Raw genomic sequence first — 72,089 nt, 5'->3', positions numbered from 1 at the left:
AGACACACAACTTCACAATACCAGCAAGAATAGCTTATAAGTTTTAATTGCTAATTTCAAGATACATTTAAGTTTGTAAAGCTTAATTAAATATAATGTCTTGTTTCAAGAAATCTTACCAAGACAATTTTGACTCATTACAAGGAAAAATAACTTGTTTTATTTTTTTTCCACTCTTTTTAAGAGTGGCATTTTTTTTAGTGATGTGCGCTACCACTGATTTTCTTTACGATCCGATACAGAGTAAAATTCAGCCTGGTATCAGCGACACCGATACGGATACTTGGTGCAAATGTACCTAATGTGTCTGCTAAAACTTGCCAAAAATGTCTTGTACATGTTAAAGAATGAACAACAATAAAGCATCTTGAATCTTGAATCTTGAACTTAAAAGTTGTGTATTTGAAATATTAACATAGCCTAAATAGTTATTTATTATTATTTACTATATATTATTTATTATCATCATTATGTATACTTATTTTTATATATTATCTTTTTTCAAACTCTGAAGTATATTGATGTAGTGGCCTGAAAGATAATATAGCCAAGCTCTAATACGGACAAAATCATACAAAGTAAACGAAAATAGTGTTTCAAACCCTAACAAAAGAAAATAAGTAACATAATAAAAGCATAAAATACAGTGATTAATTAGAACTAGTATTAAAATAAATCACAATTAATTTACTTGTATATGTTGACGTGAAAATACTGAACATGAAAACAAAAGCATTTAACATTGACACATTGCCTCAGTCACAAATACTCTCAAAAAACATAAAGTATTGATATTTTGATTTGACAATGGATATTAGAACAGAAAGATCAGGTATCTGCGCTTCAGTATCGATCCGCACATCACTAACATTTACCTTTTTTGTGCGGGCGTCTCCGTGACCTGATTGGACTGATGTTACTCGTCTCCGATTCCGTGGTCCTGTCCGTCTGGAAAAAAGAAACCCCGTCAGTGCCGTCATTATTTGCGTGGCTTCAAAAAAGGCAAAAAAAAACACGTACTCTTTGTTTCTGAATAAATCTGTTCACTTGTGACGGCAGGCCAACGGACACGTCGCTGGTCTTGCACATCTTCCTCTGCTCCATGGCGACTTGGCGGTTGAGCGAGCCTTGAAGCAACATGTTGCTCTTCTCCAGGAACTGGAACACAGCATCAGAACGCAGACTCGTCATGGCGACGGCGGATCTCCCCCCTTTAAAATCTTACTGACACGGACCATGCGGGGCCACTAATGCGGCCGTGTTATTACGAGCCTATTAGGGCTCTGCCACCTTTGCAGCATGTCGTCAGGTAGTGCATTTACTATGTTCAAGAGCAGTTTTATGGGCTTTCATTCTTGTTATACTTATTTAGACAATGACGGAGGCTGACATTCAGGGTGCCAGCCCGCTGAAGAGGAATAGAAAACATGTTGAGGGTCAAAAGACATGTTGGTGGACATTGTGGCGTACTCACCAGTACACAATAGGCACACCTGCACAATCTAAAGACCAGATATGTAGTCCTTTAGAACAGTGGTCCCCAACCTTTTTGTAGCTGCGGACCGGTCAACGCTTGAAAATGTATATATATATATATATATTTTTTTTTTTCATAAAGAAAAAAATCAGGTGTGCTTATGGACTGTATCCCTGCAGACTGTATTGATCTATATTGATATATAATGTATATATTGTGTTTTTTATGTTGATTTAATAAAAAAAAATTAAAACAAATTGTTTTTTTATTTCTTGTGCGGCCCGGTACCAATCGGTCCGTGGACCGGTACCGGGCCGCGGCCCGGTGGTTGGGGACCACTGCTTTACAAGATAATTACGACATCATTGTCATAATAATAGATGCTGGTATTCATTGACGCAGCATGTCTTTGGGTTGTGCATGTGTATCTAATGTGGGTATGCATTCTAGCCCTGCCCCTGAACACACCTGTATCCTCCTGTCCTTCTCCTCCAGCTGGACGGTGATCTCATTTAGCCTGCGAGTGAGTTCCTCCTTCTCCAGCAGGTTGGGGTTCTGGATGACCTTCCACTGGAGGTGCTGAATCCGGTCTTTGGCGTCCAACAAGTCCTTCTCGGTGGTCTGCAGCTTCTTCGCCAGCTTGTCGCGGCTGGAGCGCGTCTCGCCCAGCAGCTTGCGCAGGGCCTTGACCTCGTTTCTGTGCTGTTCCTGTATCTGCAGGGCGGGTCATAGACCAGGTGTTGAGATAAAGGACAAAAATATTAATAATTAATCACAAAAGAACGATCGCCTTAATCATGAATTAATGCAGATTAATTAACATAAACATTAACATGCTCCTTTAACTAAACCGTGGATGGCTACCTGAAAGGCGCCGTGGATTATTGCGCAATCAGTGATTAGGCCACTGCAAAGATGCCTGAGGGAACTCAGACTGGTATGTTTTTGTGACAAATGTTGCTTCAAAAACACCCCTTTAAATAAACTCCTATAATAGTACATATAATACATGATAATAATATGCTAAATATAATAAATGACGTACATTCAAGTAAAACATGTTTAATATGTGTGACATTTTGACCAAAACATTTCTAATTATTGGGATATTTTTTCAAAGTTAATTTCAATTATCCGAGCAAGTAATTTACTTTGATTATTCACAATTCAAAAGTGCGATTAATCAAAATAAAAAATAATTGACAGCACAAAATACAACCACAAGGCTATAATAAAAAAAATGTGTATGTATTTTTTTATTTTATAGTACCATTTTACTATTAATTGCGATTTATCACAATTCAAAAGTGCGATGAAGCTGAATAAAACTTAATTGTTTAGAGTGAATGTGCGTATGCTTGAACTTGGACACAGTTCCAACTGGAACTTAAGAGGATATGATTAGTTGCACGGCCTATTCTAAGCATATACATACTAGACATTTCTTTATCACTTCATCCTTCATTATATTAATTATATCCCAACATAATATATCCCTACAACAGCACTATAAAAACACCAAGCTATATAATAAAAACTTGAACTTGTTTATTGTAAAGTTTTACTGCATTTATGTGGCTATTTTTGTCTTTATGTCATTGTACTATTTTTCCATTAATCACGATTCAAAAGTGTGATGAACCAGATTAAAAAATATATATTTGGACGGCAGTAAAAATACACACGACTGTAGTAAATACTTGTGCTTGTTTATTGTACTGTTTTACTGCATTCGTGTGGATAGTTTGTCTCAATTGTGTTGTACTATTCTACTTTTAATTTATGATTATCACAATTCAAAAGTGACTGATTAAAAAATTAATCGATTGAAAGCAGTAAGAAAACAAAAGACTAATGAAAACATGCGCTTGTGTATTGCGAAGGTTTGCTGCTTTCATGTGGCTGTTTTATTATGGACTTATTTTATTGTACTAGTTTACTATAAATCATGACTAATCACAATCCAAAAGTGCGATTAATCTAAATAAAAAATAATTGACAGCACAAAATACAACCACTATAATAAATACTTGTATTTAATGGACCACAATGGAAACAAGCCTTTTGGATTTTTGTGCCATCAATTTGCCTTTTTAAAGCATTACATGGATTCAATAAACTTCTCAATCAATCAATTTGTATTTATTTTTTAATTTTATTGTACGATTTCACTAGTAATCACGATTGATCACAATTCAAAAATGTGATGAAGCTGAATAAAACGTAATTGTTTGACAGCACTATAAAAACACAAGGCTATATAATAAAGTCTTGCGCTTGTTTATTGTAAAGTTTTACTGCATTTTACTGCATTTATGTGGCTATTTTTGTTATTGTACTATTTTCATTAATTACGATTAATCACATTTCAAAAGTGTGATGAACCAGATTCAAAACAATTATTTTGACAGCAGTAGAAAAAAATAACACGTGAATGTAATAAATACTTGTGCTTGTTTATTGTACTGTTTTACTGCAATCATGTGGTTATTTTGTCTTTATTGTGTTGTACTATTTTACTTTTCATTTATGATTAATCACAATTCAAAACTGACTGATTTAAAAATGAATCATTTGAAAGTACTAAGAAAACAAAAGACTAATGAAAACGTGCGCTTGTTTATTGTGAAGGTTTGCTGATTTCATGCGGCTGTTTCATTATGGACTTATTTTATTGTACTATTTTACTATTAATCATGATTAATAGTAATTCAAAAGTGTAATGAACCATTTTTTTTTTTTTTAAATTGACAACAGTAAAAAAACAACACACGGCTAAAACCACAAGGCTATAATAAATAATTGTATTTGTATTTATTTTTTTATTTTATTGTAATATTTTATTATTAATTGCGATTAATCACAATTCAAAAGGGTGATGAAGCTGAATAAAACCTAATTGTTTGACAGCACTATAAAAACACAAAGCTATATAATAAAGACTTAAGCTTGTTTATTGTAAAGTGTAACTGCATTTATGTGGCTATTTTTGTCTTTATGTTATTGTACTATTTTTCCATTAATCATGATTAATCACATTTCAAAAGTGTGATGAACCAGATTGAAAAAAAAATATTTTGACAGCTGTAAAAAAACCCACAACTGTAATAAATACTTGTGCTTGTTTATTGTACTGTTTTACTGAATTCGTGTGGATATTTTGTCTTTATTGTGTGGTACTATTTTACTTTTGATTTATAGTTAATCACAATCAAAAAGTGACTGATTTAAAAATTAATCGTTTGAAAGCTCTAAGAAAACAAAAGACTAATGAAAATGTGCGCTTGTTTATTGTGAAGGTTTACTGCTTTCATGCGGCTGTTTTATTATGGACTTCTTTTATTGTACTATTTTACTATTAATCGTGATTAATCACAATTTACGCTACTGTATTTCAATGTCGGTCAATAAGGTTGCCCTCCATATATTATTGATGATATTACATCATTATTTATATATATTATTATTTCATATACTGTAATTTAATATAAATACATTGTACTTATTTGTGTCATTTTATTTTGTTTATTGTATTCATGAATTTGGTGATTTTTTATAATTTCTTATTTGATCATTTCATTCAGTATGTTGTTAAATTTTCAGATTCATATTTTACTTTGTCGACTTGTCCAGGGTGTACCCCGCCTTCTGGCCGATTGTAGCTAAAATAGGCTCCAGCGCCCCCCCCCCCCCCCCCCCCCCCGACCCCGAAGGGAATAAGCGGTACAAAATGGATGGATGGATATTTTACTTTGTCTAAATATGAACAATTTCTAAATTACACACATTCTATTGCAATGTAATTCATTATTTAAGTACAGTATTTTATTGTTTACTATATTCAAACAGTGTTACTGTTCAATAATATAACAGTAGCCAAAAATATTAACTAATATTGTTAAATAAAACCTCTGCATCGTTTTTAATGAATACTTGGGCCTACTATGCTACTGTATTTCAATGTCGGTCATTAAGGTTGCCCCAGGGGCGTCACTAGCTTTTAAGGACAGGGGGGGGCTTAGCCACCAGGAGATGCACAGGATGCGAGCGAATGTAGCGCACGAGCACAAAACTTCACAAATGGCTAACAAAGACTTAGAAATTAATCATTGTTATTATTATTTCAGTCGGTTTATTTTCAATCTGTGTTCAGTACAACAACAAACATGGGTTTGCAGAGTGACATTTTGTTTACAGCATCAACAAGAAACAATGACTTGCATGATCCTTCAAGATACACTGAAACACAATGAAAGTCATGGCATTAGCCTCTATGTTATTCATTCACAACATAGAGGCTAATGCCACGACTTAAACTCACAATACAATAATTGTTTGTTCCCAAATATTTTGAAGTTGCACAGATTACATTTTGGGCACATGTGACTAAAATGGTTGTAAATTCAAGCCCAGGAAATATTACTTAATTACTTGAATTAAAGTAATATCTGGATCGGGATCATTTGGCCTGTATATAATATATTTATATATATATTATGGCAAGCCGTTAAGGAAATTAAATATATATGGAAGTCTGAATAAAAATCAGAAACTTTTATATATACTGTAAATAAGAAAGACTTAGAGTCCGTCTGCTGATCTGAAAAAGAGCCAAAGCTGTCAAAGAGCTGAGGGACCATCTTCAAAATGCAATGCTGAAACAAATAATGCAAACAATAAAATGTAACTTCCAGGGCTTGAGATTAACGTAGTCCCGTCGTCCCGGGGATGGTAAAAAAAAATGCACGGGACAAAATTAAATGCTCCCCGGGACGATGGCTTTTAACCATTTTTTTTCTTTTTCATTTTATGTTTTTATTCATTTTACACTTTATATTAAATGTCTTGGTTTTTCCACCCTCTGAAAATCCTATGAAATGTTTAACAAGCCATCCTATAATAATACAACTGCTATTAATGCAACAATACAATAAAACAAATATATTTAATGATGTTTTTTTTCATTATTTTAACAATTGGCTAATGTATATTACTTTATATAGATTCTACAAGAAACACAAAACTTAAAAACTAAATTATTTACAATTGCCGACACAAGGTTCTTGTTCTGCAGTGCTGTGTGCTAATGTGCTTCGTACACCTGCAGGACCGCAAGCAAGGTCGCAGAGAAAATGCGGACTGGATTTTGAGTGATGTGGGCATTTTCTATATGAACAAGTGGAATGGATTGGATACCGACGCACTAAATGGGCTCTCTACCTTACACTATGAAGTGAGGGGAAATTGAGTGAATAATGACAGGTTATATGATTATTTATTTAAACTCATATTCGGGCCACTTTATAATGAATGTCGGCATGTATTTGTAAAAAAATATATATATTTTTTTTTTTTAACACCAAACTATTTAGGGGGGCTTAAGAACATTTTAGGGGGGCTTGAGCCCCCCTAAAATAGGTCTAACAACGCCAATGGGTTGCCCTCCATATATTATTGATGATAATACATCATTATTTTTATATATTATTATTTCATATACTGTAATTTAATATGAATACTTTGTACTTGTTTGTGTCCTCATTTTATTTTGTTTATTGTATTCATGAATTTGGCGATTTTGTATACTCTTATTTGATCATTACATTCAGTATGTTATATTTTCATATTCATATTTTACTGCACCACTTTGTCTAAATATGAACAATTTCTAAATTACACACATTCTATTGCAAAGTAATTCATTATTTGAGTACAGTATTTTGTTTTTTCTATAGTCAAACAGTGTTACTGTTCAAACTGTGTATAATATAACAATGGCCAAAAATAGGAACTATTATTTAAAAAAAAAAAAAAATTTAAAAACGGGCTTTGTTTTTAATGAATACTTAGGCCTACTACACTACTGTATTTCAATGCATTTGGAGGGCCAAGTGTTTGAGGTTGTACTTGGTGAAAAAGTTTGAGAAGCAACATATATGATGCTGCGTGCATGTTTTGTGTTGCAATACCGAATGTGTTGGGAGTATTTAAGCCACATACCTGGGAAATACTGCCTTCTAAATCTTGGAACTGCTGCAGCGCCACCGTGTGTCGATGGAGAACGTTCTTCAACAGTTTGTTCTCGCTCTTGGACTCCTTCAGCTGCTGCTGCAGTGTGAAGTTCTGGTTCTTCAGGTCTTTGATGCAGTTGGAAGTCTGCTCCCTGGACTTTGAAGTCTCCCTGAGGGGCGGCAACTTGACTTTGGGGGCTGGACGATGCAGAAGATGGTGTTAAATAACGATATTAGAAATGTTATTGTTGTGTTTTTCTTTTTAATGCAATACCTTCAGCTCGCCTGTACGGGTTGAGTTTGTCCTCCTGGCCTTTGCATGCATGAAACTTGGGCTGCAAAAGGCGCTGCACAGGTAAGAGTCTGGGGAGGGAGCAGCTTAGGGAAGGGTCTTTAGTGTACCTGGCAGCAGGAGCATCGCCCTCGGCTGCAGTCCTCGATACAAAGTCCCGCTGATTGAAACTCATCGCTCCCTTTCCTCCCTCCTAGACACACATGGCAAATTGCGCGCACACAGCAGGAGACTGGCGGCCATACGCGGAGGGTTTTTTTTTTTTTTTTTTTTAAACACCTATAATAATATTCATAAAAACATGGCGCGGACGTTACACGGCTGTGAAGCTCCGAATCGGACTTCAGTGTGGCTTTTGATGACGCGATCGGTTGTGAACTCAATATCAGAGCAGCGATACAGACGACGCCTGGCCTTTTACAGGTGGACGACGCGGGCGACATCATACAGGTGCTATGACGTCAGCGGCGGGCCGGTGGGCGGGGCGACCACACTGAAGAGAAGTGTTGCGTTCTGCAGACTTTTAAACTGTTACGGGTTTTTTTTTTAAATTGAAAACTTTTTAGCCCACTCGGCATGCTGATGGAAGTACTGCTTTAGAAGAGTTGGAGGCGCAACATTTCAACAGAAAATGTTCTTAAACATCAGTCCCCAAACTACGGCCAAAGGCCGGATTTGGCCCCCCTGCGTCCAAAATCCGGCCCGGGGGGAGTCCCAAATTAAACAAAAAAATGTTTAATTATTATTTTTTAATATCTGTCCTTTCTAATCCATTTTCTACCGCTTGTTACTCTCGGTGTCTCCTAGCCGCTCAGGCAAATCATATTGCCTAAAAAGGCATTTTACCATCAATAACGTCATGGCTGTCTTGAGTTTCCAAAAATTGCTACAACTCAATTTTTTTGTGATAGTGATTGGAGCACATACTTGTTTTGTCACAAAAAACATTCATGAAGTTTGGTTCTTTTATGAATTTTTTTATGAGTCTACTGAAAATGTGACCAAATCTGCTGGGTCAAAAGTATACATACAGCAATGTTGATATTTAGTTACATGTCCCTTGGCAAGTTTCATTGCAATAAGGCACTTTTGGTAGCCATCCACAAGCTTCTGGCAAGCTTCTGGTTGAATTTTTGACCACTCTTGACAAAATTGGTGCAGTTGGTTTTGTAATGGCAATCTTCACCTTCAAATGTTCCAATTTATTGTCATTACTCAACAGGTTTGAGGGAGTGATCCTACGCAGTAGCAAACATTGTATATGAAATGAAGGAGGTCCAGTCGGAAATCCAGTTTATGCATATTTATTAACGAATTTGCAGGGTGAATGAAACATACCAGGGATTATTGCAGTGATATTGTGTTATATGTTCTCCTGCCTGTTGCTGTTGTCTGCTGTGGTTTGCTGTTGTCTGCTGCTGTCTGCTGCTGGTAAGAACGGTTTGTGCTCCCACACCTGAGTCCTGCCTCGTTTGGCTCACCTGTGCTCCTACATATGCCTTCCCCCCTGCCCTGCTCAACCAAAATGCCCGCCACCTAGTGACAAAAGAAAGTAATGCCAACACAAAAATAAAGATGCCTTAAATGGCTCCTACACACCGGCCCCTAATTGTTTACACTGTAACAATTACTTGAAAGGGAGCCATTCAAATTCACTTTTACACGATTCTTCTGTTTTTTTTTTTCATAATTTCAAAATAAAAATATGTTGGCATTTATAGTTCATTAATCTTGAATCTTCATTAATCTTCAATTTCAGTCTTTTGGAGGAGACATATCTTGGTTATTGGTCTTTCCAGTATGCTGTTTTTGGTCTTTAGTCGAACTGTGCGTACAAGACCTTTTGCATCAGGAATAGTTTCCAGTATTCTCCCCAGTAACCAGGATCCTCGTGGGGCAGTGGAATCGACCACCACCACAATGTCACCAGGGGCAAAACTTCTCTTGGCTCTGGTCCATCGCTGACATTCTTGGATTAAAGGTAAGTATTCTTTTGTCCATCGTTTCCAAAAGAGATCTGCCATGTATTGTACTTGTTTCCATCTACGTTTGATGTACAGATCCTCCTTTACAAAGAGTCCAGGTGGCAATATTGGATTTGGTTTTTAGCAAAAGAAGATGGTTTGGGGTCAGCGCTTCCAGGTCCATGGGGTCATCAGAGGATTTGGTTATGGGTCGGTCATTTAAGATTGCTTCAATCTCACACATTAAAGTTTGCAATCCTTCATCATCAAGTACTTGTTGACGAAGAACAGAGCGCAATACACTCCGTATCATGCGGATTAGTCGTTCCCATACACCACCGTGATGGGAAGCTGCAGGGGGATTAAAGTTCCACTTTATACCTTGCTGTAGCATAGCGTTCTGGATTTTATCCTGATTCAAGCTGTTCAATGCTGTCTTTAATTCTTTTTCCGCTCCTACAAAGTTTGTACCATTGTCCGATCTCAGAGATGAAACTTGACCTCTTCGACAGATGAATCTCCTTAATGCATGGATACAGGAGTCTGTCAAGTGTATGTGCAACTTCCAGGTGTACTGCCCTGCTTGCCATGCAGGTGAAAATTACACCATACCTTTTAACAAGACTTCGTCCTCTTTTGATTTCTACAGGACCGAAGTAGTCCACTCCTACATTCGTGAATGGAGGTTTGTCTGGTTGGATTCTTTCCAAAGGTAAGTCTGACATTTTTTGCTCTCCGACTTTACTCCTCTGTCGTTTGCACACAATACAGTCATTTATGACTTTTCTTGCAGCAGAATTGGCTTTGATGATCCAATATTTTTTGCGGAGACAAGACAGCATGTAATTTCTTCCTGCATGTCCGAGTTGCTTATGGATGTGGCATAATAGTAGTGTGGATATGTGGAGGTCCTTAGAGAGAATAATCGGATGTTTGATTTCTTCAGGCATTGCTAGCCTATTCAGGCGACCACCTACTCTGAGAAGTCCATCCTCCAGGACTGGATCCAATTTGTACAAATGACTGTTTCTTTTGACATTTTTCTCAGTCTGTAGAACAGACATTTCCCCTTGAAATCTTTCACCTTGACTGAATGAGATGACTGCATTCTCTGCTTGGATTAGATCTTGGGGAGATAAGCACTGTCCATGAAGTGTGGCTTTAAATACTTGCATCTCCTCTTCAATCTTCTTCTTTAATTTGACAGGATCATTTTCAACACTACTCACAGCAGTTTGAAGAGTGCGGTCTTTACTTTTAAAAGCCAGGCTGTTGCAATCTTCAGTCTCATCCAGGATGAGAAGTAGTGGATGAAATAGATAGTTGGGTTCAACTGACTTTTGACAATGGCATTTACTGTGATGCCAGGTTTGATCTCTGGATCATCAACAGAGATTTTGGATTCAACTTGCAAGATTGGCCATTCTTGGCTTGCTTTCCAGAGAAAATCTTGTCCTCTTATCCAATTTTTGTAGCCTAGGAAGTGATCTGCTGTCAGCCCTCTTGATGCTGCATCTGCAGGGTTTTCCTTTGTGCTCACGTATCTCCATTGTGATATGTCGGTAGCATCCCTTACAAAAGAGACTCTGTTTGCTACAAATGTTTTAAAGCGTTTGGTTTCGTTGCTTATGTATTTAAGCACGGTTGTGCTATCCATCCAGAAAAATGATTTCTCCAGTTTTAACTGTAGATCCTTTCGCAGCATTGTGTCAACTTTGACAGCGAGGACAGCTGCAGCCAGCTCCATTCTGGGAATTGTCATTTGTTTTAATGGTGCCACTCTTGATTTTCCTATGATGAATGCAACATGCACTTGTTTTTGTTTTCCAGTCTTAGATATGAGACGGTTCCGTAGCCACTCTCACTGGCATCCGAAAAGTGATGCAGCTGTGAGTGTGTGATTTGACCAAAGTGTGTAGGCTTCATGCACCGGTCAACTTTAAACTCCTTCATTTTGCTGAGATCTGCTAGCCATCCTGTCCACTGTTGAGAGAAAACGTGTGGTATGGTTTCATCCCATCCAAGCTTTTCCTTGCAGAGCTCCTGCATAATCATTTTGGCTGGCAGAGTAAATGGTCCTAGAAATCCTAAAGGGTCGTATACAGAGCTGACCACAGACAAAATGCCACGTCTAGTGTGTGGTCTTTCTGGTACAACAACTGTGAACTTGAACACATCAGTTTCCACACACCAGTGTAGTCCTAGGGCTCTTTCCATTGGTAGATTGTCCTTGTCCAAATCCAACTCCTTTATTTCTTTAGCCCTGTGCTCTTGTGGAATAGATGTTAATACAGCACGGCTGTTGCTGATCCATTTGGACAGAGTAAACCCACCCATTTGGCAGAGAGCAGTCAGATCTTTTACTAATTGTACTGCTTCTTGTTCTGTGGGAATCGAACGTAAACAGTCATCTACATAAAAGTTATGGCGTACTGTGTCTGTCACCTCAGGTGGAAAATGAGCTTGGTTGTCTTCAGCAGTTTTCCTCAAAGCGAAATTTGCACAACTTGGTGATGACACAGCTCCAAATAGATGTACCTTCATCCTATATTCAGTCAGTTCTTGCTGCATATCACCGTCAGGCCACCATAAGAATCTCAGGTAGTCGACATGCTTATCAGACACCTTAACCTGATGGAACATGGCTTTAATGTCTGCCATCAAGGCAACCGGTTCTTGTCTGAATCTGATGAGGACTCCGATAAGTGAGTTGGTAAGATCAGGACCCTGAAGTAGTTCACAGTTCAGTGATGTTCCTTTAAAGACTGCACCACAGTCAAAAACAACTCTTAATGTTCCTTTTTTTGAGTGGTGCACACCATGATGTGGAATATACCAGAGTCTTCCATCTTTTCTATCAGCTGGTCTGCTGGTACCAATTCAGCATAGCCACTGTCAATCATATCTGTGAGGAAAGATGTATATTCTTTATGGAACTTTTCATTTTTGTTGAACTTGCATTTCAGGCTCTGGATGCGTTGCTCTGCAATACAACGGTTGTTCGGCATGATGGGATCTTCTTCTTTAAAAGGTAAGTTTAAACAGTAATGTTCATCTTTAATCTTTGCAGAGTGACTCACAATATCAAGAAACTTTTCCTCTTCTCTTGACATTTCCTCTGTTTCCTTACTGGATCTTTCACTGAAATATTGGTTGTACTGTTTGACTAATAACTCCTCCAGGTTTAGAATAGATATTCTATTGACATCAGCAACAGGGCAGCCATTATGCCTGCTGGTGTCATCTCCTTTTAAAAGGACCATAAATGACCCATCCCAATAGGGTCCTCACTGCGTATGGCCCATCCTCCTGGCTATTGACCACCTCCCAGGGTTCCAGTACCTTAGAGGCATTCGTGCCAATGAGGAGGTCGATGTCAGAGTCAATTTCAGGTAATGTGATATGATTTAGATATGGCCAGTGTTTCAAATCCTGCTGTTTTGGAATATTGTGTGGTGAAACTGGCATGGTTTTGTGTGTAAATACATCAGGCAATTGAATAAAGTAATTCGTATTTATCCCGGCTATTTCCAGTCCAGTGATGTGGTAGCTGGTTACGGGTTTCACTTGATTCATGGTTTTGAGAAGGATGTTTGTTCTTTGTCCTGTAATGTTCAGTCTTTGCATCAGTTTTTCTGTGCAGAATGTGGAGGTGCTTCCATGATCCAAAAATGCATATGTTTGTAACGCTGTGTCTCCCTTGTTGCTTTTAACTTGTACAGGTACAATGGAGTAGATGGAGGGGTGGTCCCCGGCCCCAATATGGCCACAAGTGTGCTTGGGATGTGGGACAACAGCATTGGTTCCAATTGATTTGGTTTGTGTTTGTTCTGTCTGTTCAATGTGGAGTATTTGTGGATGTTGTTGTTTACAGATTTCACATAATAAACGATTTCTGCAGTCTCGACTTAAATGTCCTATTTTCAGACAGCCAAAACAGACTCCTTTTTCCTTTAAGAAGTCTATTTTTTCTTTGTGCTTCTTCCTCTTGAATTGTGGACAGCACTCCAGTGTGTGACCACTCTTCTTACAGAACAGACAACTGTGAGATTTGACAATCACATTCCTTTTTCCTTCATTTGACTCCACAGTTTCTATGGGTATTAATGTTGTTGCAAAGTTGCTTCTTGGACTTGACTTTACTTTTGGCGTAGGGACGGTTGAGGGTTTGACAGTTGATTGCTTATGGTCCTGAATGTTCCCAAACAGTGGATCAGAGAGTATTTTGACTTGTTTTTCAATAAAGTTCACAAGGTCTGGGAAAATGGCACGATGGCCTTGCTTCTCCTGTAGGTCACAGGCCTTGTTCCTCCACTGCTCTCTGAGCTTGTATGGAAGCTTTAGGATGATGGTACTCATATTAGAAACAACATTCATTTCTTCCATATAGGCCAGATTTTCCATTGCATTGGAACAACTTCTGAGGAATAGAGAGAATGCTCTCAATCCTTTTATATCCTCCAATTTAATTGTTCCCCAGGAAAAAGCATTTTCCATATATGCTGTTGCAATATGATATTCATTACCAAAATGTTCCTTGAATAGCTGTCTTGCCTTCTGGTAGCCCTGGGACGGAGGCATATGTTGGCAACTTTGAACCAGCTCTTTTGGATGCCCTCTAGTATATTGTTCCAAATAATGCAAACAGTCATAGGTGTCACACTTTTTCTCCACTCCATATTCAAATGCCCTTATAAAGGTTTCATACTGAAACGGATCTCCATCAAACACAGGTACGTCTCTTGATGGTAAAGAGGAATGGACATTCTGCTTAACCAATAAGGCATTAAAATCATGTTGTGCTTTTAGTAAATCTAGAATGTGATCTTGTTTGATGGCATTTGTGACAGGGGATGTAGTGTGAACTGTATGACCTTTAACATCCTCTTTTTTCATTTGTACAGTTGATTTGGACAGATTGTCAGTTTGCATTAAAGAGAGAGCAGCCTGTCTTGGAGTCATGTAATGAGCTTCGGTATATTTTTCATATATGAATTGTTTTGGCTTCCCGACCTTTGTGTCAGAGAGGGGCATTGTTTTCTTTGGAGCAGCAGCTCCCTTGTGGGATTCAGAGCTCATTCTTGACACTCTTGACCCTTCCCTAGATCCCATGGTTGCAAAAACTTGCTCCCTTGCATTAGCTGCTGCCAGCTTGGTTTCCATTTCCAACTATTCCTTTTCCATTCTGAGTTTTTCCTGTTGTTTTGTGAATTGTTCCTGTTGTTTTGCGAATTGTTCCTGTTGTTTTGTGAATTGTTCCTGTTGAATTCTTTGTTGTGATTCAATCTGATGTTTTTTCTCCAATGCAGCAGCCTCTGCCATGAGAGCAGCCTTTTCGGCCTGGGCTCGAATGCGAGCAGATGAGGTAGAAGAGGTTGTTGATGTTATGGAACTGTGTGTGATTGAGACATTCGATGCACTGTCCTGGGCTCCAATATCAGAAAGTGTAACACATAAATGTTCATCATGGGCAAGTGGGACATGCATTTCATCTTGGACTTGCATTTCAACTGAGCCATGTGTTTCAGAGACATGCAATTGGGACTCCTCTTCCACAGGGGCAGTGTCATGTGTGGTTAGCTTTTTCACTTCTGATAACCATTCATGCACAAGTTTTATGAAACCTTCAAGTATCTTAATCTTTTCTTGAAACCAGTCATTTTTTCTATCAAGTTTCTCTTCAGGCAATGGTAAGGCAATCAATGAGGAATGATTTTCCCTTGCCTCTCCACACAAATGAATCAATTCATCCAAGTAACCCCTTACAGCATTTGCATTTTCATCATTTTCATTTGAATGCATGAGTTGTTTCATTGTGTCCCTTATTTTAGCAGCTTTTTTAACACATGCTCCTATTGCTTTATGATAATTGTCAACTTTCATTTCCAAGCTTTTGGCAGTATACGTTATGGCTCTTTTTCCCTTTCCAAAATATTGTACATTTTCCTTTTCAGGATCCACATTTTTGCCACCTTGTGGCTGTACATCATCTTTGCCACCAGACATAATTGGCCAAGTCCCTTGTGCTGCTTTCAGCTCCACACAACTCACCCTATAGAGCTGGCAGGTGTTTCCAATCACCCTGGCTGATGAGCAGCAGCGTGGCCGTGGCACAGTTTGTCCTCTTGCGGCTTTTTGATGTCCTTCGGTGTTCTTCTTGATATCCTTTTCACTCGAAGAGCACCGTTCTTACTTGACTGTAATGGCAATCTTCACCTTCAAATGTTCCAATTTATTGTCATTACTCAACAGGTTTGAGGGAGTGATCCTACGCAGTAGCAAACATTGTATATGAAGGAGGTCCAGTTGGAAATCCAGTTTATGCATATTTATTAACGAATTTGCAGGGTGAATGAAACATACCAGGGATTATTGCAGTGATATTGTGTTATATGTTCTCCTGCCTGTTGCTGTTGTCTGCTGTGGTCTGCTGCTGTCTGCTGCTGGTAAGAGCGGTTTGTGCTCCCACACCTGAGTCCTGCCTCGTTTGGCTCACCTGTGCTCCTACATATGCCTTCCCCCTGCCCTGCTCAACCAAAATGCCCGCCACCTAGTGACAAAAGAAAGTAATGCCAACACAAAAATAAAGATGCCTTAAATGGCTCCTACAGGTTTTCTGACATGGACTTGTTTCTTCAGCATTGTCCACAAGTTTAAGTCAGGACTTTGGGAAGGCCATACTAAAACCTTAATTCTAGCCTGATTTAGCCATTCCTTTACCACTTTTGACGTGTGTTTGGGGTCATTGTCCAAGCGGTAAAAAATGGACAGATGGATAGCATTAAATTGGGTACTGTATTTTTTTATAGTTCTGTACAAGCAATATGTTTTAACTATAGTGCTGTCAAATGTATTTTTTTTTTAATTCAGATTAGTCACACTTTAAATTGTGATTAATCACAGTAAATTACTTGCTTTTGTACTTAGTATTAATTTTCACTGAAATAAATATCAATATTTTGATAGAAATATAATTTTGTTGTCAAAATGTCAAATACACAAACATTTTTTTGTGTTTTACCAAATATGTGTAATTTATTTGCTCAAAACTTGGTAACAGTTTTATCAAAACACTCCCATTGAGTTAATATCTACAAAATATGAAAAAAAAAATTAGTTTTTACTAAACTATTACTGTCATACAAGTGTAAATATAAGATGCCTGCTAAAACTAAACTAAACTAAAATAAAGTAAAGCTAATTGTGTTGGAACGGGATAAGAAATCCTTTAAAGTAAAAAACAAAACAAAAAGTGTACTGTATTTTTTTGTAGTACTGTACAAGCAGTTTGTTTTAACTAGTGCTGTCATTTTTTATTTTTTTTTACCAGATTAATCACACTTTTAACCTGTAATTATTCACGATTAATAAAGTACATATCTTGATTTTATCAATTTAAATTAACTTTAAATACCTAAATATTGTTCATACAACTGGAACTTTATTGTCAGAATATCATATACACAAACATGTTTTACTAAACATGTGTAATTTATTTGCTGAAAACCTGACAACAGTTTTATGCAAAAAGTCTCAATGGGTATATTTAAAAAGAAAAATATAAAATATAAGGAAAATACATTTGGTGATTAATCTGTGTTGATACACAATTAATGTGATACTATTTGTGATTAATCACTTGCGTTAAATTGCGTCCAAAAGTTGCCTGCTAAAATAAATAAACTAATTGTGATGGAACAGGAAAAGAATTGTGTGAAGTATAAAAATAAGATGAAATAAAATAAAAAGTTAAACCACCTGTCATGAAGCCTGTATATTATGCTTTCAATGTATTTTTTTGTACAATTTTTTGAAGTGAAATGATGTATAATAAAGCTAAAATAATGTAAAATGACTCATACTTTTAAGTAGTAGAGAAGGAACAGTTTTCTAATATAAGTTTTGCATATTAAAAATATATCAAATAGTTCATTTGTTCTAGAGTCAAAACTGTCCCCCATCGTAAAATCTATATTACATTTTATTTTGTAACGGCAATGATTTAACTAAAACATTACTGTCATACAAGCGTAAAGACAAGTTAAAGCATTTCCACACACTGTAAAACAAATTAATCCGCTCCAGGCTTTTCACTTCATAGCCTGTAAAGTATGAATTTTTTTTAGTGCAGTATTTTAAGTGCAACGGTGTATAATAAAGCTAGAACAAATTAAAACTATACCCACCCTTTGAAATAATAGAGATGGAACAGGAAGCAGAGCAGAATAAAACTTATTTATGAAAATCCTGTAAAATAGTTCATCTGTTCCAAAGTCATAACAGTCCGCATCGTGAAATCTGAATTATATTTTGTAAAGGTAATGTTTTAACAACATATTTTCTGTTAAGAAAGGTTAAGCACTGTGTAATTAAACTAAAGTACAACTGCATCACACTATGACGACATGATCGTGATGCGACAGGATCAGAAATCATTTAAGTGAAACAGTTAAAACATTTGCACAAACTATGAGAAAAATAAATCTGCTCCAAAGTCAAACTGTCCCCTTCATAAAGCCTGAATAGTTTTACATAACTATTTGTACAATGTTATAAGTGCAATGATGTATAATACATCTAAAATAAAGTAAAACTACTCACCCTGTGAAGGAACAGGAAGCGGAGCGGAATACAATTTTCACTTATGAAAATCCTGTGAAATTGGTCATAAATGATGAATAAATGATAAATGGGTTATACTTGTGTAGCGCTTTTCTACCTTCAAGGTACTCAAAGCGCTTTGACAGTATTTCCACATTCACCCATTCACACACACATTCACACACTGATGGAGGGAGCTGCCATGCAAGGCGCTACCAGCACCCATCAGGAGCAAGGGTGAAGTGTCTTGCCCAAGGACACAACGGACGTGACTAGGATGGTAGAAGGTGGGGATTGAACCCCAGTAACCAGCAACCCTCCGATTGCTGGCACGGCCACTCTACCAACTTCGCCACGCCGTCTGAGTCATCATGAAAACTCTATTACATTTTTTATTTTGTACGGGCAATGTTTTAACAAAATAAATAATTGTCAAAATCATTCAAATTTAAAGACAAGTTTAACCTCTGTGTAATTAAAGATAAAGAAAAACTTCTCACCTTGTGGAGAATCGTACTGGAGATGGATCAGGAAGCAGAGTGAAGTTATGTAAAGTGAATAAATGTTTCCAAAGTCAAACTGTCCCATGTATTACATTTTATTTTTGTACAATGTTGTCAGCAACCATTATTAGCGCAGTTACTTCTGTGTGTAAAGTGTATGCATTTACAGTAAAGCATTAGTAAAAATATAAAAAATACATAAAAATGCGGTATGTTTAATTTCTGATTCCATGTTATCGTCACACTTTACCTCTTTCCTTCTGCGGTGACAACGTCTTACGAGATTTAGTGACGTCATCAATGATGATTATTTATTTTTTACTAGAAATCTTGGGTTGACCTCTAAAATTGTACCACTTTGGCCACGTTTACACTGAACACCAAATCCGATTTTTTTTTGCCCTCAAGTGACACAGATCAGATTTTTTTTTGCCAGACTAAACGCTCCAAAGTGCTTTAAATCTGATCTTTTGGCTTGCGATTCAGGCCACATCCGATTAGAATCTGATCTTTTCAAATGTGACCTCAGTCTAAATGCAATGCGACCTGAATGTGACTTTTTTGTCAGCTTTGGGCGAGTTACGTCACTCGTGTGCACCGTGAAAGACGCAGTTGCCAGCGGAAGTGGATATTTCATCACAACATCCTGTGTCGGCGAGCAAAGTCTATTTCAGATGACCACATTTTCGGTGCATCACTTGTCAATAGTACGCAAATAATAGGCTATATGTAATATATGAATATTTATTTTTGATTCCGAAGAAATAGCTATTGTTGTAAGACCGGAATCGACACTGGCGCATTTGCTTACATGTGAATTGAAAAATAAAGCACCCGTAGATTCACGATGATGTCTGAGTCTCCTCTACTTAACAGCCATAAAAATATTACAATCTTCCCAAATATATTACACTAGATACCTCCATTCTACATTATATTACTTTTATGTAAAAAAAACAAATTTTTAGGGTGTGGCGACTTGTATTTTATTTTGTAGTAGTAGCAACTTCCTCCCGGTCAACTTCCTTTGATTTCACTTTATCGAAGTGAGCATGCAAGGGGCCACATTGTTGCCACATTGGGGCCAATGCGTGTTTACACTGGAGTCTAATAAAAATCACATTTTACTTGCAGTCAGCTGGAAAAAATCTGATTTAAAAAAAAATCTGATTTTGGCCACTTTGGCCTGCAATGTAACATAATCTTTGAGGGTTCCACTTTCGCACCTGGCGCGTCCACTCACGGAAGCGTGTTCCGAGTCCGTGCTGCATGTCATGTACACTAGCGAAAGCTACGGCGGCCCCACGCAGCCAAAAAGGCTCAATACTCGGCCAGCGTTTAGTCGTCGTGGCAACACGTCTTGTTTAGTGATGCTGCAACAATCATGAGTAATGGCCGCCATGACTTGAAAGGTCCGACTGAGTAGCTCGGTGGTCGTCTACCTTATCTGTGTTTAGTCCTGGTTTCTCAGCTGGCGCTTGTGTGGATTTCGGACCGCCAGATGTCTCCTCTGTGTCGCTGGAGCCCTCCCACTGCTCCAAATTGCTGTGCGCTGGTCTCCCCATGTGCAGGTTCTCCGTCACCGGTGAGAAGACGTACCTACGTCGAATTAGGCCGAGCCTCTCTGGTTTCTTATCATCCGTGGGGGAAGTTGAGACGATGGCCTGATCAATTCTGCAGGAGACTGGACTTTTTCTCTTATCCTCCCCTTGTTCCTCTTCCTCGGACACCTGCGAGGCCTCCGTCACCTCCTTTTCTTCGATAATGTCTCCTGCTGTTTGATGATCGGGGGGTTCCTTTAAGTCTGAAACACATTTGGTTTTACTGAACAACAGCGGTAGCAAGCGCAAACACAAAAAGATCTCATTTCGCCAGAGCTTTTTCATCATGAACGCTTGCTTCTACACAATTCTCTTAGACGGGGTGTGGTCGACAAAACAAATAACCACGGGGGATTCGAAGTAGCTGTCGCCCCCGTTGCACCACGGGGTTCAGGCGAGTTGGCCGGCACGCATGACGCTTGCAGTCACGTCCTTCCTGATGCCCTGAACCACCACCAAACATTTTGAGAAACCCTTAAAATATAAAATGTTTTACCATACCTGACGCGCCTGCAAAATATGGGGACTTTCCGTGCATGTTAAGGGCCTTAAAAAGGTGTCCGAACATATACAAAACCCAAAAACCAGTGAAGTTGGCACGTTGTGTAAATCGTAAATAAAAACAGAATACAATGATTTGCTAATACTTTTCAACTTATATTCAATTGAATAGACTGCAGAGACAAGATACTTAACGCTCGAACTGGAAAACGTTGTTATTTTTTGCAAATATTAGCTCATTTGGAATTTGATGCCTGCAACATGTTTCCAAAAAGCTGGCACAGGTGGCAAAAAAGACTGAGAAAGTTGAGGAATGCTCATCAAACCCTTATTTGGAACATCCCACAGGTGAACAGGCTAATTGGGAACAGGTGGGTGCCATGATTGGGTATTAAAGCTGCTTCCATGAAATGCTCAGTCATTCACAAACAAGGATGGGGCGAGGGTCACCACTTTGTGAACAAATGCGTGAGCAATTTGTCGAACAGATAAAGAACAACATTTCTTAACGAGCTATTGCAAGGAATTTAGGGATTTCACCATTTACGGTCCGTAATGTCATGGAGAAATCACTGCACGTAAGCGATATTACAGACCTTGGATCCCTCAGTCGGTACTGCATCAAAAACCGACATCAGTGTGTAGAGGATATCACCACATGGGCTCCGGAACACTTCAGAAAACCACTGTCAGTAACTTCAGTTGGTCGCTACATCTGTAAGTGCAAGTTAAAACTCTACTATGCAAAGCGAAAGTCATTTATCAACAACACCCAGAAACGCAGCTGGCTTTCATCTAAGATGGACTGATGCAAAGTGTAAAAGTGTTCTGTGGTCTGACGAGTCCACATTTCAAATTGTTTTTGGAAACTGTTAACGTCGTGTCCTCCAGAACAAAGAGGAAAAGAACCATTCGGACCGTTATAAGCGCAAAATTCAAAAGCCAGCATCTGTGATGGTATGGGGGTGTATTAGTGCCCAAGGCATGGGTAACTTACACATCTGTGAAGGCACCATTAATGCTGAAAGCCAATACAGGTTTTGGAGCAACATATGTTGCCATCCATGCAACGTTATCATGGACGCCCCTGCTTATTTCAGCAAGACAATGCCAAGCCACGTGCTACAACAGCGTGGCTTTGTAGTAAAAGAGTGCGGGTACCAGACTGGCCTGCATGTAGTCCCGACCTGTCTCCCATTGAAAATGTGTGGCGCAATATGAAGCCTAAAATACCACAATGAAGACCCTGGACTGTTGAACAACTTAAGCTGTACATCAAGCAAGAATGGGAAAGAATTCCACCTGAAAAGCTTCAAAAATGGGTCTTCTCAGTTCACAAACGTTTACTGAGTGTTGTTAAAAGGAAAGGCCATGTAACACAGTGGTAAAAATGCCCCTGTGCCAACTTTTGCTGCCATTAAATTCTAAGTTTATGATTACTTGCAAAAAAAAAATTAAGTTTCTCAGTTCAAACATTAAATATCTTGTCTTTGCAGTCTATTCAATTGAATACTGTATAAGTTGAAAAGGATTTGAAAATCATTGTATTCTGTTTTTATTTACGAATTACACAACGTGCCAACTTCACTGGTTTGGGGTTTTGTAGAAGAAAAAACACAGCAATCTCTATAGGGTCCTTACGGGGCTTTCTTTGTTGCCTGGGCCCTAGTGAAATAAAATAAAATAGAATGAAACCACTTCAGACTGTCATCATCATTTGTGAAACAGAGTTATTCACGTTTTGTGGCGGACCATCAGATCAAAGTTTGGCACCATGCCACACCCACATCCTGTCATTTGCAAAACATGTATTGCAGTTTATCATCATCCATCAGTTTAGTGTCCGTCTCTGATCACCTAAAGTGCAGAAATGACAGTTAGATTGGCGATGGCGTGGGGCAGTCTTCGCCGCTAGGCTCCACCCACTACGAGTAGGTATGAACAGGTGCTGACCCATCGGGCATTTTAGAGCGTCATCAGCGTCATTTCTACCAAATAAGAATAAGATGTGAATTTGTGGAGTCGAGTTATTGAGGCGAATCATCGGAGCGATGTTTGGCGCCGTGCCACGCCCACATCTTATGGCGTAGGCAAAATTTGTTAAAAATGTATCATTCTCTATATATGTAGTATCTGTAATTTAACCGCGACTCATTTGGCCAGAGTACCTTGGAGGAGTTTGTTAAAAGTACCACCCATTTTTTTGCCCGAAAAAATGGCCAAAAAACATCGGAGCAATGTTTGGCGCTGTGCCACGCCCACATCTGTCAGAATAATGATGTATATATTATCACACAACTCTTATGCTTAAGTGCCGTTGCTATAGTTATTATTAACTGTGCTGAAGTGGTATTTTTCTTTGTCTGTGCAAAGCTGGCAATCCAAAAGATTGCAAGCCAGTCTGGTATCAGTGTCTGTGTCCAGGTACGGCCTGCTGACTGCCAAGGCCGAACACCGCCGTGACGCAGACAGAGCAGAGACAAGGCGATATCACCAGTGTCAACACATTTGCATTTCTTGTATAATCATATATTGTGTCTAACTGGAGTTGTCAAGATTACCCCCTTCTCTCAGCGACAGCTTCAGTGATGTAACCAGGGACCTCCCAAATAAATAGAGGAAGCATGTGGGCTAGACTTTAGAGCGAAGTTTGGATCTGTAACTAGAGTACAGCCAAAATAACATCTTTCCTCAATTGAGCAAAATTTAACTCTGTCTCTGCATGATTCATTGCTTCTCGTCTGTTTTAATACAGTAGATGTCATCAGTGTTACGGCGTAGGAAACATTTGTTTGCAATTCATCATCCCCTGCATGTTTAGTATCTGTCATTTTAACCGCGACTCATTTGTTCAACGGCCCAAGGAGGAGTCCGTTAAAGTACCACCCCTTTTTCTCGCTCCCCAAAAAATAAAAGGCAGAAATCAAGATGGCCGACTTCCTGTTCCTTTTCAGGTAAAACGTCCTGAGACTTTTATGTGCGTCCCATCATGATAGACGTCTCCTGCGATTTGTGTCTCGATATATGAAACTGGTGGGAGGGGCTAATTTGTTTTCTAATTTTAAAGGTGGCGCTAGAGAGCCAACTTTTAAATGTAATTTTCGGGACCCCCAAAATACAAAATTGCCAGCAAAATGTGGAGACTTTACGTGCATGTTAAGGGTCCCAAAAAGGCATCCAAACGTACAGAAGAAAAAACAGTAATTTCAACAGGGCCCTTGCGCTACTCCACTTACTGATATACTAAAAGATTTTAAGTGTTGTACGTGCATACAAATGTTTTACATTTTTCTATGGAGTTGTACATTTGTGGGTAGCAGGTTATAGTTTGCTTTGTGCATAATTTTATAGTTAGTGGCATGTCAAAGATTTACTTGATTAAAGTTTTGCTTTATTGCAGTGTTTTTCAACCACTGTGCCGTGAGATATTGTCTGGTGTGCTGTGGGAAATTATGCAACTTCACCTAATTGGTCCAAAAAATATTATTTGCAAATCAATAATTATAATCTGCAAATAATGTGCCGTTGTCTAGTGTCTGTGACGTATAGAGCTTGGCAGGGTAACCATGTAGTACTCCAGTAGGTGGCAGCAGGTACTTAATTGCTTTGTAGAAGTCGGAACGTGTCGAGGATGGTTTGTCCTGATCCCAATATGCAGAGCACAGTGGGAGACGGCACGCAGGTAAAAAGGTATGTAATGCTTAAAACAAAAATGAACAAAAGGCAAGTCCCGCTAGGAAAAGGAGGGACCCTCTAAGTCCGATAGCGAGGAGTGGAGAATATAGAGTATTTTTTGGTCCAGTACATATTTTGCTTTTTTCATTATTGACATATTTTTGCCACTTTATGCTGTATTTTATTTTTATATATAAGATTTCCAGTTCATTTTATTATCCATTATTACACCCAACAATTTGATTTCATTTACTCTGTCAATGTTTAATCTGTCTATTTGTATTTGTGTTTAACTTTAAGGGTTGGAATTGGGGGTTAAATCACCAAATGATTCCCGAGCGTGGTGCACGCTTCTGCGCACTGCTCCCCTCAACCTTCCAGGGGGTGAACATGGGGATGGGTCAAATGCAGAGGATAATTTCACCACACCTAGTGTGTGTGTGACGATCGTTGGAACTTTAACTTTAACTTTATTTCCTTATGATACAGAATAGCATTATTTTAGTTTTACTGCGATTCAAAAATGTCAAACCATCTCTTTAATTTCTTAATTTCTTCTGTTATTATTTGTATTAGCTTCTGTGTGTTCTCTCTTGAATAAAATGCAAATAGTACTAACTTTAATGTGGCCGTATCATGCAAAACCAACTTTTCCTACCTAGTGGTGCCCGTTTTTGTGTATTTGGGATCTGCATAAGTCTCGAAAAGTTGAAATCAAACCGTGGAGGCATTTTGGAGAGATTTATTAAACAATCTTGCCTTTCTTCATACCTCCTCTGAACGAGCCGTTTGGAATTTTCTCTGCCCTGTGACGTCTGCGAATATATCCACATATGGTATACATTTGCCCAAAGAGCTTTGCGCTAGCTATGCCATCATTGTAGTCCAATGTTGTAATCAATAAACAACTTATTTTTCACTATGCTCTTGTTGTGGGGCAGACTGGCTCGTACATGCACATGCATCCTCCGCTGTTGGCATTTCTAATATAAAAGTAGTGTACAGGTCTAACTGATATCGGTCAGTAGACTAGCTGTGGACGCGCTGAAAACTACAACAAAGATGACGGGGAGAAAAGGCAGTAGAAGTGTAAGCATGTAAATAAGACCGCCCACAAAACGGCGCATCCTAAAGAGATGGTCAGAAAGCATCTTAAAGACAGTCTGTAAAACATAATCAATGCAATATTTTGACCAAAGAGCCACCATTACATGTTATGTAGACCGCAAAAAAATGTTTTAAGTGTAGATGACCCCTTGAAGTCCTTTGTTACCTAATAAATGTCGTTTTGAGGTTAAACAATTTTGGTCCCAGTATTGATCCCTGGGGTACGCCGCAAGATATATTTAGCGTTGTAGACATGTGTTCACCTAGCTTCACATATTGCTTCCTGTTGGTTAGGTAACTTCTTACCCAGTTCAAGACCAGCCTTCTGATTGAATTGATCTAATTTGTTCATTATCATTACGATTCATTCTGCAGCTGCACATTTTTTACAATCAAATTGCATTGGAAATTTCCTGTAAATGAACTTGACTTTCAACCGTGTCTGAAAGTGGGTTATAAATGTGACTGTGGAGCAAAATGCACACCAATGCATATGCAGTATTTATCATCTAAACTACAAGGAAATGTGTTAAATGCAGATTTGACTCATCATAGCTCCCCTTTAAGGATAAAACTGCATTATTTATACCGCTGAGCAACGTTAACTCAAGTATGCAAGGACATTTAGCTCAAAATGTGATCATTTCAAGCTTCTGGTACAATAGTTTGCTATTAACCATTTACTAACACTAGTAGGCAACCCCCTGTTGTAGTTTTATTATTAAACTCTTAACAAAATGGCTTGTCCGCATTGAGCAGTTCCATACCTCTGCACGCACTTTAAAATGTCAGTTGCACTACTCATGATGAAACTCATGCATGTGGGTGTTTGTTGTTTACAATAAACTCATCAGCGCTATTAATGATAACAAAGCAGTTTGCCTTATTACTACTACAACCATGGTTCTACTGCTGCTGTGTTTTGCAAAATCCTCCAGACAACTAGCGTCCTCCGCGGTGGATGATGGCTCTCAGACTAAGGATATACTTGGTAATTAATACAAATCCAAGGGGTCGAAGAGAGCTACATTTTCCTTTCCACTTTCTCATGCACCCCACAGCATTATTAAAGTTCATGTTGTTTGCAATATCAACTCACCTGGAAGTTTCCGAGTACGCTGCACGTTCCTGTTAAAGTATCTAACTGCTACCGGCCGCTGCGGTAAGTAATCCTGGGGGAGATAAATAAGTAAGTACAAATCACCATTCAATTCAATCTAACGTGTTAAAATAATTAATTGGCCGAGATCAGGGCTATTCAACTAAATTGTTTTGGGGGCCACATGTAAGGACCGGGGGCCAGATTTGGCCCTTCACTATTATTTTTATTTTGTATATTGCTGAGAACCACCATTCTCTGCAGTGGGCATTTAATTATATTTATTGAGTTAGTGGTACTAAATTCATAAGACCACTGCAAAAAATCTAGTCAAAGATAATCTACTGTATATCAGTGTTTCCTAAACATAGTTTTGGCCGCCAAAAATATCTTTCTCAGCTGTGGGCCGTACTCAGTTGTAATACGCTTTTCCACCACTTGTGGCAGTAATGACGATATCAAACAAACAGAAGAAGTCTGGAGCTAAACTAAGAGAAGTTTCTTAAGTGCGAAAATTATGACTAAAGTGGTGAAGCTGTATTTTCATTTGCACTTTAGGTTTTTTGACAGTTTGGATAAAGAGCATATTCATTATTTATTTATTTATTTTAGCACAACATAAATATATGTAAATATACGCAGTATATTTGATTAGTATTTATTTTTCTAATCAGCCTGACCTACACTTAAGGTTTATGTGTCAAATAAATAATATTTTTTGTGATTAACACATGGTTTCATATCATTTGACAAGGTTGTTAAAGGGGAACTACAATTTAAAAAAAAATTTGCATTCCAACTTACAAATAAACGTAAAAAAAAGTCTGCTTACAGTGGAGTCAATGGGAGCTCCTCTATTTCGCCTATAAAATCCAATAAATAACCATTCAAAAAGCGCCAACAATACTCAATTTACATTTCGTGATATGAATATTAACCAATTATTAGATGTCGTTGTGGCTTGTACAGCCCTTTGAGACACTTGTGATTTAGGGCTATATAAATAAACATTGATTGATTGATTGATTGATTGATTGATTGATTAGTGATATTGTTATTTTAAGCGCTAACGCAGACAGACTATTTATAGCAGACCTGGGCATTGTACGGCCCGCGGGCCGCATCCGGCCCTTTGCGCATCCCTGTCCGGCCCGCGTGAGGCCAATCATAAATTACAAAATAAATTTCAAAAAGTATCTATGTCGAGTGTGCAATACAACGGTGCTGCTTTTGTTTTGAAAAGCGTTATTTGTATTACTTCCGTGTGGACGTATGCGCGTGTGCGATTGTGAGTGAATTGAACGGCGCAATTACAAATTACAAAATAAAGTTTAAAAAACATCTATGTCGTGCGCGCAATACAACTGTGCTGCTTTTATTTTGAAATGTGTTATTTATGCCGTATGTCCGGGGGGAACCTGTGAGTGAAGGTGCATAGAGACAAGTGATGAGACGCTAAAAAAAGAAAAGTTGATGAGGATTGGCGTGTTTCCAACAAGACATGGACTGCCAAGTATTTCTTTACATAAATTAATGGTAAAGCCGTGTGCTTAATGTGTGGTACACAGCTTGCTGTGTTTAAATATCATTTTAATCGCCACTACACGAAGAAACACGAGGGAAAATGTGTCTGATGAAGCGCGCGCAAGGGAGGCTGATGCGTTGATGGTAAAACTGCAAACCCAGCAAGGACTTTGTGCCATATTTCACACCCCCAGAGATGCAGCCGTCAGGACAAGTTTCGTCATTTCTCACAAAAGCGCCAGAAAAAGTAAGGCGTTTTCTGACGGAGAGTTTATTAAGGAGTGCTTATTGGACTTTGTTGCGCTGATAATGCCCGGAGACATGGACTGTTTTTCGCTAACTTTGGATGAGAGCTCTGATGCAGTCAATTAAAGAGACAACCACAGGTAATGACTTGTTCACAGAGGTAAATGCGTGTTGGGACAAGCTGGCAGGTGTGACAATCCAATCCACTTTATTTATATAGCACATTTAAACAACAAAATGTTTCCAAAGTGCTGCACAACAATATTAAAAACAATATTCAAATATTATCCTTAGCTCCACCAATGACTGAATAAAAAGAAAAAAAACAATTACATATAAAACCAATATAAAAAACAATATAAAATAAATATGATTAAAAACTATTTTTAACAACAGATGGTTGTCCAAATCTGATGGGGAAAAATGTTGGATAATTCAGGATAAAGTGCCCATCAAAAGCAATCTGCTTTTGTATAAAGTTAAGTTAGGTTAAATTAAATTATTATTATTATTATTATCATCATTATTATTTATCTTACGGTATATCAAAAATAATATTGAGCAAAATTTAATTGAAATATTGTCGTGTGGCCCTCCAGCAGTGCTCGGGTTGCTTATGCGGCCCCCGGTGAAAATTAATTGCCCACCCCTGATTTATAGCGACACCATGATCTCTTCCCTGTGTCCCTATATTTACATTATCAAGTGGTCTGCTGCTTCCTCGCTACCTGTAAGTGTATTCTAGATTATAAATCATGCAACTAACCTGGACAGGAAACGTCTGAGTAGGTATTCTGACAAGTTGGTACACTTTGACAGCCATTTAGGACCCAAAAGTGGCGAGAACGACGCAAAAAGATGCGTGTTCCCCCCAAGTAAGTGATGTTTTACAATGTTTGTTGGCTCTCATGAAGTCTACAGTGAGTAATAAACAGTGAAGGCAAAAAAAAAAAAAAGCAAACATTGTGATGCTTTTTTTTAAATTAATGCACAGAGCTGCTTAAAATGATCAAAATACATAAACCCTAAATGTTATTATAAATGTGCCCGTTACTACATCACATACATACTTACATCAAAGGCTCCATTGTAAGCAGACTTTTGATCGCATTTATTTAATATTTCGAATGCAAAAAACCCAAAAAAACATCCATCGTCATGTCTTTCATAATGATTGTGAACAATAGGAAAAATTCCAAAAAAGTGCAGTTCCCCTATAACTGCAAGTAGGTTGGATATAATTATTGAATATGATTAAAATCAAGAGTAAGGTCACTAATTCAGTATTAATATTTGAGTGGGTCCCAGGGCCCGCTTTAGGGGAAAAGTTGGGCCCCCAGGTCAAAAAGGTTAAGAACCCATGGTCTATATGACAGTGCTTTAGTGTTTTTCAGAATATGCTTAAAAAATGTGAGTCTCTTCCAAGTAGGGATGACCACCCCTACTTTCAAGTTTTGTTAACTGAACTCACGAGCCAGTCTGGTGTCATTCCCTTGCCCTATTTGGACCCCGGGACACCAGTTAAATAGCCCTGGTCTAGATCAATCCAGAAGTGATTTTGGAATGCAGTATTAAATATGAAATGATAAGAATGACATACCGAGCTCGATGAGCTGCTATTATCATCTGGCTCGGACTTGAGGCAACACTCCACCTCTTTGGGTGAAGGGAGGATTTCATCGGTCTGGATCATCTTATTTATTTTGTCTGTTACCATCACAAAATAAAAACAATAACTCTGACGTATCGACGCAGACTTCAGCGGCTTTATGCTACTCTACCTTTCCTGTTTTCTACAACTTCGAGCCTGAGAGCGGAAATGTTGTGGCTTTTCGACTCTCTCCTTCGTTCCTGATTGGACAAATCCTGTTTACTACTGCTGGCGTGTTACATCTTCTAAATCACGGCATGATGGGCGGAACTTACTTGAACTTCTTTGGTTAGATCGTAAACTTGCGTTTGCAGACAGTAGAACATCTCGTTGCTCCTGCACAGCTTCCTCTGCTCCGCTGCCACGTGGCGATGGAGAGTACTTTGAAGTAACTTGTTATTCCTCTCCAAATTCTACAACACAAGGGAACATAAATACACTGTACTGTACATTACCTCAAAAACGTGAGTACAGTAAAACATCTTAAAACATGTTCTCAGCGGGTAGTAATACACATACTTTAGTATAATTTAGAGTAGTCAGTATGCAGCTTGTGTAGTAGTATAAATTTACTATCCTATGGAAAAGATCATCGTATAAAGCATGGTGACGATGTTATGGTGTGGGGCTGCACGAGTGCTTCTGCCTCTGGCAAGCTGGAAATAATGTTTACCCTCAACATCGTGCAGTTACCCCGTGCTGACGAGTAATGGGAGATGTCAGATTCTTTGATTCGATACAGTGAGGACATTTTTTTTCTATATTAATACTCATTTTTACCCCAATAAAATATATGATAAAGAGTGGCCATTTAACAACTGTATACTTTTTGTAACATATTAGTTGTAACAAATTGCATACTTTTACACAATTTAACCTACAAAAAACCATAGCATGTATGCAATAAGTTACCCTAAGAAATGTGGAAGTGACTCATGCTTGCGGTGGGTACCTTGAACCGATACGGTACCAATTCCTGGTACCTGGGAAAGTACCAATTTTTGGTACTTTTAGTAATAACATACATTTTGGTAATACATATGTATTGCTTGATAATAAAGTCTCTTTTTTAACATTTAACAGTGATCTAAAATAGATAACTTTTCTCTACAGTTGTTAAATGTTGTTTGCTTACATTTCTGATTTTTCTAAGTATTATATAGTAGACTTTGCACGCAGTTACAATTCAAAGACATTAGATGACAGTAGTATAGACAAGTGTTTCTCAACTGTAAAGGCCGGGGCCCATTGTTGCACCGCCAAAAAATATCTGGTCTGTATGGGCCGCAGCAGTACCTAGTTGCAATACACCTTTTCACCACTTGTGGCAGTAATGATAACATCAAACAAACAGAAGTCTGGAGCTAAAGTCATAGACATTTTTTGAGCGCAAAAATTATGACTGAAGTGGTGATACTGTATTTTCATTTGCACTTTAATTTTATCGACAGTTTACTGAAGAAACATCATTATTATTTATTACTAATTTTGTTTATTTTAGCACTACACAATTGTATGTTTATATATTTTTAATCATTTATTTATGAGTCCTTCATAATGCAGTATCTTTAGTTAGTACTTATTTGTCTAATCAGCCTGACCCAAGCTTAAATGTTATGTGTTAAAGAAATAACAATATTTTTGATTAAACACATGACTTAGACTTAGACTTCCTTTTTATTGTCATTCAAATTTGAACTTTACAGCACAGATAAGAACGAAGTTTTGTTACACAAGCTCATGGTAGTGCAGGATAAAAAAGCAATAAGGTGCATATATAAATAAATAGGTTACGGTACAGATAAATATATTGCACTTTTCCACATGCGTCCACGTTTATGGATGTATGTTATATTGTCTTTTTTATTCCAGCGAGTTAATACATTTTGGGGGGAGTTGAGGGGATGATTTAATTATGATGCGTTCAAGAGTCCTACGGCCTGAGGGAAGAAGCTGTTACAGAACCTGGAGGTTCTGCTTCGGAAGCTGTGGAACCTCTTTCTACAGTCATGCTTTCATATATAAAAAAATAAGTAGGTTAGATATAAGTAATAATTAATTAATTATGATTAAAACCAAGACTAAGATTATGAATTCAGTGTTAATATTTGAGTAGGTCCTGAGCCCCTCTGTAGTGGAAAAGTTGGGCCCCGAAGTCAAAAAGGTTGAGAACCCCTGGTGTAGGGGCAGTTTTGTAGAGCAGTGAGTGTCATGGTTTAGCCACATCTGCAAATAAAACCAACACAATTGAAGATATGTTTTGTTGCTGTTGCCAGGAAGTAGTCTTTGCCATTAAGTTGAATGTGCCATTCTAGTGTTTTGTTGAGCCCTACAAAGTGGTTACACTTTAAGTATCGTATTTATTACACACCAGCTGCTTGATTGCAACGTGCACCCTAATTTGGAGCTGTTGAAGATGCCATGTAAAATCGCTAATGCTAATCAGTAGCATGTGCATGGCATATCCAATGCGGCATCAAAAGTGAGGCCTTACTTTTGAGCGCTTTCTTTCATTAATGTGGGCTTTGTTTGTTAGCATGGACAAAGTGTAGCATTTCCTAACGGCTGAGCTCGAGGTGAGTGCTTGTTTGCCCGTCAAGTGCTTGTGGCAGTGCACAGTCTGCAACCGAACATGACGTCACGTGCAACAAAGGTATTGAAATATGGTACCGTTGGATATTTTTCATTTATCCATTGTTATGAATACTTTGAGAGTAGTACCAAGCAACACTCAAGCCAAGACGTCCCCACCACCATGTTTGACTGACACATTTATCTTGTTACGCACTTGTGTTGCAGTAACGGCTGTCAGTGGATAGTAAATCCACTATACAAGCTGTACACCGACTTCTCTAAAGTGGATCCACGTTTATTTCCCATTGTTGTAATATGACCTGTCACTTTTGTCAGGTACTGTATACTTTTTACACATGTAAACATATTGCCGTATCATACGCAATATTTATATTTATTTAAATATTATTTTACTACTTTAGTGTCTGGACCTATCCAGTCCGTCTATGCACGATCACACATTTCAATGCATGCTTCACCCGCTCCCCCTACACATACCCATATCCGCTTGTCCTTCTCCCTCATCTCCTCGGCCGCCTCCTCCAACCGTTGGCTGAGCGCCTCCTTCTCCAGCAAGGTGGGGCTCTGGAGGATCTGCGTCTCAAGCTGCAGGATCTTTACCTTCGAGTCGAACAGCTCCTTCTGGGCGTCCTGCAGCTTCTTTCCCAGAGCGTCGCAGCTGTTGCGCGTGTCGCCAAGCAACCTTTGAATGGCCTTGACCTCGTTGATGTGACTGTTTTGTATCTGAGGAGGACATGTTCTGAAGTGAAGCCATGTTTTTTTTTTGGCATTCTTATCTTGTTGGATGTTAAAAGTAACTCAAAAAGTAACTCTTAGCGTGAGACAGTGTTTACTTTCAGCATTTTAAGTTGAAATAATTTGTAAAACGTTTGATGTATTACCAGTGACAGCTTTAGTGGTATTGTGGAAAATAAGTTAAGTTAAACTTAAAGTACCACTGATAGTCACACACAGTAGGTGTGGTGAAATCATCCTCTGCATTTGACCCATCCCCATGTTCACCCCCTGGGAGGTGAGGGGAGCAGTGAGCAGCAGCGGTGGCCGCGCTTGGGAAACATTTGGTGATTTAACCCCCAATTCCAACCCTTGATGCTGAGTGCCAAGCAGGTAGGAAATGGGTCCCATTTTTATAGTCTTTGGTATGACTTGGCCGGGGTTTGAACTCACAACCTTCCAGTCTCAGGGCGGACATTCTAACCACAAGGCCACTAAGCTGGTCTTACTAATTAAATATACATTTAAAAATACTGCAATTAACAGGGTAACAAATACTCTTACACACTGTATAGATGAGAACCGGGTTGGGGGTCACACAAAGGGCGCCGTCTCTCAAATTGTGGTATGGAAATTTCTACGGAATCTCCTCTGTGTTGACTCGACACGTTTACCACAAAACAATTGTTACCATTAAAAGGTGTGAAGGGAAAGCTGGTTTGGAATGTTATTGACTAGTTGTAGCAAGAAATTCCAGTTTGGTATGATGGTCACATCATATTCCCATACTCATATTCCTACAACATATCAAATAAACAGAAGGCTGGCCTGAAGATGTGTTTCCATTGCACCTTCATTGCTCAATCTCCAAACTGCCTATTATTTCGAAATCAACTACTAGCCTTCTTATGAGGTTTTCCAAACCGGTTTATAATTTGGCACAGCACATAATCAGCTATTAAAATTGTTTTTTAATGATATATCTTTATCGACTGACTTGTGCTTTGAGATTTTACAGCAGTCTTTGACACGGTGGACCATGAGGTTTTAATCATCAAGGGTACACAGCTGCACAGGTTCATTGTTCTCCTCTGCACCCCTCTCGTATGGGGTTTCCCAAGGGTCAATTTTAGGCCATTTCTCTTTTACCTCCATTTATACCCCCACTCGGCTCTATATTCAGGAAGCACGGCATTTCATTCCACTGGTATGCAGATGACTGATGTATGTATGTTTTTCTTAAATGACAAAGCCCCTCCTCTATCCAGATGTTTCTCAATTGTTTTGATGGATGGTTCTCAATCGTAAACAAAAAAAGACTGCAGTGATGGTGACACTGGGACCCCTGTAGTTCTGGGTCTTTTGGCCTCGTTTAAATAACTACAACATTGACAAATTTGGAAATAATCATGAAGTCAGATATAAAGCTAGATAGTCAAATAAAAGGCTGTTGTAAAATCAAGCTTTTTAACAACTGTGGCATACATATGCACACATGCCCCCAACCCCAGCCCACGAATTTGCCTACGCTTCACCCCACGTGGTATGACGGACATAAGAGCAGCGCCCCTAGTGGCTGGTAGCTTCGGGCTGGATGCCTGCCCACTCCCATCCTGTTGCAAGTCTTGTGGTTTCTGTGTCAACATGAGTATATGTAACCCCTTCCCCATAGGAGCCCAGTCTGAGATCGATCTTTTTTTTTTAACTCATCCTCGTCTACCTTTTTTCCACCTTTTGCGGGGCGCCATAAGTGGCGACCCATCACCGTTCCTGATCTGTTCCTGAACAATGTTTGTGTACTCTTGAACAGGTTTGTGGTGAAAATAAATTGTGGTAAATAAAGAGCATAGTATAGCATAGCACAGCATAGCATAACATACCATTCCATACCACACCATCTATTTTCTTTAAGTTGTTGTTATATTTACTTAAAGTATTTTATTTGGTTTTAGCTGTTTTTTATTGATTCCATGTTATTTGTTTTTTTGTTTGTGTTTTTTTTAGAGCACTTTATAGGGAATAGAGTGAAGACCACAGGCTCCATTGTTAGCTGACTCTTGCCAGCATTTATTTATGAGTTAGAATGCAAAAAAAAAAAAGTGTTTTGTATTAAATAAAGAATAATAGGCAAAATCCCCAAAAAATTGCATTTCCCCTTTAAAACTATGAACTTGCAGCATTTTCTTGTGCAGTTGTTTCTGGATTGTGTTCATCTGTAAAATTAAGACGCCGCCTTATGCTTAAAATTTGCAAAAAAACTTAAGTATTACATGTTATTATGAATGTGCCTGTTACTAAATTACATATATACTTACAGCGATGATGGAAGCTTTTGGATGTTTTTAGAGCACTTTATAGGGAATAAAGTGACGACCACTGGCTCCATTATTAGCCGACTCTTGCTAGCATTTATTTATGAGTTAGAATGCAAAAAAAAGAAAAACCTGTGTTTTGTATTACATAAAGAATGACAGGCAAAACCCCCAAAAAGTGCATTTCACTTTTAAAACTATGAACTTTCAGCATTTTCTTGTGCAGTTGTTTCTGTATTGTGTTCATCTGTAAAATTAAGATGCCGCCTTATGCTTAAAATGAGCAAAAAAATTAAATATTACATGTTATTAATGTGACTGTTACTAAATTACATATACCTGTATACTTACAGCGATGATGGAAACTTTTTGATGTTTTTTTAGAGCACTTTATAGGGATTAGAGCGACGACCACTGGCTCCATGGTTAGCCGACTCTTGCTAGCATTTATTTATGATTTAGAATGCAAAAAAAAAAAAGAAAAACCTGTGTTTTGTATTACATTACATACAGCCAGCTCCAGCTCGTGGTGCCCAGGACGAGACTTAAAACCAGGGGAGACAGGGCCTTCTCTGTGGTCGGCCCTAAACTCTGGAACACTCTGCTCCTCCATGTTCAAACTGCTTCCACAGTGGAGTGTTTTAAGTCTCGTCTTAAGACCCACTTTTATTCTTTGGCTTTTAACACTACGTGAGTTGTGTGGTCTGTCCTCTGTTGTCCTGTGTGTTTTTTTTTATACATTTTGATGTCTATTTTACTGTTTTAATTGGTTTTACCCTTTGAAATCGTTTTTAGTCATATTTATTTTTTATATTGTCTCTGTATTGGTTTTCTATTCATTTATTCTTTGTTTTTATTCAGTCATTGGTGTAGCATAATATTGTTTGTAATATTGTTTTTAACATGGTTGTGCAGCACTTTGGAAACATTCTTGTTGTGTAAATGTGCTATATAAATAAAGTGGATTGGATTGGATTGGATAATGAATGATAGGCAAAATCCCAAAAAAGTACATGTCCCCTTTAAATCTCTCTCTGTCTCTCTCTCTCTCATATATATATATATATATATATATATATATATATACATATATATATATATCCTACCAAGTCAGACCGACACTGTTCCAATATCCGTTTCTCTGTTCTCAATTGTTGATGACTGATAACAACCAAACCTAACCCCCCCCCCCCCACACACACACACACACACACACACACACACACACACACACACACCCCGGATTGTAAATAATTCAATGTGATTATCTTGTGTGATGACTGTATTATGAGGATAGTATATATCTGTATCATGAATCAATTTAAGTGGACCCCGACTTAAACAAGTTGAAAAACTTATTTGGGTGTTAGCACTTAGTGGTCAATTGTACTTCACTGTGCAACCTACTAATAAAAGTCTCAATCAATCAATCAATGAACTTGCAGTTTCTTGTGCAGTTGTTTCTGTATTGTGTTCAGGGGCAGCGCTTTTCGTATGCATTTGTTTTGGATACTGCAGCGTTTATGTGATTGCAGCATTTGCTTCCTGCTCTTTATGGCTCTGTGTCATTCCTGTGCTTGCCCAGGTCACGCACCTGAGTCATGCTGCCCTCCAGGTGTTGGTAGTGCTGCAGCGCCGCCGAGTGGCGGTGCAGCACATTCTTCAGCAGTCTGTGGCCTGTCTTGACTACTATCAACTTCAGCTGAAGGTCGCCATTTTTGCTGTTGAGCTCATTGAGACTGCGCCTGGGAGTCAGTTGGCATGTCTCCACCTGACCGATCGGCGGCAGTTTCGTCCTGCCATCTAAAAAAAAATTATTGCATTTATTAATTAGGCTTAATTTGACTGCAGGACAGTGCGCATGCTTGCAAAGTACCTTCACTTCTGATAAAGGGAGTCTGCCTCCTTGTCTCCACGGCTTTGGTTGCCTGGGACTTGCACGCCCCAGTGTGGAGTCTAGGCAGGGTGCACGGTTGACATGCTTCTCTGTTGCACCGCGAAGCATCGCCGTCACCCCGACTCTTCGCTGCAGAGCTCCGCCGGTTGGCACTCATCGCGGTGCAACGAGCCGAAACACTTTCAACTTTTTTTGAATGCTATCCCAACCCACCCCTCCAACAAGACTTGAGCCTTTATGGTGTCATTGGTGCAAAACAAAGAGCGAAACGAGATGTCACTGTTGTTGGCACACGTGGTTTGATATCACGTGACTATGCTGTTGACGACGCCGGAAACTTGAGCTGGTTAAAAAAAATGGTGTCACGTGACTACCGTGTCTCGTCGCTAACCCCCTGTCTAAGAGTAAAAAATGTCACACCACATCAATATTTAAATAGAACCTTACCCTATAAAGAACAGTAGTCAATATTCTATACTGTTGTCGATTAAAACTGGTAACGGAAATTGCATTGACCCTCAAAAGCCGCCGTACTACAGCATGTAAGGCTAAGCTAGCGCATTTACGACACTATTTTATCCTACAAACATTCATGGTTACTCGTGTTTTAAGATGTCAAAATACTCCGCTGATATGTGTAGTAAAATTACTACATGAAATGGATTAAAATGTGCCAAATGAGCGCAAAAAAAGAGACGGAGGAACAGGGGCAGCGAGCTAGCCAATGCGCTAGCGGTTGCAATGCATTCTGGGACTTGTAGTACGAGGGTTTGTTTAAATTTCAGACGTGTCCAAAGTGCGGCCCGGAGGCCTTTTGCGGCCCGCAGCTAATAGTTTACCGGCCCGCCACACATTCTGGAAATTTTATTGCAAAAATTAAGAAAAAACATTAAAAAAAAAGTGGAATGAGGTGAAATCCAACTAGAAAAAGTTGCAATGTTGACACAAAGCTGCCATGCAGGCTGTTTTTTTCTTTTGTCTACCTTTATTTTTCTTTTTTTGCCATTGCTCAAAAAAAAATTAAATAATCAATGTTATATTGAATTATTGACCTATTCAAGGCTCCAATTATTTCAAATATTGCATATATTGTGTGGTTGCCAAACAAAAACATCAACGTTTTCTTTGACAAAAGAGCATAAAACAAACAAAATAATAGTTCAAACGTAAAATTGACAGATATATCTGAAGTTCATCTCGTAACTTAAGTGTTGAAAGTAAAAAAAAACTAATACAAATGTATCACTTTATGAGTGGGGCACCTTTTGTATCGTAAATATATTTGATGGGATTTTATTTATCTTTTCACTGTGATTATCTTTTCACTGTAATATCAATGGTGTCTTGCATTATTGATGTTTTTAAGGCTCTAATTACCTCACATCAAACTTTGCTTTCTGAATGTTTTGGGCAGTGGGGGAAATACTGCATATTTCAGTTTTATTATAAAAAACAAAGTTGTCTTGACAGAAAAGGCATAAAACCTTTTTGGTTTTTTAAATTTTATATCAACCTGAAGTTGATATACTATAGAGATTTACTGTAAGCGTTAAATTAAAAAAATTAAAAAATAATTTGACTTGTTTTTAACATTTTAATGACTTAGACCCTTTATGGGAGCCCTAAAGGAGAAAAAAACCCAAAATCCATATATTTTGTTATGATTTGAAAATGAAAACAATCAAAAGGGCCCCCGCAGGCTTTAATTTTTCCGTGTGCGGCCCTCAGTGGAAAAAGTTTGGACACCCCTGGTTTAGTTCATTTCATTTTTTTATTTATCTCCTTCATTGATGTGCATCTTTGATCGATAGACAATTAAACCTCAGAAACTAAACACACATTTACACACCAGTGCCTGAGAAGGAGCAGGATGAAGAAAAATCTTATATTTTCCTGCCCCCTTCAACATAATACATAGTCTTATTCAATGGATATCATACAAACCAAACAAATATATCCAAATATAATGAAAACAAACAAAAAAAACACAACAAGTGCAAAACTTCATGAAGTACAAACCGAACAAAAAAAGTAATATACACCTCACGGGATGATACAAAACAAATACAAAACCAGACAAAAAAACAAGTAAATTAATAAATATTAAGCAAAATGTAAACACTTATGGCTGTCCATATGATCTTATTGTTCTGTCTTTATATATATATTATTTTGACAGTCTTTTATCTCATTGTAAAGAGAATTCCATAGTTTAACCCCCACCGATATACACATTTGTTTTAAAGTTGTCCTTGAATACTGATGTTTGAAATGACCTTTTCTTCTACGCTCTTAGTTCAGCAGCCTTTTGCTATGTTTTCAACTGCCCGCTGCACATTTAAAAAAACAAAAAACAAAAACATAAAAGGTGGAAAAAAGAGCAAACAGGTGGAATTTCATGAAACATTTTACAATATTGACACCAGTAACACAAAGCTACTTACTTAAAAACTGTCATTACTCAAAAAATAAGGCAGTTACTTTGCATAAAATGCTCCATTTAAACAAAAAAATGTTTTGGGGAAAATATCACGTTTTATGTTTTGCCATAAGAAGAAAGGGGTTTCTTTTGGGGGGTGAATGGCATAAAACATAAAAGAAAACAATACAAATGTACGGCAACCGATTGATTTGAAGTTGATGTATAGATATTTAGGCGTTTAAAGTAAAAAATAAAAATTATATGACTTATTTTTAACAATTTAATGAGCGAAACATTTGTGGGTCCCCGGGACCTTTAACATTTGTGAAAAATTGAGGGGAGCCCTAATGGTTACAATATATATTATATTGGTTTTGAAAATGGAAAAATATCAAAATGGCCCGCACATGCTTTCATTTTTGAGTGTGGCCATCAGTGGAAAAAGTTTGGACACTCCTGGTTTAGTTCATACACATAAAACAGTGTGGGTTCACAAATAAAAGTGTAAATTGTGACATGGTAAAACTTTAAAATACCACTACTAAATATATGTAGACATTAAATACAATGTACAAAATTAAATCAGGGGTGTCTTTTTCCGCCGCTTATTAAAAAAACAAAGATACATTTTGTACATTAAAGATGCTAAAACTAGTCCAATGTAGATCTATATATGCTACCTGGAAAAAAGTCCACATCATAACTGATATGGACAGCAACAAAAATGTGTGTCCTAACTAATATTTATCTCATCAATTCATTTCTAAAATATGCTGAGGCTCAATAAAAAAAAAAAGATGTGGGCTGAAAATGTATCAAGTCCGCACCTTTAATACCACTAGTTTAACTATTGGTTTATTATTTCTGAATATAACTGCCATTATATGCTTGTCATAATAGTTACCATATTTCATATTAACTGAAATTAATATGTAAAACAAAGTCTGTTGTTTTTCCAAATGTTTTATTTAAAAAACAGTTTTTAGACATTCACAACCTTATACATGTAAAATAAATAGACAACATAATAAATTATCAATAAAAAATACCTCCACGTCACTCAAAACTTGTGTCACAAAGCCAGACAGACAATACTAAAATGGGCCCAATGATGAAATATGTATTTCAACAACACAAGTTGTAATGAACTTTTAATGTTTCAGCTCAGTTTTTTTAACTGAATGCTTGGAGAGCCAGCGTAACTACTTTGTTGCACACCACCAACCAGCATGTGATCCCCACTCCACCTGGAAGAATAGAAAAGCTCAGAGTAAATTCTGGATTATTTTTGCTCAGGGGATGCAAGATAGATGGAATGCAATCTTTTCATAGGGCTGCACAATTGTACAAATAAAAATGTGGACCCAATATGAGATCATGAGTTTCTGAAATTATTTTTTTTTTCATCATATGAAGGGGTTCCAGTGAAGTTAAAAAAAAAAATTAAAAAAAGAAAGAAAAAAAGAAGCTTGCTTTGGAAGACATTTCATTCCTACAAAGAAATTCTGTAAAAATGCAAAAAAACTTATGAATAGTATTAATTTAATTAATATCATTAATTCATATTAGATTCTCTAAATCGAAAGCCACACTTATTTTTTATGACTGTATCACATCATCAGTAGTTCATTGTTTTTGTTGAGAAAATATCTTCACCATATCAATATAAGCCATTCCAAAATGTACATCCATACTTTATTTTTTTTGTTGAATGTTTTGTTTGGTTTGAGAAGATATCCTCACTCCATCACTGTAAGGCATTTTATGAATACATGAGATATGATGGATATATTTGGTAACAAATATTGTAATAGTAAAAACTCAAATATGTTGTTGAAATAGTGAGTCAATTAGTACAAGTCGTGAATTTAAGATTGTATTCATGGTATCTGCTACAAGTTTGTTTGTTCAATCATAACATTAATCTTTTAATTACATCTAATCTTAATTTCATGATTATACTGTATAGCGCTTTTTAGGCAACTTTGGCCATGCAGCACTAGATCTAGTACAGGTTAATGGGTTTTTACTATTGTCAATCATGATTAAAATCATGACAAGTATAAATTATATTACTTGTATTTCTGTAACACTGATAAAAATCTGACAATAAGAGTGTCAAAGGCCCCGTTTACACTGCACACCAAATCTTAGACTTACGACAAACTTTAATGATCCACAAGGGAAATCGTTCCACACAGTAACTCAGTTACAAAGGATGGAAAGGATAAGGATGGAAAGGATAATGCACTCAAGGGCACAAAAAGAGGGCAAAAACAAAAGGTTTTAAGTAGACTAAAAATGTACGAAATCTGATCTTTTTGCCCTCAAGTGACATAGATTTGAATTATTTGGCCAGTCTAAACGCTCCAAAGTACAGTACAGGCCAAAAGTTTGGACACATCTTCTCATCCAATGTGATTTCTTTATTTTCATGACTATTTACATTATAGATTGTCACTGAAGGCATCAAAACTATGAATGAACACATGTGGGGTTATGTACTTGACAAAAAAAGGTGAAATAACTGAAAACATGTTTTATATTCTCGTTTCTTCAGAATAGCCACCCTTTGCCCTGATTACTGCTTCGCACACTCTCGGCATTCTCTCGATGAGCTTCAAGAGGTAGTCACCTGAAATGGTTTTCACTTCACAGGTGTGCTTGAAGCTCATCGAGAGAATGCCAAGAGTGTGCAAAGCAGTAATCAGAGCAAAGTGTGGTTATTTTGAAGAAACTAGAATATGAGATAGCGACTTGTCCAGGGTGTACCCCGCCTTCCGCCTGAATGTAGCTGAGATAGGCTCCAGCGACCCCCCGCGACCCCAAAAGGGACAGGCAGTAGAAAATGGATGGATGGATGGATAGAATATAAAACAAGTTTTCAGTTATTTCCCCTTTTTTTATTGAGTACATAACTCCACATGTGTTCATTCATAGTTTTGATGTCTTCAGTGATAATCTACAATGTAAATAGTCATGAAAATAAAGAAAACACATTGAATGAGGATAAGACGTGTCCAAACTTTTGGCCTGTACTGTACATCAAATCTGATCTTTTGGCATCAGATTCAGGCCACATCAGGAGGTAGTCCTGAATCCGGGTAGAATCTGATCTTTTCAAATGTGACTTCATCTAAGCGCAATGCGACCTGAATGTGGTTTTTGTCGTCGGCTTTGGGTGAGCTAAGTCACTTGTGTGCGCCGAAAAAAGACAGTCGTCAGCAGAAATGGATATTTCATCACAACATCAGGTTTCGGTTTCTATTTAAGACGACCACATTTTCCATGCATTGCTTGTCAATAGTGCACAAATAATAGGCTATATGTAATATATGAATATATATTTTGATTCCGAAGAAATAGCGATTGTTGAAGGACCGTAATCGACACCGTGGCGCATTTGAGACACTTGTGATTTAGGGCTATATAAATAAACATTGATTGATTGATTGATTTGCTTACATGCGAGTTGAAAAATAAACCTCCTGTAGATCCACCCTGATGTCCATGTCTCCTCTACTTAACAGCCATAAAAAGATTAAAACGCTCCCAAATATATTACACTAGATACATCCATTCATACATTATATTACTTTCATTTACCTCCACGTAAAAAAACACTAATTTTTAAGGTGTTGCGACTTTTATTTCATTTTGTAGTAGTAGCGACTTCCTCCCGGTCAACTTCCTTAGTTTTCACTTTATCGAAGTGCGCATGTAAGTGACGTCAAAGCCACATTGTAGTTTTCACTTTATCGAAGTGCGCATGTAAGTGACGCCAAAGCCACATTGGGTCCTGTGCGCGTTTACACTAGAGTTTGATCAAAATCACATTTTACTTGCAGTGTAAAGTCAGCTGGAAAAAATCTGAGCTAAAAAAAATCTGATTTGGGCCACTTTGTCCTGCAATGTAAACATAGTCAAAAATAGTGCAAACAGCTAAAGTTTAACATTTAAAAGTAAACAGTTGCAGTCCCTTATACAGGTGGAGAAGGGCTGTTTCGGTAATGTATTTACGACCAGGCAAGCAGCGAAATCTCACATTCTCCACCACTAAAAGCTGTTGATCATACAATGCTATGAATTTGACTATTTATTGCAATTGCCGACTCCCTGTTGGGATTTTTGTGAAAACTTAAATTTCCTTTGGAATGAATCTGTCAGAGTTTGTTGTGGTTGTTGCCTTCATTGTGTGCGTCTGCATGGTGGGCTTTCAAGTGCTTCATCAAGTTGCTTGAATTCAAATATCCTATATGTGCCTCAACAAAGGTATTGCAAAGTTTGCATGCTGCCGTTCGACTTGTTGGCTGCTCGTGTTTGTAATATTGCCACACCGCTGACATGATGTTTGCGTTGGTAGCGCAGTCTGCAATTGGTGCAAAATTAGCGGACTTTTTGGCTTGTGTGTGCTCTATTTAGGTCGTAGACCAAAGATTCCTTACAAAATACATATTAGTATGGTGTCTCAGATTTAGTTACGAGTACTCACCATACCAATACCTCTAAAAAATGCTGTATCGGCATCGGAACATCCCTATATTTTAGTGATTATTTGGCGTACTACTAGATGAAGCCCGTATACCACTACAGTTTGAAAATTACTGGTAATTCCGGTAAATAGTGGACGTCTGAGATCCCCGCATATAGTAGTGATCTACAGTAGATATGAATCACGGTTCGAAACACAAATGCGAACAGGAGATAGTTACCGGTGACTCCAGTTGGGAAAGCAACAAGGCGTTCCACGGGGGCAATCCATTTACTGGGAACCACTGTCACCGGGTCAGAGTAATACTTCCATATCAAAGATATCATCAATGCAGCCTGTACACAACAGATACAAAAATACTCACTTTATGCAGGCATTTAAGACAAAAAAAATGTGAATATGTTACTGAATACCTCGGCATTGACCTACCTGCAGTATATAAAACACAATGCTGACAACCCATTTCATTTTGGCTTGTTGTCCAGTCCTGGATTTTACTGTGAACACGAGGAATCATAATTCTATACATTATTGTTTTTGTAAGACAAGAATGTAGGTATGTGACAATCGGCCGCTGACCTACTTATCAAGGTGGTTTGCAATGTGTGTCATTATTTTCTGTGTGTGGGGGGGTGTATTTTTTGACTAATTGAAGAGCTTGATGATTTGTATGCATATATGTCCTTATAATCCTGAAATATGAATTCAATCTGAGCATTGAAACATGTTTTTTGTGTGAGCTAAAACTGTCTGAGGCCGCCGTCATGAAAATCCATGAAAATGGTGTATAATATAATCGAGCAAAACTCCAGGATGGCCAGATAGTGTCATACTAATGCACATTTATTCGCTGTGAATGGCGTTTTTTTCCATTGCCGCCGCTAAATTAAATAATAATACGTTAAAGAAGTTTTAGTTTACATTGAGTGATTTTCTTTGGGTGACTGAACTAATCCATTTGCTTTTTAGTTCATGCATTTATGACAGATAATTTTAAAAAATTATGTTTAGAAGTTCATTTTCCAAGATATAAGTCAGACATTTCTCTATTGCAGTGATTGTCAAACTGTGGTACAGGTCGCCATCTAGTTGTACGCAAAAAAATCACTAAAATATTGTAACGACGTGACTCGAGCCGTTATTAAAAGGTTTATCAGTCTTCAGTGTGTTTCTGTTTCAGGAAGCAGTCACTTAAGTACATCACAGTTTTATTTAACTTTTAAGTACATTTTCATGTAATCTTTTAAAAACTGTATTTTGATATTTTAATACAATGTTTAACTTACACATGCATTTTTTTATTTGATTCATTATCTAAGTACAACGTTTTATTTTCCTATATTGAAACACAGTTTTACTGTTAAAATTGTGTGTAATGTTCCAGTGTCCAAAATATGAAATACACTTGTTGAATAAAAGCTTTGGTTCATTGTTAATGAATACTTGGGCCTACTACGCTACTGTATTGTAACGTTTTGAGGTGGTAAAAGGTTGAGAACCACAGCTCTATTGTCGTCATAGATAATTCAAGACAAAAAAGCAAAAACTAAAACATGTGTAGCTCCCTTGTTATTTGGCCCATCACAATGTTTCAAGAACCATTGGACATATATTCAAAAGTCTTGTCAATGGTATCAATTGCTTATGGATCATTTACATTTTACTTTTCTTGTTGCCTTATTCGTATTTGACTTTACTTTACTGGATATATATTATTTTTTGGTGCAGCCGGGCCAGAGCAGGAGGGGATAGAAAGAGAAAAAAAGGAAGACAGAGGGGGAAATTGTGGGGACAAGAGGGGAATAAGACAGAGAGACGACGACAACAACAAACACAACAACAACAATAGAACATCAGCAAATAGGATATGTACAAATATGATGGTAAAAGTGATAGCAAAGAAGCAGTTACTGAAATAATAATACAGAAGTGACAATGAACATTATTACACTACAAATGTAGCAATACAAATACCAATGGAAATAGCACTATTGATAATAAATAATAACAATAATTACTTCTATTATCAACAATACAATTGTTCAAATGCAACAATACATATACGTATGTAATGATAACTTGAATTACAAAAGAAAGCAGATAAATGGAGGGGAAGAAAGAGAAGCAGACTATATTAACCTTGTAGATTGTTACAGTAACAATAGGTTAAGCTTTGTCAGCGTGCCCCGTGTTACCCAGTTTCCCCTAGTTGAGTTGAGTTTGAGTTTATTTGGAACATGCATGCATACAACATGATACATCACAATTTCCAGTTTCTCTATTCGACACGTTCGAAAAGGAGCTTATTTAATCCCACCCCTTTTCCTTTACATAACAGTAGCTAAAACTTGTGTTCACTTCCTGTTCTCAATTTATTCACAATATACTCCATAAGTAATCACAATAAAAATAAATAAATAATTAAGATTAAGATTAAGATTAAAGTACCAATGATTGTCACACACACACTAGATGTGGTGAAATTTGTCCTCTGCATTTGACCCATCCCCTTGGGGAGCAGTGGGCAGCAGCGGCGCCGCGCCCGGGAATCATTTTGGTGATTTAACCCCCAACTCCAACCCTTGATGCTGAGTGCCAAGCAGGGAGGTAATGGGTCCCATTTTTATAGTCTTTGGTATGACTCGGCTGGGATTATAATACTCTGTGAAGTAAGTTACATTTCATATGGTGAGATGAGTAAGATTATCTTGAAAATTAATGGATGGATGAGATAAATTCAGAATGTTTATCATGGTTCTTGTTCTTTGTGCTTTGTAAACACTTTAAGTTTGAAGAGTTTCTTGAAGTGGATCATATTATTAGTACATTGATTTATTTGCTTAATTCATTCCATAATTTAATTCCACATACTGATATACTGAAGGTCTTAAGTGTTGTACGTGCATACAAATGTTTTAAAATACATTTTTCTCTAAGATTATATTTCTCCTCTTTTGTTGAGAAGAACTGCTGTATATTCTTGGGTAGCAGGTTATAGTTTGCTTTGTGTATAATTTTAGCTGTTTGCAAATTAACTGTGTCGTGGAATTTCAGTATTTTTGTTTCAATAAATAAAGGGTTTGTATGTTCTCTATATCCAACATTATGTAATATTCTAACTGATCATTTTTGTAACACTGTTAATGAATGAAGTGTACTTTTGTAGTTATTTCCCCATATTTCTGCACAATAACTCAGATATGGTAACATTAGCGAGCAATAGAGAATATTAAGTGATTTTTGGTCTAGAACATGTTTTGCTTTATTCATTATTGACGTGTTTCTTGCTACTTTATGTTCTATATTTTTTTTACATATTTCCAGTTCAATTTATCATCAATCATTATACCTAGTATTTGGTTTAATTTACTCTTTCAATTTCTATTCCGTCTATTTGTATTTGACTTTCTCTTCTACTGTTACCAAATAGCATTATTTTAATTTTACTGAGATTCAAAGATAGTCTGTTTTTGTCAAACCATCTTTTTAATTTGTTAATTTCTTCTGTTATTATTTATATTAGCTTCTGTGTGTTCTCTCCTGAAGAAAAGGCTGTTGTATCATCCGCAAATAATACTAACTTTAAATCTTTTGTAACTTTACAAATGTCATTTATATAGAGATTGAACAATTTTGGTCCTAGTATTGATGCCTGAGGTACACCACAGGATATATTTAGCGTTGTAGACGTGTGTTCGCCTATCTTCACGTATTGTTTCCTGTTCGTTAAATAACTTCTAATCCAGTTTAAGACCAACCCTCTGATGCCATATCGTTCTAGTTTTTTGATTAAAATATTGTGATTAATTTTGTCAAATGCTTTAGTTAGATCCATCCACACTGCTGCCACACATTTTTCACTATCTATTGCATTGGTAATTTCTTCTGTAATTTCAATAAAAGCCATCGAAGTTGAAACATTAGCTCTGTATCCATATTGGTTCTCAGCGAGTATTCTATTTTTGTTTGTGAAACTCTCTAATCTGTTATTGAACAGTTTTTCAATGATTTTAGAAAATTGTGTAAGTAAAGAAACATGTCTATAATTTGTAAATTGGTGTTTGTCTCCAGCCTTATACATTGGTGCAACTTCAGCTATTTTCATTTTGTCTGGGAATTTACCTGTTTGAAATGATAGGTTACTTATGTAGATTAATGGTTCTGAGATCTCTTCAATAACCTTTTTTATCGGTTCCATATCAATTCCATTACAATAACTTCAAGTCTTAGATTCACATTTTTTCCACGATTTTAACTATTTCCTCCTGTGTCACATTATTTAGGAACATTGAGTTGGGATTTCTCTCTATGGTATCATTATAGTCCTCAATTGAAACTGGGTCTGGAATCCTTTCTTCCAATTTTGGTCCAATATTTACAAAGTAATTATTGAAGCTTTCAACTACTTCCTTTATGTTGTCATTATTTGTGTTTCCGTCTAAGAAATACTGGGGGTAATCCCTCTTAGTGCCATTTTTAATAATGCTATTGAGGATGCCCCATGTTGCTCTCATATTGTTTTTGTTCCTGTCTAATAATTGACTGTAATATTATTTTCTACATGTTAGTAGTATGTTAGCTTGTTTTTATACTTTTTGTACTTATTTTCTGCCTCTGTAGTTCTTTGTGCTATACATTTTCTATATAATGTATTCTTCTTATTACAAGCATTTTTTAATCATTTTGTCATCCATGGTTGATTATTCTTTCTCTGCTTTCTACTGAGTTGTTTCCATGGACAATGTTTGTCATAAAGTATTATGAACCTGTTTAAGAAATGTTCATATGCTTCATCAACCTCATTTTCATTGTACACATTGTCCAAATTTTGCTTTTCTAGCCCATTTTTGAAAGCAATCATCCTCTTCTCTGTGCAAAGTCTTCGAAATGTCCTTTTTGTAGTTTCCATCATATATTGTGAAAACTGGCAGATGATCACTAATGTCGGTTATAAGTACAAACCCCGTTTCCATGAGTTGGGAAATTGTGTTAGATGTAAATATAAACGGAATACAATGATTTGCAAATCATTTTCAACCCATATTCAGTTGAATATGCTACAAAGACAACATATTTGATGTTCAAACTGATAAACTTTTTTTTTTTTCAACTAATCATTGACTTTGGAATTTAATGCCAGCAACACGTGACAAAGAAGTTGGGAAACGTGGCAATGACTACTGATAAAGTTGAGGAATGCTCATCAAACACTTATTTGGAACATCCCACAGGTGAACAGGCAAATTGGGAGTAGGTGGGTGCCATGATTGAGTATAAAAGTAGATTCCATGAAATGCTCAGTCATTCACAAACAAGGATGGGGCGAATGTCACCACTTTGTCAACAAATGCATGAGCAAATTGTTGAACAGTTTAAGAAAAACCTTTCTCAACCAGCTATTGCAAGGAATTTAGGGATTTCACCACCTACGATCCGTAATATCATCAAAGGGTTCAGAGAAATCACTGCACGTAAGCAGCTAAGCCTGTGACCTTCGATCCCTCAGGCTGTACTGCATCAACAAGCGACATCAGTGTGTAAAGGATATCACCACATGGGCTCAGGAACACTTCAGAAACCCACTGTCAGTAACTACAGTTGGTCGCTACATCTGTAAGTGCAAGTTAAAACTCTCCTATGCAAGGCGAAAACCGTTTATCAACAACACCCAGAAACGCCGTCGGCTTCGCTGGGCCTGAGCTCATCTAAGATGGACTGATACAAAGTGGAAAAGTGTTCTGTGGTCTGACGAGTCCCCATTTCAAATTGTTTTTGGAAAATGTGGACGTCGTATCCTCCGGACCAAAGAGGAAAAGAACCATCCGGATTGTTATAGGCGCAAAGTTGAAAAGCCAGCATCTGTGATGGTATGGGGGTGTATTAGTGCCCAAGACATGGGTAACTTACACATCTGTGAAGGCGCCATTAATGTTGAAAGGTACATACAGGTTTTGGAGCAACATTTGTTGTCACCCAAGCAACGTTACCATGGACGCCCCTGCTTATTTCAGCAAGACAATGCCACGCCACGTGTTACATCAACGTGGCTTCATAGTAAAAGAGTGCGGGTACTAGACTGGCCTGCCTGTAGTTCAGACCTGTCTCCCATTGAAAATGTGTGGCGCATTATGAAGCCTAAAATACCACAATGGAGACCCCCAGACTGTTGAACTTAAGCTGTACATCAAGCAAGAATGGGAAATAATTCAACCTGAGAAGCTTAAAAAATGAACTTAAACTGTACATCAAGCAAGAATGGGAAATAATTCAACCTGAGAAGCTTAAAAAATGTGTTTCCTCAGTTCCCAAACGTTTACTGAGTGTTGTTAAAAGGAAAGGCCATGTAACACAGTGGTGAACATGCCCTTTCCCAACTACTTTGGCACATGTTGCAGCCATGAAATTCTAAGTTAATAATTATTTGCAAAAAAAAAAAAGTTTATGAGTTTGAACATCAAATATCTTGTCTTTGTAGTGCATTCAATTGAATATGGGTTGAAAAGGATTTGCAAATCATTGTATTCCGTTTATATTTACATCTAACACAATTTCCCAACTCATATGGAAAAGGGGTTTGTAGACCACTTGTGTTATTATCAAAATCATTGGTAAAATTATTATCAATAAGTGTGGCACAGTGTCCTGTGATCCTGCTTGGCTTTGTGATTTTAGGATATAAACTGATGATGTACATTATATACTTTTTTTTTGCTTCAATAAGTCAATATTAAAGTCACCACTTTAGAAAATTATTTTTTGATGTTAATATATGTTTGATGAAACGTGATTATATGCATGAGTGTATGTATATGTACTTGTATACGTACAGTATGTGTATGTTTGTACAGTGAATGTATATCATTTAGATGTAGATTATTTACATTTTAAATGCTTTGTCACGTACCTACATATATTACCGTTTTAATAAGGCAAGAATGCCCACATTCACAGCCGCTTGCTTTGTCTTCTTACCATGAGTTTTAAGCTTATCCGTCATTTGGTTGATCTTGCGATCCAATCGTGCATACCGAGCGAATTGATCCATCATGCTAATGGACGACTGCTCCTTCTTCATCGCCTGGATTTCAGCCCTCATTTCGGTCTCCTGTTCGGCATCTTTCTGGACCGTCTTACAGAGCTTCGGCAGACAAACAACACGCTAACTCGGGAACACGGATGATAACAGAGAATGTACGTGTACACACATACTTACAAATGAGGAAATACTCGGCAAGAGTGTTTTCATCAGATTACAGAGAAAAACCGAGCCTAAAACGAGAAACCAGGCGTAACCAGCCGCCATGTTGTTTTCCTCTTCTTCGTTGGTTCTTCTTTGTCTGACTCAGAACCAATACACATACTGCCACCCACCGGATGTTAGATCACTGCCAGCTACAAATATGTGATTTATACATAGTGATTTTCGTTCGTATGTTTTGAAATGTTTGTGGTTGTTTATATATTCCTCTCATATGATAGAATGCAAACCACACCGACCGGGAGGAGGAAGACCTCAACAAGACCACAGAATTCAAAATGGTGACTGGCATGTCGTCCTGTCCACACAGGTAAGTTGCTATGGTTCAAAAATATGTTGCCTCCTGCTCTAAGCCAATCGCTGTAAAAAAGAAGGCGGGACTTAATCCATCCTGCCATATGATAGGCTGAGGCGTAAATCACGTTGAATGGGAGAACCAATCCGGTTTTATCTAGCTGTGGTAGTGCTCCGACGCTTATTTGAAGTTGCAGGCAGAGTGTTTTGGAGGTAAATGCCTTCAAGGTGTGGTGTGTTCTGACTTATCCAAGTGTCGAAGGCTGTCAACCAGTAACCAGAAATGGGAAAAAAGAAGGTATGTAGCTTCTAAATGCATTCCGGAGTATTTAAAATCCCGTCCTTTCGTCTGCATGAGCTATTTAAACAGATTGGCGTAATGTATACTTCCGCGTCGTCGACGACACGCAAGTGCTGGCGCCTTTTTTTTTTGTATTATTAGATTTCGCGTGACCTTGTGTGGTTTCATGCAATTTTTAAATGCTGGAACTTTGTAAAAGAAAGCCAGAAAATAGTCTTGCCAGGAGGGAGACAAAGGGGTGTAACCTTCGTCAGTCGAAGCACAGGTTGCCATTCGGAGGAGCCGTCTCGAAAGAGTGTCCGTGAACGTCTCATTTACTCCTCTCGCCTGCATGCGTGTACTTGAATGCACCTTCGAGTGCAACCACGATGTTTATTTTGAATATATCGTTATTATTTACAAACACTTCGACTGTAGGGGGAAAAAATGCAAATGCGTGGCACAATCGTTGTCCTTTTTAGTCGGAGCGCAATGGCCGTCTGTAAGAAGACACGCCTTCTCCCGTTTTTTTTTTGTTTTTTTTACACCGAACAAACAAAGCCTGTACAGTCATGTCGTTTTTTGTCCTCACAATTTTATCTGCGTGGTTTTGATCTGTTCCTTTTGCGTGGGTGTGCAGAAGGAGGTGCATATTGATGGTGGCGGGTACTCTTCTCGGTTTAAAACCACCAATCGTGCTAAACACATGCACCCAAGAATGCCCCCGCCCCCATTGCATAATATCGTTATGTCTTCAGGGTTAGGAGTGTTTGTTGTTCCTGTTCTGAGATGTTCTTAATGCTTCTTTCTCTTTCCTTATAGAATACAGAGGCTGCTGCAGATGTAAGCCCAGTGGTTAGTATTGAAAATGAATGCACTAAACTATAGAAATGTGGAGTTTTTGCAACAAGTTTAGGTGAATCCTGAAAATGGCATTAACAATTGCATAACAAATATTCATATTAAATACATTTTATGTTAATTTTCCTATTAGGGATGTGTTTTATTGCCAATCCCATCTGACTGACACTATTTAGTTTTGGTCCCCCGGCTGACAAGCAAGCGGAAAACTATGTGTCTCCATACACTGTGTGGAGCCACTCCCCAAAATTAATAATTATCACCCCCATTACAGGAAATAAACTGCATTTTCTAGTTCGAGTAGCGTTATTCAAAGATTCAAGGAGCTTTATTTGTCGTACTTGCACACATTTGCACATATCTTACTGGAGGACAAGGCTAAACATGTTACATACCGAGAGCAAGCCAGGAGTAGGTATGCTAATACCTAAGCTAGCTTTAAACAACACCAATAAAAAGCAGCTCAGAAAACTTTTAAGAAGTCCAGATGGGAACGGTGTTACAGTAGAAAGTAGGTAACAACAAGTATATTGTTGTTTAGAGCAGTGTTTCTTAACCATAAGGCTGTGAGGGGCGCCAAAAATGTGTTTCTCAGCTGTGGGATAGGCTCCAGCACCCCCCGCGACCTTGCGAGGGACAATTGGTAGAACATTGATGGGTTCGTGTGTGCTGCTGCGTATGTGCTGCAGCTGTACTTGGTTGTATTACACTTTTCCACCACTTGTGGCAGTCATGACAATATCAAACAAACAGAAAAAGTCTGGAGCTAAAGTCATAGATGTTCCTTAGCCACAAAAAAATGACTAAAGTGGTGAAACTGTATTTACATTTGCACTTTAATTTTATTGACAGTTAACAGACATTTATTACTAATTTAGTCGATTTTAGCACAGCATTATTGTCTGTAAAATAAATTTGTCATCAGTTATTTAGGAATCCCTTCTTATGCAGTATAGTATTTATTTCTCTAATTAGCCTGACCTAAGCCTAAGGTTTATGTGTTAAATGAATATCAATCCTTGTTATTAACACATGGTTTTATATCTTTTGATAAGGTTGTAAACTGTAAGTAGGTTAGATATAATTATTGAATATTATTCAAATCAATGGTAAGATTACTGATTCAGTGTTGAATATATCGTTATTTACAAACACTTCGACTGTAGGGGGGAAAAATGCAAATGCATGGCACAATCGTTGTCCTTTTTTGTCCTTTTAATTGTATTTGAGTGGTCCCCCGTGTCAAAAAGGTTAAGAGCCCCGGGTTTTGGGGAGAATAATATTACAACTGTTGGTGTGTCAGCATTGTTGCAGTCAGTACATGACAGGTAAGAGTGAAGTGAAGTGAATTATATTTATATAGCGCTTTTTCTCAAGTGACTCAAAGCGCTTTACATTGTGAAACCCAATATCTAAGTTACATTTAAACAAGTGTGGGTGGCACTGGGAGCAGGTGGGTAAAGTGTCTTGCCCAAGGACACAACGGCAGTGACTAGGATGGCGGAAGCGGGGATCGAACCTGCAACCCTCAAGTTGCTGGCACGGCCACTCTACCAACCGAGCTATACCGCTATAAAAGAGGTGGGCGAATCGATCCGAGAATTTGTGTTTTAAATACCAGAGGTAATATCAATATGTAATCGATACTAAAGTGATTAAGATAGAAATTTATTTTCTCAATTTTGTTGTTGGGTTTTGTCAATGTTTACAAACTCGGAAACAATTATTCGACCACAGGAGGACCTAGAGGGCAAAAATAAAAGCATTTAAATGTGTAGGAGAATTTAATTTAGTTAGTGTACTATTGTCTTTATTCCGGTTAGGCTTTTAATCCTATTAATTGTGTCTGAGTGCACATAGCTACTGTCGCGTATAGATCACTTTGGTCTGAGTGAGCACAGACTTTATGTTCAATGTGAATACTGTTTTTTTCATGGGGAAGTACGTAAATGTCTCTTGTGTTCATGTTAGCTTTTAGGCTAGGTAGCAAGCTAACGCTAGTCAATCCATAATTTTATCAGTGTGGTTATCAATCACGGTGTTTCTAACATTTTAATTTCATACGGGAATATTAACCGTTGGGAGTTTTACCGCGGTTATCCTTATTACCGTTTATCGTTACATCCCTACAGCCAAGTAGTGCACTCCATTTTGAACCCCAATTACTTCCACATAATGTATTTATTTATATCTGCACCTTATTGCTCTTTTATCCTGCACTGCAACGACATTTCGTTCTTGTCTGTACTGTAAAGTTCAAATTTGAATGAAAATAAAAGGAAGTCTAAGTCCAATAATAGTCATTCTTAATCATAGGTACAGTTTAATCTCAAATTAGGCCTTATCTGTAAGACCCAAGTCATTTGCAAAAAGGCGCAATGTTCACTTAAAATTTTTGATCATGTGGTCCAAGTATAAAAAGTTACTTTTTTTGTGACTAACTAATAAAATACAGTTGCGTAGAACCGGGGTTGACCTAGAAATTAAGTATTTCATGATGTAATTGCTTCTTTTAACATTATGTCATTAACAAACAATGTTCTCCTACAGCTAAGGCGAAAGTCTCTACGGTTGTCAGATGTAAGTACCTCCCATTCCTAGGTTTTCCTCTTTTATATTATTCTGTTGGTTTTGATGTGATAATACAAAACATTTTTGTGTGCCGCAGAAAGAGACACAACCGCCAAAACCAGAGCCAACAAAGAAGGTAAGTGCACAGTGGACTATACAGTATATCGGGAAAGTAATCACAACGCTTCACTTTTTATACATTTTATGTCACAGCCTCATTCCTGAATGGAATAAATTAATTTGTCCTCAAAATTCTACACACAATACCACATAATGACAATGATTTTTCTTTTTTAATAATAAATTTAAATTTTAAAAAATCACATATACATAAGTATTCACAGCATTTGCTCAATACTTTGTTGATGCATCTTTGGTAGCAATTACAGCCTTAAATCTTTTTGAGTATGATGTAAAAGCTTGGCACCTCTATCTCGAACATTATACATTATTGTGGAGAAAGGAAAACCTTACAGAAGGACAACCATCTCTGAAGCAATCCACCAATCAGGCCTGTATGGCAGAGTGGCCAGATGGAAGCCATTTCTTAGCAAAAAGTTGGCCAAATTGCACCTGAAAGACTCTGAGACCATGAGAAACAAAATCCTCTGGTCTGATGAGACAACGATTTAACTCTTTGGCGTGAATGCCAGGCATCATGTTTGGAGGAAACCAGGCACTGCTCATCACCAGGCCAATACCATCCCTACAGTGAAGCATGATGATGGTAGCTTCATGCTGTGGGGATGGTTTTCAGCGGCAAGGACTGGGAGACTAGTTAAGATAGAGGGAAAAATGAATGCAGCAATGTACAGAGACATTCTGGATGAAAACCAAAGCGTCACAAAAGTGGAGGTTATTTGAAAAAAATTGGTTCTGATAGGGGGGTACCTGTGTATCATTTGTAAACTTGGCGATGAAAGTCAATCGAGCAATAATGAGAAAGTAGAACATCTGAGACAAATGAAGCCAAAACGCCACAAACACCTGCACAACTTTACAGGAATCGATTGACCCCTTCCCAAGAGGAAGGTATTGTGGGAAAACTAGTTCCATTTGAGATATTTACTAGCAAAATTGGACTGTTAAACACATTTCTCTAGTGTAATGGCAGCAGTACAACAAATAAAATGTTGTCATTCTCTTACATTATTTTGAATCTATTTTATTTATTCCAATAATGTCAGGTACTCATTGTAGACTACCTAGTCTTTTCCCCACAATAGTTTTAATACTATTGTGATAATGTATGTTAAAGTACCAATGATTGTCACACACACTAGGTGTGGCGAAATTATTCTCTGCATTTGACCCATCACCCTTGATCACCCCCTGGGAGGTGAGGGGAGCAGCGGACGCGCCCGGGAATATTTTTTGGTGATTTAACCCCCAATTCCAACCCTTGATGCTGAGTGCCAAGTAGGGAGGTAATGGGTCCCATTTTTATAGTCTTTGGTATGACTCGGCCGGGGTTTGAACTCACAACCTACCGATCTCAGGGCGGACACTCTAACCACTAGGTCTCTGAGTAGGTGTTGATGACACATCATAGCTGTGTCCCGAAAATTTGACAGCAACAAGCGAATGAAGGCAATAAAATGCTGCGTTCTCACCAGGCAAATCATGTAAGTTTCTCACAAATTACATTATCACTGGAGGACCAGCCTAAGAGGATATAATAAGCTACGCTAACTACAAGCCAGAGCTCTTGAATTTACACAACGGTGGGCGGATCGATGCAAATATCGACCATAACGGTCACTAGTTTAGTATCAGTATGTCGTCAATAAAAGTGGTTACATCTATTTTTACTAACAAAAGTATTTTATTATTGTTTATAAACTCTGGAAGTAAGTCATTGGAGACAGAACCTTAAGGTGAAAAAACAATTATTTAAATCATAGTAGGAAATAATTTAAACATTTAATACAGATTGTTACACAGCCATCTTGTTTTTGTTTGATTTATATCTGCCATCAAAAATGTAATCATTACTATCAGTATCAGCATTGGTATGATCAATACTTGCACTGTAACTTGGTATTGGCTCGATACCCAAAACTAATGTAAAGTATCCAAACAACAGAAATGTAGATAGAACCATATTAGAATAGAAAGTAAGTAAGTTAATAACAGTTTGGAGAAAATAATGCAACTGGAAATGACACAATATGTTACTGCACACGTTGGCAGCTGAATTAGGAGCCTTTGTAACCTGTTTTTGAAATGGTTCTATTATCATTTATATACCAAATGATACACTTAATCCTTATTACAGGAGGCTTCAATATACATCATAATACAGATTTTAGTCATTATCTAACTTGGATATGTTTCGTGATATCGCACAGCACTAAGAGGCTTTTAGTTAGCCTCAGCATTTTGTTTTCCAATGTGAATGAAATCATGTACTTCAAATTAATTCTGATTCTGTTTTCCTTCATGTCTTTGTACTCTTGTCAGTACGGATGTGAAATGGGTCTTAAATTGTCCTCATCATGGTCTTAAAAAGTGTTTTGTTGAGAACAACATAATGTCCTCTTTTATCTTTCGGTTCATGCAGTAGAGTGAAAATTGGCATAATTAGACATGGTTTAGAATGGTGATGAATTAATTTGAAAACAGTGGTCCATCTGATTAGGACATTTTAATCATTTGGCAGTCCTAACTTTTAAAGAGGTCAGCAAATGAGGGATCGAATCGTTCGTTTTGTCAGGCCTGTGAAGCAACCATTCTCGGGCAGGAAGAGGAAAGGAGTGTTTGTTTGTGGCAAGCATCAGATCTGATGTTGCTTATCTACATTAGTGATACAATTGCTTAATTAGTGACATCTGGTAAGTGAATGAGTCAATAGAGACGAGTGCCCATTAGTCCTGATTTAATTAAAAATACACTTGCAAGTTTTGAACAGCTCATCCGTGATAGGAATCAGTCTTAGTTACCTGTCGTTAAAAAAGGGTTCGTTGGCCTCTATTTGAGTAAATCATGTACTGAGGTGTTCAGGGTGGACCAAGGAGATGGGTCAAATGCAGAGGTTAATTTCACCACGCTAGTGTGTGTGTGTGTGACTAACTGTGGTACTTTAACTTTTAACTTTACGTAGCTAGGGGTGCGTACAGAATCCGGTACATTTTTGGTACAGACCGAATCCCGCCGGTCCTGCCAGTCACCGATTCAGGTCAATTCCAACGACGCCATGTTACACTCCAGCAGCACTGAGAGCCAACTCGGCCAAACTACCTCGAGGTCAGTGTTTTTCAACCTTTCAAATTAGTCTGATTTCTCAAATAGTTTGGCTCTAAAGAAGCATCCTAAAACCCATGGAATCACCTTAATCTGATCATGTATGGCCTTTTGGAAACAGGACTAACACCTGGATTATACGATTCAAAACCAGATCTCTCGGGTGGGTGTGGGCTACCGTAGGGGACACTTCGTATCGCGCATGCCCCAGTCCTAACACGTAGGATACAACCTGGAAGCACATACCCATCCATCCATTTCTACCGCTTGTTCCTTATGGGGTCGCGGGGGTGCTGGAGCCTATCCCAGCTGCACCATTCAATAAAAACGTAGGCAGCAATTGTAATGAAGGGAAGACTGTTTATTTGCTTCACAAATTAAAAGAACAGAACATTTTCAAGTGCATCGATGGGAGGAAAACATGTATTTAATAAGGTAGCTAAGGAAAGGGAGAATGTCTGCTTCATTCAGACTCCCGAACAAAATATGAATAAGATGGTAGGGAATGAAGCAGATATATCAAAGGTGAATAATAAAGTACCGTATTTTTCGGACTATAAGTGACAGTTTTTTTTCATAGTTTGGCCGGGGGTGTGACTTATACTCAGGAGCGACTTATGTGTGAAATTAACACATTACCGTAAAATATCAAATATTATTTAGCTCATTCACGTAAGAGACTAGACGTATAAGATTTCATGGGATTTAGCGATTAGGAGTGACAGATTGTTTGGTAAACGTATAGCATGTTCTATATGTTATAGTTATTTGAATGACTCTTACCATGATATGTTACGTTAACATACCAGGCACGTTCTCAGTTGGTTATTTATGCATCATATAACGTACACTTATTCAGCCTGTTGTTCACTATTCTTTATTTATTTTAAATTGCCTTTCAAATGTCTATTCTTGGTGTTGGGTTTTATCAAATAAATTTCCCCAAAAAATGCGACTTATGTTTTTTTCCTTCTTTATTATGCATTTTCGGCAGGTGCGACTTATACTCCGAAAAATACGGTATATACAAAGCTCTTCACACTGCATTTGTGCACTCTAAACTGAATAGCAATAACTCTGTATTCCACACAACAGAACAATAGCAACCTTCATCTGGAACAGTATCAATCAGGGCACAAACTGTCTTTTCCTTCTGATTTTAAAACGCCTTATGAATGAACTCCAAGACATTCGAAAGTAGTGTTTCCATGATTTTCCGTCCGCAAAGTCCTTCGAAAAACTTTCTCCCGCCGGTCTTTCTTTGCTTCGGGCCTGCATCCGCTCTGAGGCATTCTTGGTAGTCGCGTCATGTTCATATCTTGATGCTGTCTGCTATTTAACATCAACATAGCCATTAGAGAGGTAATATTTCTAATCTGTGTCAATATTAAGCGGACGCCAGGTACAAAAGAGCTAGGCTGTTGCAGGGATGATACTCGAAACCGGTTTTCCCGGTTGTTCGATAAGAAAAAACACAGTCCTCGACTCTAATCCCTTTTTGAGAACCAGTACCTGTTATCGAGACCACTATAGTAAAGAAAAAGAGTTGGTTTTTATTATTCGAATCCCGTCCCGACAAGAAATGCTCCGTGGAACATCACAAGAAATGACGTCACGTAGCTCAGTCATTAGGCGCAGATAGGGAAAGCAGGAAAACAATAGACTGGAAAATGCGATCCAAGGTGTAATAAAGTTAAAAACAAAAGGTATAATCCAATGAATAACTTTACTGAGAGATTTGAGCAGGGTACGAACACTTTTACGACCAACCAGAAACATAGCAATCAGGCTAGCAACGCACCTCCTTTACGGCAGCTGTCGCAACGTTCTTAAAGCAACCGCAGCACATACATATATATACAACATATCTCCCTTTTTTAACTTTTGTTTTTATTTCCTTGTAAACAAAACAAAATCACACTGTATATTAATTAAATTAAAGTACCAATGATTGTCACACACACACTAGATGTGGTGAAATTTGTCCTCTGCATTTGACCCATCCCCTTGGGGAGCAGTGGGCAGCAGCGGCGCCGCGCCCGGGAATCATTTTGGTGATTTAACCCCCAACTCCAACCCGTGTTGCTGAGTGCCAAGCAGGGAGGTTATGGGTCCCATTTTTATAGTCTTTGGTATGACTCGGCTGGGATTTATGTGTTGTCTGTCTAATAAAAAATAATGCAGACGAGGCGTGTTGGCTGAGTTCTTGACGTTTACTTTCACAGCGTGCTCATAACCTCATTCTTAGCTGCCGGGTGGCACATGCAACAACACTTTTCGGGGCTACTGCGCATGCTCGTCACTCCCGTTGCATGCTGGGTAGTGTAGTTGTTATTTTCCCTAGCTCAGGGGTCGGCAACCCGCGGCTCCTTGACCACTCTGATGCGGCTCGGCTACATACATGCCGACCCCTTTTTGGAGAGCTGTATTATTTTCAGTTTTGTGCCCAAGGGACTGATTTTATTTAACATTATATTATTTATACACCTATAGTGATCACAGAGACAGGTGTTTTTTGTGTTACTGTATATATTTGTTTTTCTGAAAAATCCCACTTAATATACTTTGGGTAACAACAGTCAATATTTATTTATTTTATTTTTTTAGGGGGGTAACAGTCAATATTTATTTATTTATTTATTAGATTTTATTTTTTTCTTATATAATAAAAGTGAGCTTTTGTTAATATTAATACTGTGGGTTTTTTTTTCCATGTACAACAACCTATCTGGACTTGATAAGAGAATCGATAAGGAATCGGTTCGATAAGAGGATTCGATAGTAGGCTCAAACTCGATAATTTCCTATCAAACATCATCCCGAAGCTGTTGATGTGTAAGGAGCCGCAGATGTCTAGTGTTGTCATAGGTCAACCGAAAAAGCAATACATTTATCCGCGCTAAAAGAAAATAAACGACCCCCAGTGAACGGGAGGCACACGGCGTATGACCAATAGTCGCATGAGAGTGTGCATGAATATTTGGACTTCACATGTAGGTGTGAAAATACAAAAAACAAACCATTTGAGAAATCAGACTAATTTAGTGCATGGAAACGTAGTCGTAATTTTCTTGTCTCAAAGTAGGCCTACAAAGCAATGAGCTACCTGCTGCCACCTACTGATATGGAAGAGTATTACACGGTTGTGCTGCCGATCTCTCGACAGCACAAACAACACTGAACAACAGCAAATTGTGGAATCCAAATATTGGTTTGCAAATATTTTTAGACCAATTAGGTGAAATTGCATAATTTCCCACAGCACACGGTGGTTGAAAACGCTGCTCTGGGTATTGTTGCAATTTTCAATGCCAACAAAGTCATTGATTCAAACGCTCCAACTTAAAGTAAGGCTCTGCTCTTTTCAAAGATGCGCTAGCTTGATGCTAATATACAATGGCTTTGCTATTGAAATGCTGCTGATTAGCATTGGGGATTTCAACATCTCCAAATGTGTTAATCAAGATGCACGTTACAGTCAAACAGCTGGTGTGTAATAAGTACAATACTTGCAATATTAACACCTTCTAGGGTGCAACAAAAAAAAACCATCAACTTTACACTACTGTCATCTAACATCTTGGACTTGCAACTTAATGTCACTGTACTTACATCAGCGTTTTAATAATCAGCTCGTTTTTAAATGTTACAATAAGAAAATGAGGTTTTATCATCAAAAACAATAAATATTTACCAACACACACAAAAGTACCAAAAATCGTTACCGATGTGATTCCCAGGTTGAAAAGTGAACGGTACACATCTCTATATAGAGCGCTTGCTTTGTTTCCATTTTAGGTGCCTAAGACCAAAAAGGTGAAGGGGCCGGCAAAGGACAAAACGGAGGAGACAAAAGAGGAACCTCAAGATGAAAAGACTGAGGCCCCTGTTGAGGACGGAAAAGACAAAGACGAAGAGGTCCGTCAAAATTGTTTCTCCCCCCTCCCATGTCTTCTACTTCTGTAAGCAAAGTAACAAAATGGTTGCGCTTCCTCTTACAGGTCGGTGCCGAAAACGGAGAAGAGGACAAAGATGAGGAGAAAGCAAGCGAGTAGTTGAGCCTCAGTGCTTCCTGTATCGTCTTTAATGTCGAGCGCACATCATATTTCCAACTGCTATTTTCTTGGGACTGACGCGTTTTTAGAGGCAGAAATACATTTTGATTTTGTCTTGAAACCCCATTTGATTCCTTTGTTTCTTCCCCTCACTGTTCCTCCCTCGCAGGCTTCTTACGTTGCTTTTAGGCTGTAGTTTTCAACCCTCATCAGGAAGCTGATGTAAAACTTTGTTAGCGTGGAACTTCTCAAGGATTTTTTGTAAACTGTACTCTTTTAAAAATCACACTATCGCTCTGCTTGTGAAAATTGAATTTAAACACGATAATTCTGTTTTGTTGAATTGTGTTTTTTTAAGTTCTGGAATTTCTTGGTTTGCATTATAAGAAAGTGTAAAACTGCTGTTTAAAATCCCCCCTGTTGCCCCCTCCCATCAAAAAAAAAAAAATGTTTCAGTCTATTTACATTTGGTGATGGTACATTTATTCTCAGCTAAGCTACAGTCAACAATGATAACATATATCCCACATATTTGTGACTTTGGGACATCTTTTTGTTAACCCTTTTTTTTTTTTTTTTTGCAGTAATAAAGACATTATTTTACATTACAATGGTTTCATACATGTTTTTCCAGTAGTGATGAGTTGAGGAAATTTAAGCAAGACCCCTGGCTATCCATAACAAGATTTTTCAGCATAGTGTTTTTTTCAATGAAAAAGGTAACTGACCCTAGTCACTGGTTGAATTTATTTTCTGGAGTGTCCCCAGCTAAAACTTCCTTCCATGGATAAATGAGACTCGTACATTTCAGGCCATTTCTAATCGATGTGTAGTGACCACTGGGTATTGCACGGGAGTTAAATTGTAAAAACAGGGTTCCTTGACCCATTTCGAGTTGACCTCTGAAAAACCAAAGTCTGGCCTTTTTAATCGACCAAGTTATGGTCATTAGACCTGTTGTGGGTTGAGTGGGCGTGATATGAAACTGTCCACCAGACTGTGCCACTGAGTCAGTAGCAGGTTTTCCTGGCCAATTCCGCATCCATAAGGTTAGGCACAGAATAAGGAAAGACTAATATCTTCACAAATGATTTTTCTTAAATGTAATTTTGACATACTTGATGTCACAAAGTTGGTAGTTGCTCTCATATACCAGAGACCCAAGTATGTACTAGTGCAGGGGTCGGCAACGCGCGGCTCTTTAGCGCCGCCCTAGCCCTTGGAACTTTTTCAAATGTATGAAAATGGAAAAAGATGAGGTTTCTGTAAGAGGAAAAAACATGACACAAGCCTTCCTAATTGTTAGAAATCCCACTGTTTACATTAAACATGCTTCACTGATGAGAGTATTTGCCGCGTGCCATTTTGTCCGCTTTCGGAAGTCCTTGAACGCACCGTAGTTTGTTTACATGTACAACTTTCCTTGACGCTGCCACAGAAAGACGTGTTTTATGCCACTCCTTCTTTGTCTCTGTTTGCCATCAAACGTTTAATGCTGTGCGTGAATGCACAAAGGTGAGCTTTGTTAATGTTATTGACTTGTGTGGACTGCTAATCAGGCATATTTAAGCTAATCGATGCTAACATGCTATTTATGCTAGCTGTATGTACATCAATATGCTTCGTATCTTAGGTATATTTTGAGGTCATTTTATTTGTAGTTTTCGTTGCCTTCAACTTTAACACACATCTTTACCTTTGGCCATTCTAAGCCAGTAATTTCCAGGAGTTATCACACCCTCTGAAAAGCCTCCCTTTTTAGTAATGTTTTCCAATGTTGTAAAAATGTGTAGAATAAATATTACATTTCAACATTTTTGTCAACGAAGATTTGAATCAGCCTGTGACACATAGTCATTTTGATAGTAGGCTGATCTAGACACTTGCATAATGTGTTGCCTTCATTTTAACACGTATATAAGGATTACAATTTTTTTGTGGCTTTAGACAGATTTTGTTGTATTTTTGGTCCAATGTGGCTCTTTTAACATTTTGGGTTGCCGACCCCTGTCCTAGTGGAAAGGATCGTAACAGGGTCGTGCAGCAGGTGGAGCCAGTCGGTGGCACAAAGTAAATCCATCCATCCATCTTCTTCCGCTTATCCGAGGTCGGGTCGCGGGGGCAGCAGCCTAAGCAGGGAAGCCCAGACTTCCCTCTCCCCAGCCACTTCGTCCAGCTCTTCCCGGGGGATCCCGAGGCGTTCCCAGGCCAGCCGGGAGACATAATCTTCCCAACGTGTCCGTGGCCTCCTACCGGTCGGACGTGCCCTAAACACCACCCTAGGGAGGTGTTCGGGTGGCATCCTGACCAGATGCTCGAACCACCTCATCTGGCTCCTCTCGATGTGGATGAGCAGCGGCTTTACTTAGAGCTCCTCCCGGATGACAGAGCTTCTCACCCTATCTCCAAGGGAGAGCCCCGCCACCCGGCGGAGGAAACTCATTTCGGCCACTTGTACCCGTGATCTTGTCCTTTCGGTCATAACCCAAAGCTCATGACCATAGGTGAGGATGGGAACGTAGATCGACCGGTAAATTGAGAGCTTTGCCTTCCGGCTCAGCTCCTTCTTCACCACAACGGATCGATACAGAAAACCGGTGCGCTGGCAAACAAAGTCAAGGGGCTGCGGGACAAGGAACACGGAAGTGGGACTGAAAAATAAGAGCGCAAAACCGGAACAAAACACTAAACATAGGAAAACACATGACGTGAGAAACTATTGTATTGTTCGTTCATCCATTTTTTTCATAATTTGTATGTATTTTGTGGATGTATGCTCACTAAGGAAACCAATGTAGCACTGTATGAGGAATGTTCCTGGTAAAAATTCAAGCCATATAATCCTGGCACCGATCCATTGGATTGTAGAGGTGTACCTATTAAGATGAGTGTGCGCCTAATACAGTGTGGCTTGACCTTTGCCCTCGTTTGTAATCCAGCAACTTCCCTTTTTTTCTGCAAACAATAACCCACCCTCAAAAGTGCCGTTGCCACGGTGATGCAATTGTTTTGTTGCTGTGGTTTTAACACTTTAATCCCCCCAGGGGGTGAGGCTGTAAAAGCCAGCGCTGTGTGTTTATGACAAGCAAGCGACTTACTTTCCTGGTAAGTTTGAGCGTAGTTCCACGCGAGATTATCTTCTTTTATTGAACGTTTCTAGCCATGTTGTGTAACGTTTTCCTGTGTGACAATACTTGAGTGTTGAGGTTGTTTGCACAAAAAAAGCAAACCGCACTTTAAGAAGAATATTTTGGATTTGATTTTTTTTAACGGGCCGCAGCACATTGTAAAAATTATTTTACAAAAAAAACATTGAAAAAGTAGTGAAATGTAACGAGGAAAATGTTGACTCTAATAACACAAAGCTGCCATACAGGCTGTTTTTTCTTATTTAAAACTGTCCTTGCTCGAAATAATAATATAATGAATCAAAATCAATGTTGTTATTAATTATTGACCCAATGAAGGGTTCAATTACTTCACATCAAATATTCTTGAAATATTTTTTGGGGGAAAATATTGCATAAAAAAGGGCATAAAACAAACAAATAAAAAAACTAAACTAAAAAAAAAAAGTACAATTGACAAATATAGATACAGTTGATCTGAGATTTATGGGTTGAAATTTAAAAAAAAAATTGTATGATTTATTTTTATGAGTTTTGCATCACATAGCATTTTTGTGGTATTTTTTTTTTAAATGGTCATTGTTAAAAAAATAAATTATGCATCAAAATCAATGTTGTTATGAAATATTGACCTGTTTAAGGCTCCAAATACTCCATATAAAATATTCCACTTTGAAATTATTTTAGGGGGAAAATATTGCATATGTTGTTATTGCATATGTTGTGTGTTTGCCATTAAAAACAGGGTTTTCTTTAACAAAAGGGCATACAACATAAAAAAAAATTGAACTTTATATCGAAAGATCTAAAGTTACTCTAGATTAATACACTTATGTGTATATATATATATATATATATATACATACATACATACATAGGTATATATATATATACATATATAGACACATATACATACATATATATACATATACATATTTATACATAGATATGTATTTATATATATATGTACAGTATATATACACCCATATATGTATGTATATATATATACATACATACACATATGTATATGTGTGTATATATACATATATATATATGTATATGTATATATATACACTACCGTTCAAAAGTTTGGGGTCACATTGAAATGTCCTTATTTTTGAAGGAAAAGCACTGTACTTTTCAATGAAGATAACTTTAAACTAGTCTTAACTTTAAAGAAATACACTCTATACATTGCTAATGTGGTAAATGACTATTCTAGCTGCAAATGTCTGGTTTTTGGTGCAATATCTACATAGGTGTATAGAGGCCCATTTCCAGCAACTATCACTCCAGTGTTCTAATGGTACAATGTGTTTGCTCATTGGCTCAGAAGGCTAATTGATGATTACATATCTGAAAACAGTTTAGCTCGTTACAGAAGCTACAAAACTGACCTTCCTTTGAGCAGATTGAGTTTCTGGAGCATCACATTTGTGGGGTCAATTAAACGCTCAAAATGGCCAGAAAAAGAGAACTTTCATCTGAAACTCGACAGTCTATTCTTGTTCTTAGAAATGAAGGCTATTCCACAAAATTGTTTGGGTGACCCCAAACTTTTGAACGGTAGTGTATATACTATATATATATATATGTATATGTGTATATGTATGTATGTAGCATACTAGCATGTGATATTTAACATGCTAACAGTTAGCATGTGTCAAGCTCCTGTTTTTGCAGCAATTGAACATGCTAAAATTTGCACATGAAAAAAAGCACCATTTAAAGATGTTTTAGTGTTTAAATACCGGTAATTGAAAAATGACCAACAGAGTTTACATACATAGATACTCCATTCATCCAAATGAATCACCCTGTCTGTTTTAGTCACTATGTTATTTAGTCTCTACAGTAATTACAACAACTTGTGTTCAAGTTGGGCTTACATGGTAAAAAACGAAAATGAATGTTTTGGGCATTGTTTTATCCAGACGCATACATCTGTCCAAATGTGGCCAAGTAGACGCATTGTGGGTTTCCTGGAGGTCGTCTACATCGCTAAAAGAAAAATCTAAGGAAGATAATCCCTCTGCCATCTTCCACTATTTGTTTTTAATATATAAATCGCCCGCTTAAATAGTCCCTCTTTTCTTCTTTTCTCCGACTCTCTCGTCGTCATTTGGAATGTGCGCGTCTGTTGTGATTTTCCTTCCTGGTTGGATGACCCGCCCTATCTTGCCTCTGATTGGCCTGTCTGTAATGTTTTGCCCTAATCGTAACCAATCGTGACTCATCATAGTAAACCAACTAACCAATCATGGATTTTCTTATACGTAAACCAACCAATCATCATTGGTTCCCCTATATTTTGTTCCCTGCCCATGGAGTTGCTTTGCTACGTAGCTTCCATTTTTAAGTTAATAAATAAATAAATAAATGATTAATGGGTTATACTTGTGTAGCGCTTTTCTACCTTCAAGGTACTCAAAGCGCTTTGACAGTATTTCCACATTCACCCATTCACACACACATTCACACACTGATGGCGGGAGCTGCCATGCAAGGCGCTAACCAGCAGCCATCAGGAGCAAGGGTGAAGTGTCTTGCCCAAGGACACAACGGACGTGACTAGGATGGTAGAAGGTGGGGATTGAACCCCAGTAACCAGCAACCCTCCGATTGCTGGCACGGCCACTCTACCAACTTCACCATCCTTTTTAATGGAAAACCGTCGTTTTCACCACTGGGTTATCAAAAACCATACTCATTACTGGAAAACCGTAGTTGTTGGCAGGTATGGCAAAGAGACAGAACAAGATTTTAACACACAATGTAGTTCGGAAAAAAACGAAGAAAAACAGAAAATATTTTTTTTTACATTTATACAGAAATAAAAAAGCCGGATTTCCGACTATAGACGGAAAAATCACATGCCTGATATTACATATTGTTATGAAAGTGTCTGTTACTACACTATATATGTAGACTTGCAGTGTGTATATAAAACATATTACCGTATTTTTCGGAGTATAAGACGCTCCGGAGTATAAGTCGCACCGGCCGAAAATGCATAATAAAGAAGGAAAAAAACATATATAAGTCGCACTGGAGTGAGTATAAGTCGCATTTTTGGGGGAAATTTATTTGATAAAACCCAACACCAAGAATAGACATTTGAAAGGCAATTTAAAATAAATAAAGAATAGTGAATAAGTGTACGTAATATGACGCATAAATAACCAACTGAGAACGTGCCTGGTATGTTAACGTAACATATTATGGTAAGAGTCATTCAAATAACTATAACATATAGAACATGCTATACGTTTACCAAACAATCTGTCTCTAAATCCCATGAAATCTTATACATCTCGTCTCTTACGTGAGTGAACTAAATAATATTATTTGATATTTTACGGTAATGTGTTAATAATTTCACACATAAGTCGCTCCTGAGTATAAGTCGCACCCCCGGTCAAACTATGAAAAAAACTGCGACTTATGGTCGGAAAAATACGGTACATATTGTTATGAACTTGTCTGTTAATACATTATATATATAGACTTGCAGTGTGTATATAAAACATATTACATATTGTTATGAACGTGTCTGTTACTACATTATATATATACTTGCAGTGTGTATATAAAACATATTACATATTGTTATGAACGTGTCTGTTACTACATTATATATATACTTGCAATGTGTATATTGTACATATTACATATTGTTATGAAGGTGTCTGTTACTACATTATATACATACTTGCAGTGTGTATATTGTACATATTACATATTGTTATGAAGGTGTCTGTTACTACATTATATATATACTTGCAGTGTGCATATAAACCATATTACATAATGTTATGAACGTGTCTGTTACTACATTATATATATACTTGCAGTGTGTATATAAAACATATTACATATTGTTATGAGCGTGCCTGTTACTACATTATATATACACTTGCAGTGTGTATATTGTACATATTACATATTGTTATGAACGTGTCTGTTACTACATTATACATATACTTGCAGTGGGTATATAGTACATATTACATATTGTTATGAAGGTGTCTGTTACTACATTATATATACACTTGCAGTGTGTATATTGTACATATTACATATTGTTATGAACGTGTCTGTTACTACATTATACATATACTTGCAGTGGGTATATAGTACATATTACATATTGTTATGAAGGTGTCTGTTACTACATTATATATAGACTTGCAGTGTGTATATAAAACGTTGATTGAAGGTTTTGAAGATGTTTCAGAGGGCTTTGAAGGCTACACCAGAGACTCCCATTAGTCGCATCTTCCAAGGGTTATTTATCATTTTTAAAATCGTTTTGAAAAAAAGACATGTGTGTTGTTGTCTCTCATGATTGTGAACAATCAAAAAAAAAGAAAAGAAAAGTGCAGTTCCCCTTTAATTGTAGTATTCTCTATTTTCTCTGAGACCTCTCCCACGGTTGAGTCGGCCTCAGCATTAACACATGACATTTTATTCATTTTAACAGGTGTACTGTCGCTTTAAGAGAGGCACTGCGCTGCATTTTAACCACCTTCACATTAAGCACATCCATTCAAAAGTCCCACCAACATGAACGCACTCACACACAGTCACTGAATGGCCGCCCTTTGAATATGAATAAGTGGCGGCCACCGCAGAATGAATAGCCAGCGCAACCAAGGTGATCCAAAGCGTCAATTAAAAATCCTGAAATGATTGCACTCACTAGAGATGTCTTGTTGGAAGTGGTGCCTAATATACATTTACTGCTCTTTAAAAGAAATCGGTAGATTGTGGACATTTAGCTCCTTACGCTAACATATAGATAATCAGCTGCAGTAGTTGGCCAGAAGTTGCCCATAGTTTACTTGTGTCCTGTTCTCAATAATTGCAGGCTATTGTTTCCTCTTTCCTTCTTACTTGTCTTTTCCAGAAGATAGAGGTTTTTACTTGTGTAGTGACCGTCTTCCTGTAGTCACAAAGACATTCTATATTGTGCTCCTGAGTTCATGTTAAACACAGGAGTCACACAATAATGTGACTCCTGAACAACCATATACCGTATTTTTCAGACTATAAGTCGCAGTTTTTGTCATAGTTTGGCAGGGGGTGCGACTTATACTCAGGGTCTTTGTTGTTTTTGGTGATTTAACCCCCAATTCCAACCCTTAATGCTGAGTGCAAAGCAGGGAGGTAACGGGTCCCATTTTTATAGTCTTTGGTATGACTCGGCCGGGGTTTGAATTCACAACCTACCGATCTCAGGGCGGACACTCTAACGCAGACCTGGGAAAATTAAGGCCCGGGGGACAACTGCGGCCCGTTAAGCCTTTCAATCTGGCCCGCCGGGCATTCCCAAATAATTTTTTTATATCTTTAAGATGGAAAGTGCAGCTGCCATTATGATGTGCAGTGATGTTTTCTAATGACCGTAAGTCTTGAACTATACAAAATATTTCTATGGTTGGAATTTGTGCTTTTGCATGATATTCTAGTGACTAGTGTTGTCCTGATACCAATATTATTTCTATACTTTTCGGTACTTTTCTAAATAAAGGGGACCAGAAAAAATTGCATTATTGGCTTTATTTTAACAAAAAATCTTTGGGTGCGGCGGACCGGTACTTTTCAGAGGCGGTATGGTACCGAATATGATTCATTAGTATCGCGGTACTATACTAATACCCGTATACCGTACAACCCTACTAGTTGCTATGGTAATCTACGTCACAGCAGGTC

The 72,089-nt window shown here is 37.8% G+C and overlaps 4 protein-coding genes across 6 annotated transcripts in view; 1 reads left to right on the top strand and 3 right to left on the bottom strand.

The window, feature by feature from the left end:
- LOC133659325 (lebercilin-like protein) overlaps positions 1-11,168 on the bottom strand; it is a 17,335-nt gene extending 6,167 nt beyond the window's left edge. The window contains exons 1-6 of one of the 2 annotated variants that reach the window (XM_062062076.1): positions 7,891-11,168; positions 7,763-7,823; positions 7,478-7,686; positions 1,946-2,191; positions 1,021-1,158; positions 876-948 (exon numbers count right to left, since the gene is read on the bottom strand). In XM_062062076.1, the coding sequence (XP_061918060.1) occupies positions 876-948; positions 1,021-1,158; positions 1,946-2,191; positions 7,478-7,686; positions 7,763-7,823; positions 7,891-8,226 (1,063 nt within the window). In that variant the 5' untranslated portion in view covers positions 8,227-11,168. Of the gene's footprint in view, positions 1-875; positions 949-1,020; positions 1,159-1,945; positions 2,192-7,477; positions 7,687-7,762 lie in introns of both variants that reach the window. The other variant, XM_062062077.1, reaches the window with a different exon arrangement.
- A 7,746-nt stretch (positions 11,169-18,914) lies between these two features.
- On the bottom strand, positions 18,915-38,489 carry LOC133659324 (uncharacterized). Its single transcript, XM_062062075.1, has 8 exons — positions 37,750-38,489; positions 37,468-37,676; positions 33,325-33,570; positions 30,528-30,665; positions 30,383-30,452; positions 30,202-30,308; positions 26,832-26,904; positions 18,915-20,652 (listed from the first exon to the last, which is right to left on the bottom strand). Exons 1-8 carry the CDS (start codon positions 37,925-37,927, stop codon positions 20,231-20,233), a joined length of 1,443 nt encoding a protein of 480 aa, XP_061918059.1. The 5' UTR covers positions 37,928-38,489; the 3' UTR covers positions 18,915-20,230.
- Positions 38,490-39,541: 1,052 nt separating this feature from the next.
- On the bottom strand, positions 39,542-52,267 carry get1 (guided entry of tail-anchored proteins factor 1). The gene is made up of 5 exons (XM_062060364.1): positions 51,898-52,267; positions 51,657-51,822; positions 45,114-45,181; positions 44,905-45,019; positions 39,542-41,439 (listed from the first exon to the last, which is right to left on the bottom strand). Exons 1-5 carry the CDS (start codon positions 51,985-51,987, stop codon positions 41,366-41,368), a joined length of 513 nt encoding a protein of 170 aa, XP_061916348.1. The 5' UTR covers positions 51,988-52,267; the 3' UTR covers positions 39,542-41,365.
- Positions 52,268-52,403: 136 nt separating this feature from the next.
- Positions 52,404-63,851, top strand: LOC133658381 (nucleolar protein 56-like). Of its 2 annotated transcripts, none has more exons than XM_062060367.1 (6): positions 52,404-52,534; positions 53,339-53,359; positions 55,928-55,957; positions 56,046-56,084; positions 62,990-63,109; positions 63,193-63,851. In XM_062060367.1, exons 1-6 carry the CDS (start codon positions 52,520-52,522, stop codon positions 63,244-63,246), a joined length of 279 nt encoding a protein of 92 aa, XP_061916351.1. In that variant the 5' UTR covers positions 52,404-52,519; the 3' UTR covers positions 63,247-63,851. The 2 variants fall into 2 exon arrangements, with proteins under 2 accessions (XP_061916351.1, XP_061916350.1); XM_062060366.1 differs by having other exon boundaries at positions 53,339-53,371.
- Positions 63,852-72,089: the final 8,238 nt, after the last annotated feature.

This window comes from Entelurus aequoreus, linkage group LG10 (assembly GCF_033978785.1).
Source record: "Entelurus aequoreus isolate RoL-2023_Sb linkage group LG10, RoL_Eaeq_v1.1, whole genome shotgun sequence".
NCBI classification, from domain to species: Eukaryota; Metazoa; Chordata; class Actinopteri; order Syngnathiformes; family Syngnathidae; genus Entelurus; species Entelurus aequoreus.
Note: the sequence above shows the minus strand (reverse complement) of the source record. Positions and strands in the feature narration are given on the sequence as shown.

Excerpts from the sequence above, each read along its gene's own strand:
- LOC133659324 (XM_062062075.1), bottom strand. The coding sequence starts at position 37,927 with ATGAGTGCCAACCGGCGGAGCTCTGCAGCGAAGAGTCGGGGTGACGGC. Across the intron at positions 37,677-37,749 it reads TCCCTTTATCAGAAGTGAAG|ATGGCAGGACGAAACTGCCG; the intron begins GTACTTTGCAAG and ends ATTTTTTTTTAG. Across the intron at positions 20,653-26,831 it reads GCGTACTCGGAAACTTCCAG|ACTTAAAGGAACCCCCCGAT; the intron begins GTGAGTTGATAT and ends AATGTGTTTCAG.
- get1 (XM_062060364.1), bottom strand. The coding sequence starts at position 51,987 with ATGGCGGCTGGTTACGCCTGGTTTCTCGTTTTAGGCTCGGTTTTTCTC. Across the intron at positions 45,020-45,113 it reads TTGTGTTTTATATACTGCAG|GCTGCATTGATGATATCTTT; the intron begins GTAGGTCAATGC and ends TGTTGTGTACAG. Across the intron at positions 41,440-44,904 it reads TTTCCCAACTGGAGTCACCG|GTGGAGTGGGGATCACATGC; the intron begins GTAACTATCTCC and ends CTATTCTTCCAG.
- LOC133658381 (XM_062060366.1), top strand. Across the intron at positions 53,372-55,927 it reads CTGCAGATGTAAGCCCAGTG|CTAAGGCGAAAGTCTCTACG; the intron begins GTTAGTATTGAA and ends GTTCTCCTACAG. Across the intron at positions 55,958-56,045 it reads AGTCTCTACGGTTGTCAGAT|AAAGAGACACAACCGCCAAA; the intron begins GTAAGTACCTCC and ends TGTGTGCCGCAG.